Source organism: Physella acuta, unplaced genomic scaffold (genome assembly GCF_028476545.2).
Source record: "Physella acuta isolate Inbredline_101_S28 unplaced genomic scaffold, ASM2847654v3 ptg000027l, whole genome shotgun sequence".
Classification (NCBI taxonomy): Eukaryota; Metazoa; Mollusca; class Gastropoda; family Physidae; genus Physella; species Physella acuta.
The window spans coordinates 5,307-77,395 of record NW_026731547.1 but is presented as its reverse complement, the minus strand read 5'-3'; the positions used below and the strand labels follow the sequence as shown (position 1 = coordinate 77,395).

Here is a 72,089-nt window from a genome sequence, read left to right as displayed (position 1 = left end):
CAGTAATAATAATATATTTGATAGAATTTACACAGCATCAAAGACATGAACAATGAACATCAATTGCATATATAATAATCAAAGGGAGAAAATAAAATGGCATAAGAACTAGATTAAAATAAGGTGTGCAAACTAGGTTTCTCTTGACTGCTTAGTTTACTGTGCTGCGGAGTCAAAAGTTCACATTGTAGCCACCCATGGACAGAAATAGAAACGACCGTGGGAGAAGTGTCTCTGTAATACACTTACTGATCTATCATTCCAAAACTTTCCATGACATAAAATTGACCCTTGGCAATGAGGGCACGCTACCTTGAAATATACTTATATTATACATACGCTTTTACTCTCTTGGTTATATAATCAGTTCGCTGTAATTTATTCAGTAGCTTCATTTATGTTGAATGTTATACTTCAAATTGAATTCTTTCAAATATTATCCTAAGGTTATTTCATAGACATTCGATGCTACTTATTTATGTAATATTTATTTATTCGACAGCGAGAAGATGCACGACAAAGTATCACGATAGCAGTGTGCAACATGCCAGCTGCATCATGCATGACAATCTCACTACTGGAGGTTACGTTAACGACGCGGTAACTCCTATACAAGCCAGCGAGAGTTATTGCCCCTCTCCTGCACTAGAGTTGTCCAGCCTACATCAGTACTTTGAAGTTCAAGATGTCGTAAACTTAAATGACTATTTGGAAATTCGAGGATCAACTGACTCTGAGCATAGCAAGACGCAAGAAGTTGACAGCTGGTCGCTACATTCACACGAACGACATTACAGTGTGGTCGAGGTTCAAGACTCATTGGCGCCTAGTTTTGAACTGAATCAAATCTGTGGTGGGGTAGCAGAACAGATGACGTCACAGCAGATTCACGCGCTAAACGACGGTTACATCACACCGATAGATCACTACTCCACTACTGATTAAGTAGTAGTGTGGTTTACGTACTTTTTCACATACGTTAAAATAGCTGTTGTATTTTTTGATGTTATCTATCATAATTATTGATCACTTCATTTATTTTTGTTGAACTTTATTCTTAATTCATTCATGAAAATCATCTCTCAAATCGAATTATACCCATCTCATTATACCCGTTGACAGCTTGATTTTTTTATAATAGTATCTGTTAAACAGATTGCGTTAAATAAAATATGTACGTATTTTAAGAATAATCAACACGCAAAGAATTTCTTTCATGTAACTATTCGGGAACGGGGTGGGGAAATGCCACTGAAGCACGTCTACCACCCTCCGAAACAAAACAAAATGTATACATAGAAACAGCTTACATTTACCCTAGTTTTTTTTTTTTTTTTTTTTTTTTTTTTTTTTTTTTTTTAGTCTGTTATAAAGTGCCGCCCCCCCCCCCCCTCAGTGGAGACTAGTCTGAAAGAAAAACTGATACGCAATTGTGGCGAAGTGTAAAACCAAACTCATTTGGTTTATTACTGCAATAATGATGTTTTTTTATTTATTTATTTTTTTTGCAATGGACAAACATGCAATACAAATGTATTTAAATAAAATTTATATTACTGCAGATAATATTTTACGGTATAAATATTAGATTATATATAAGTTTAAGTGACGACATACTTTCTGACAACTTCCATTCTTAATCCCATTCAGTCCCCTTTCCTAGTCACATAAATATGACTCTTTTCTTGTTTAGTTTGATGTGATGTATAGACCAGACGTAAACACTATTATAGATTGTTTCAAACTGTGAAAGTTAATTAGTTAAAAAAAACAAAAAAAAAAACAATAATTTGGAGAGACCAACTAAAAAAAAAGAATAAACCTTTCTAATTTCCGTTTTGATTTCACCGCGCGACATTGAACCACCATGAGCTATTTTAAACAGAGTTTGTTCTCTCCCCTAGTCAATTTACTTCCTTTAAAACCGAAACAACGATTTAGCTGCGTCTGTTCGTGCTACTTGTGTTGAATCATGCTTGATACTTTAGTGAACTTTCGGTATGCCGACTTGGCCGTTCATGTTAGTTGAAGCTAAGGGGGTCGTCCATAAATTACGTCACACTCGTATGGATAGGTCCGTAATTTTATGAGGCTGTGATGAGAAGGGGGGGGGGGTTCAGATGGTGTAACGTCACTCTTTTGCACTATAAAAAAGCAATGTTAGAAAACGAATTTCGGCCGTTATTACGCGTTTTAGAAAACTGTGTTAATAAATTGTAATAGGAATTGATTTAAATAATGTATGTTTACAAAAAATGTCGTATTTTATGAAAATTTCAACTGCATTTTCGAGGAGGGTTGTAGGCTAAGGTGTGACGTCATTTCAGGTGTGACATCATTTAGGTAAAAATCATCCAAAAAAGCGTGATTTCATTTATGTATGACCCCTAACCCTCTGAAGCCTCGGAAGTACAAAGGTTTTAAATTAAGTGGATCTGTCTGTTAGCTAGCTTTTTGTAGGCTTTCATGTGTATGCGTCATTTGCTTTTCTAATGATGAAAGTAACTTATGACTGTTTGCGTTACTTTTTTTTTTCTTAACCCCGCTCTCAGCACTCCTTATTTTTTAATATTTTTTTTTTACTTTTGACCGACTTTGACGACAACTACTGTCTAGACACAAGCACTACACTGTTAGGCAAATGATATTCGTGGGATATTCTACATGGCGTGTTTTACTATTTTCGTTATAATTAATTTTGCTTTAAAAAAATAATTTTAAACCCGTATTTTCCAAACATTGTTTCTCTACTCATTTTTTTTTTCAATAATTAAAACAAAAAAATTAATATAAAAATAAAACATTTTTAATTATATATTGTGTTCAGCGAGTAAGAGAAATTGAGATAAAAGCATTGATTATATTTTTGTTGATTTATATGTTTCCGTATATTAAAAGAGCTGACGCATAAATCTTAGATGTCATTTCTTTAAACACAATATTAGATATATTTAATTATAAAGTAAGGTTACTTAACTTATATTTGGATATGAAAAGATAAAGTACATTGCGATATGTCCAGCCGACCTAACACTTAGGTAGCCTACCTATCAAAACTATGAAAACACGGATTTAGCCGTTGATCCGAAGATCGAGTTTTTGTTTTCTTTTACTTTAGGAATCGTATTAAAAATAACAGTATTAAATGATAAAATTAGCCACTGTTATTCGTTTTTTTACTTCTTCTGTTGCTTGCACTTAATGAGAATATGTTTTAATATATACTTGGTACCTGTTCATTGTCATTAAATATAGTTATTTTTGTTACGTAGAAGCATAACAACATCAAATGAATGGACAGGCAGTTGTTATTCTTTGGTTTCTTTCTGTATATTACTCAAGCGGGTAAGATAAAAAAAAAGTTTATTTACGTGATTTAGAATTCACCTATTTTTATAAATGAAAGAAAGCTACTTCTGTATACGCACGTATATAAAAGTAAACAGTAGCACGTGTTTTAATATAATTAAAAATCAATTTATACTAAATATTAATGATGTTATTATTGTAAGTGTATTCACTACAACCAACGTGTTTCCAAGTAAACAGCATACAATACAATGAAACATGTTTTAGAAAAGGTAAATTATTCTAAACTAGACGTAGTTAACTCCCATTATAGTATTGTTCTAGAAATATACTTGTCTGTTTTTGTTCTAACAATAATAGTTTTGATATATTTTAATTATCAGTTATAACTCGCTTGATTTTAAATAAAATAATTAATTATAATATCTTAATTAACAGATACTGTAACATTGTGTAAAGAAAACCACCAAAGTATCCGAATCACATCAACAGTTAACGGCACTGGCTCTGGCACTCTTGTTATCTGTGGTAAAAATGTGACAGAACATTTAACTATCATGGCTGGAAACGATGAAATATTTCCTTTGTCAACTGGGAGATATGAGGTGACTGTTAGTGAGAGTGGGTATCACAGTACAGTCAACATTACAGTACATAACCTGACAGAACGGGATCAGGGCGTCATACCACTCGTCTTGTTTAAATGCCTAACGCAATGTATTGTCAGTCAAATATGGGTGGATTTAAAAGGTAATAAAGCCTATTCAATTAATGATTTGTATAATCAGAAAAAAATGTTATTACACTGTTATTGTGTTGTGTTTTACAGGAAGCAGAGACGAAGTGAATTTCAGCTATACCCTTGGAAAAGATAATAACGAACTTCTTCTGAAATTAAAATGTGAATCGACCGGATATCCACGATCATTATCAATAATTGATGTCAAAACAAAAACTATTATAACAAGAAAAACTTCTAACCAAAGAAACTATCAGTCTAAAATGTCATTGGAAGTCGACTCAATTGAGATCTCAAATTTCCATGTCGATAGCTACATATGTGAAGTGACAGATTTTTTAGGATATAGCAGTACACATTTATTACACGTAGCACACCCAGAATGTAAGTTGTGAAAAAATATTTTTATTTACAATGGAACGTTTGATTTTTACATGTTACAAATGTAATAAAAATGCTAAAATATCTCGATTCTAATATTATAATTTGTTTTAGAAAGCCCATGCGATTTTTTTTATATTTAACTCAGATAAGTTTGCTGTTTTAATTTGCCAGATCCTCCACGACTTCTAAACATCTCTACCAACAACAGCGTGATTTACGCAAATGTCAACGAGACAGCCATGTTTTCATTCGATGTCATAACATCTGGTGACGTAAATATAGAGGTTGACAGTAATAGGACAATGACTAAAATTACCAGATCCGGATCACCTAACTGCTTTAATGTGCTAGTCTTAATAAACTTTACTCAAGAATCAGACTACAGGAAATACACAGTTCAACTAGCACACGCACATAACGGATCGAATTGTATTTTTGTGCACTTTATAATACAACTTAGAGGTGAGTATTTAAATCAAATAAAAACATGTGGAAAAACACAAAATAAAAGCCAGATATTGGGACAGAATTGGACATACCATAATATAGCAACAAGATTATATTAAAAAGCTATGGACTAGAATCCCCGGGGAAAAATGAAAGTGGATCGGCCGTAGACAGCATGGTGCAAACCTCTGTCATGATGCTGTATATATATATATATATATATATATATATATATATATATATATATATATATATATATATATATATATATATATATATATATGTATATATATATATATTGTTTATTTACTATATATGGTGGAACTATTATGGATATTAATAATTCTTTGTATGAACTGATTCACAATTCAATAATTCCAGATCGTCCACAGTTTTGTTATAAACAAATGACTATTTACACAATCTACACCCGACCTAGCGAGAACTTGTCTGTCAACTTTTGTCTGAAGTCTGGTGTAGACATACAACATCAACACAAGATGGAGGTTTATGTGGACAACCAACGTCTGTCAGACGAAGATATACAAGTAACAAAGTATAACAGCAGATACCAGTATGGAGTGGATATTGTTTTACACAAACAAACTGTTAACACATCGTCATCGATAGTAATACAAGTGTTTAACGTTACATTGAAGTTTAGAGTAAGCGTTGTTATTTATACAGGTAGGGTTTTTTTTTTGTTATTAGTTAGTTTTTAAAAGCATGCTTAAAATTTCATGTTACGATCATAAACGTTACACATTTTTCTAGCCTTTTGTAAAAATGAGATCGGAAATAGTCCACTCCCAGCCAGACTTGACCAACCACTGACCATACAGTTTTGTGTTGTCTCAAGCTCTCCCCTACACGAAACTATCGGGATAAACGGTCACGTGATCAAACTCAACACGTCACATGTCACTGGTCTCTACAGGTATGTTGGTGTAAGGAGATCAGGAGATGACACCTACAATGTTACTATTCAACTTAAACCGGCTGATGTAGATGGTGTTCAAATCTATCAAGTTTTGGTGAAAAATGAAGAGAGGGAAACTATGCCTTACGTGTTTAAGTTTAAATTGCTCAGAGGTTTGTAAATAAAAAAACAGATACTCTAAATGTTATTTTCAAAAGTCATTGTAAAAACACTTGTTAAAATTGATGAAAACCAAAACTTCTATGTATTTGTAATTTTTAAAACTAAAATTAAAAAAAACACACTTTTATATAAAAACAACATATGAAATATAGTTTTGAAGTTTTTTTTAACCAACAAAAAGTCTAAAAGAGGGTATTTGGAAAAAATTATTAGAAATTAATTTGTAAATTAATTTTAAACCGTCCTTTATTTTCTTTTGCCCAGAAAACAAAACAAGTATTGGACCGTCATATACGTCAAGTAGGCGATTTAAATTACATATAGAGATTTATAGCTGCGATGTCTCGTTAATATTTGTAAATTACGTTTTAGATCACATTTAGACATATTGTTATAGATGGTGTATAAATCTATTTCGTTTTAGTGACAAATTTAGAGAGGGGGCTAAGTCTTCCATGTTTTAGATCGTGTTGTTAGCTAAGAGGTTAGAAAATTTAAAAGAAAAAAAAATCACTAGAATTTTAAATATCAATCAACAATGTAAAACTATCCTTGTTGTAATTTAAGACGTAGCGAAAGTGGCAGTTTTTGAAACAAAGATTCAATAGTACAAAAATTGAAGTAATAGTAATGTACCATTTCCAAATTTACGGTTAATGGGTCAGGTAAAACAATTCAGTGAACTTGGTATATGAAAGGATAGTGTTGTCAGTACTATGTCTAGCCTCCATTACTTTCACTAACGTGCGTTAGGGACTCAGGGACGATTTATGTACTTTAACCCGCGATTTAAACTAGATATTTTTGGGTTATCAGTCGTATGCTCAGCAATTTGTGCACGCCATCATCTCCTCTAGTAATTATTTAACGCAAAATTAAAAAAAAAATTAGCTAAAGCCTCTTTTTTAACCAACAAAATGTGTGAATATATGCATTTAGAAAAAAAAACCCTCTGATTCGAAAATAACATGTTATTGAAACGTTATTTATTTGTTTTATTCAGAAAACACAACATTCAGTAAAAGAACGTCATATTATACGTCAAGTAAGGGAATTTTGATTTCACCCACCTATTATGTCTTAAATTGCAAATGTTAGTAAAATTGTTAATTTTACATATCTTGAACCTGCTATTAATCGCAGTATAACGTAAAAGCTATGCAGATCCGACATTGAGATAATTGTGTCAAAATATATTACTTTACATTTTACTTTTTAGTACCTTCGGTGACCATATCTAGTTCATCAGTGTTAGCCGTTTCTACTTCAGGTTCGGAAATTTTTGTGAAAATTATTTTGTTTTCTGTTTTGCATTTTAATTGTCCTTGTCCAATCAGAATAATCAACCCTCTGAATGTTGTTTAAATCCGGTATATTTTATTCTATATGCATATGAGTCGATCGATGCTAGGCGATTTTAACCATTTGGAACAACGTTTTGTTTATGATAATAGAATTGTTTAAAACTGTATTTATTTTTCAGGCAACCCTCAGCCAAACCTATCATACAATTTTCAGTTTCTCGTACCTTTTATCACCATGTCAACCACAACATTTATACTCGTGGTTATCCTTATCTGTGTGGTAACTCATTATAAACAAGGTATTTATTGTAACGTAAATATTATGTAGATTTTATGTTAGTTATGATAAAATAACATAAGTTTTTCTTATGTATAATCATACCTTGCTCGTTATTACCGTCTACAGTCAATGTGAAAGCTATAATGGTATCAATTATAAAAATGTAATTTGTTTTTTATTCAGTGAACAGATGCACGTCAACAGTCAATCGACCTAATGTACACACTGACAGATATTACATGAATGTGAGGTTTAATCCTGTGGATCCTTATAGTAACGACGCAGTAACTCCCGTACAAGACGAGAGTTATCGTCCCTCGCTAACACTAGAGTTGTCCAGCCTACATCATTATAGTGAGGTACAGGATGTCAACACTTTTCTCCATTATTCTAAGGCTCGCGACACAAGAGGTCATCAACATAGGGAGACACACGACACAGACACTTTGACTTTATACCCACAAGACGGGCACTACAGTTTGGTCGAGGTTCGAGACTCGTTGGCACCAGATGTTAGTGAACCGAATCAAAGCGGTGGTGTGATCGTTAGACAGTTGACATCAGAACAACTTCAAGAGTTAAACGATGGCTACATCACACCAATAGATCACTACTCGACTATTGATTAAATTATTGGTTCTATATTCACATATTTATCCATCACATTGGTAAATGTCCATCTATCCACTTCATTTTTACATTTGAAAATATGTTGCTTGCTTAAAATTAGCAAAGCTTGACGCTATGCATTAAATTGCATGTTCAATGCTTAACAATATATTTTGTGGTCTGCAATACATCATTTTGTCGTTGCTAGCTGGGGACAGCAACCCATCTAGCAGAGTAAAGGTTAAAAACAAACGGGATTTGAGCCCCTTTTAGGCGATAGGATTACAAATACTGTTTTCTTACAGCAGCTGTCACCCTAGACACTATTCTGATGAGGGTTGGGGGGGGGGTTCGCTTTCAAGATTGGTTGTTTGGTTATTATATTGCAGCGAGGTGGATTGATACATTGGCAAGATCAACATAGGACCTGCGCATTGATTTCAGCTTGTCTGATCATCTATCAGACTATGTAGACATATAGTTTAATCTATTGTGTTTATACTTAAAATCAACAAATCTAACCTGCTAACAAATACCGTATGCAAACCTGGATTAAAATGTTATTTTTCACACAAAATTAAGTATTCTACGTAAAGCTCTGTAAAAATGAACATAGTAAACTATTTTTTGTTATAATTACAATTTGCTTTTAAATAATTCAACTTAATTGGCCAATATTTGTTACTTGATAAATCATGCTACAATATCAATAAAACATATGATGTAATATTACGATATTTGCAGTTCGTTTACTTAAGTAGGTATTTTGTTCTTATAATTGAATATTTATCAAGTGAATTCCAATAAAATATTCATTTTTTATGATTAACGTTAAATTTGGTGTTCTGGATAATTTTACGTTAACATTTTTGAAGCAAAGAAAATAAAGCTTCTGAGCTAATTTTTTTGATTGTGTTCATAATTTATAACAATCAGGTTCATGAAGAATTTCGTATTTTATTTTAATTAACTTAACAAAAGTGAATGTGTATATCTGTGTCCAAAATCTGAGTTGCCATTATCTCAGAGCCTAAAGAATCTCTTTAGATAATGTAAAACTTGATTTTGCGCATTAGGAGGTGTAAGATGCTTTTAGGGGGGGGGGGGGGGGGGTAAAGTTTGGTGGTCCATACTGGGCTAAAATGTTAAAGAGTGATCACAGCTAGAAAATGGTGACATGGAAACTAAAAACGATTTTATAAAACAATAGAAATAGGAGAAGATAACTCTACATCAAATGCAAAATTGATGCGCTTGGTGTGACAGGTGACACCCTTAGTTACCGCACAGAGAAAAACCCAATCTAGCAACACCACTGTATACTATTATGAAATATATTTACCATTGTGTGTAAGCGATTTTCATAATTAAAAAAAAATCAAAAAAGAAAATAAATCAAATATAAAAAAAAAACTTTTTTATTAAAATAAGGATATTAGTTTTATTTTCTAATTTTCAGTTATTTAAAAAAATTGCTGCTAAAAGTTTTGTTATATTTGTTTTTTTTTTTAATTTTTTTTAGAGATTCATAATGTATAAAGTCTACGCGACTAAAAATATTTGCTTTAAAAAACCATCAGTAGCTCGCGATATCTGAAAGACAACTGTCCGTGACCACATTTTACAGACAACAGGAAGGTGATAAAGCTGTTATCTTTCCTAAGTTTTAAAATCGTTTAAAAACTTATCTGCCCCTTATAGCCTGTACTAATTCGACCCAGCCCTACGATTGTAAACATATGGGGTGTTACTGAGTACAGTAATATATCTAGTGATCGCTAACATTTAATCTAGTTATGTCCCCTTAGTTTCGAAACCATTGAATTAATTTTTAGCGACTAATTTAATATCTACTCAAAATAAAAATAGATGTTTATTCACAGCTCTCGAAGATGAGAATATGATAAATTTGGACGTAATGATGATTTGACACAAACACACTATTTAACAGCTTGAAAAAATTGATACTAATTTTAATCTCGACTTAAAAACCACCCAGTACTATCGATTGTGTTGCCATTCTATACCCATTTGAAAAAAATAATGTGTTATTAAAAAAGTTAAATGGGATTTCGTTGTTAAAACCTATACATGGGTTGCATGAAACAATCGTGTATTAGTAGGTAATTATGTGTGAGGCTAGACATACCATATATTTCAATAACGCAATATACACACACACACACACACACATATATATATATATATATATATATATATATATATATATATATATATAAAACTCAAATAGCGTATTACTGGTAAAAGCAGAGTTTCGTTTCTCAAGAACATTACACACTCCATTTTCGGTGTAACCACTTCAACTGTAATCACTTCGCCACCGTCTTCTGACTAATTCAATTATTCATAACATTTGTTTTTTTTTCTCTCACAAGACTGATTTTTCCAAGCAATGTAATTATTACTTTCTATTGTCGTTACATATCCTAACTAGGTGGTCATTTGTTATAGATACATGTCTAATATTTTTCTACTATATAAAACGCTTCTGGGAAAGAGAAACTTCTTCCACCACACCTCCCACTCTCCCTAATAAAAAGCCAGGGTTGACCTAGTTATTCTTCGCTGTCTATTGTAAAGTGATCTCACGAGATAGCACCTATGACGCATTGTATTCTATTTGTAATAAATAATACTGTGTACAATCTTAGGAGTGGCTATAGCCTTTAAGCATTCGGAAAAGTCGACACTTGAGATTCAAAGTTGTGAAGTGTTTTTAAGAGTGAATTTAAATTTCATTAGTGTGCTTTAGCGTGTTAGAATTCTAAATACTTAACATAATTATTAAAAGACAGTCATATAAAGTATACAGTCTTATAATTTGGCTAGATGCATAGACATTCAGAAATTTTGGTAATTTAGTTTCATGAGTTTTAATTTGTGAAGTATTTTTAAATGTAAATTCCAGTAGCCTATCAATGCTGTAGCGAGTTAAATTATTTTTGATTAACTTCATCATTAACATACATACATATATATATATATATATATATATATATATATATATATATATATATATATATATATATATATATATATACATATATAATATGGTCAGCACTATGCCCAGCCGCCTTTACTTTCCCTAACGTGAGTTAAGTACCCATCAGTACCTATCAGAGTTGGGTATATTCAGGGACAGTCCAGCTCTCTACCGCTAGACCACTCCGTCCCTTAGATGTTATTTATATACTTTATGTTTATTAATGTATTGTCTCCTTAAGAGGATATGCTTAGCTGAAAATTACTAGCATGCTGATTTTTCGTCACAACGGGTTTGTTTAAGATTCCTTGTCCGCTTTGTTGGTAAAAAATAAAATAATTAATAATACACTTTTTCTAACACACAGGGTGTTTGACCGTAAACTCGGATCAGTGATTTGACTCCTGTATTTTACCTTGTGCCAACAAAAATCTGAAGACTAGTGTTAGGCTAGGGCTGGTGACGTTTGCAATTTATGGCTGGATCGCTTATTGACTGGCCAATAATCATCGCGTGAAACCTGAGGTGTGGTCTATTTAGATTTGACACTGCTGGCTGTGTATAATTACACCTTACACTTGAAAGTTTGGGAGTCTACTATTTTAAGAGGGGAACTGAGACATGAAACGGACAGTGCGGGTTTAAACTAAGAAGGAACCACGTGTTGTCTGTAGAATTGACCATCTAGTTCGGGACAAGTGGTTTTAGTTACCCTTAGGGACTTTTTATTTAATCTTTTTGATCTGGTACTTTTCCAGTGTGTTAGGTTTTGTGGCAGGTTTATATTAGGGGTGTAAATTTAATGTAAAATAAAAGATTTTCATGTTATATGTTGTAATTTCAACGCATTTAAATGTAAGATACAGTTGTTTATTCCATATTTTTTCTTCGTCTTGTTAACGTACTTTACTCTTATATCGAAAGCATCCAGTAAGGTGAACGTACTTACTTACTTAATCATCATCACTCACTGTGGAGTATAGTGCAGAAACAATTCTCCGACATTTAACTGTCTTGGGCGGGCCACTTCAATTCTTGCCCAGTGATCTTTCTCTATTTAGTTTCCAGGCGGAGTCCACTCCAGCGCCACGTTTTGGATTTTCTTCTGTTCATGCGAAGGACATGACCCAGCCATCTCCATCTCCTCATTCAAACTTCTGAAACAATGTCGTTTAATCCTTTCCATCTTCGTTTTTCCTTGTTTGCTACTTTGTCGTCCCACTTTATTCTCACGATACGTTGGAGGGATCTTCTTTCGAAGTCTATGAGGCGGCTCTCTACTTTCTTGTTTATTTTCCAAGACTCTGCAGCATAGAGGAGTACAGAACGTACATTAGAGTTGTAAATCCTTATTTTGGTTATCTGCTGCGGTGATGATGATTTCCAGATCTTAGCAAGTCTGTTGAAATCCTGTGCTTCCATAGCTATTCTGGTTGCTATTTCTTTCTCGATGCTGCCATTTACTGAGACATGACGGCGGATAACGAACCTTTCGTAGACAACGTGTAAGATTGGAAAACAATAATCATTTTTTTTTTAATTTATAGTGTTACGTTAAGGTGGACGTAACACTATATTTAAAATTATATTGGTTTTCAGTCTTACACGTTGTCTACGACAAGTTTCGTTATCCGCCGTCATATTTAAGTTAATGTTAAAAAGCTGGATTACACAGGTATTTTTCACGACAGCTAAGAAACATCCGAGGCTTTCAATCGGCTATACACATTACAGAGATATGATGGTATTTTCCTGTCCGAATTTCATTTTTTTCTTCTTTTTTTTTCTCAGTTTGGAGTTTTTTTAACACAAAAAGGCCTAATAGTTTTTAAAAATTAAATACATATGCCGCCGTATTTTCAGTATGTGTTCTTACTTTTTCGTTATACTGGGCTTCTTGCACTTTTAAATACTTTGTCCATGTTGGTTTTAGGAAAAAAATGTTAATGAAAAATTTTAACACAAAAAAAAGTTTTAAAAAACCATTTTTCTGACCCCATTAATTAAAACAAATAATTTTTTCACAATCTTAGAAGTTCTCTGTGCAAAGTTTGATATTCGTCATCATATTGAATTTGGCATACTTGGAAAGCTTAATTTCTCATGCATTTGATAATAGTATATCACATCATCTCGGAAACACCATAAACTTACAATCAGCTTTACAAATTACACAGTAATTGTATTTTCGTTACCAACGTTTCGTATTGCTATTTTTCACAGTTCGCAGATTTGTAACACTTAAACGACCACTACTTATTTATTTATAACACAATGCCCACCTAATTTTCAATAATTGTACTAAATGAAAAAAAAAATTAAACTTCTGTCATGACGGAATTGTAATTGCTTTCATAGGAAAATAAAGTTTATTGCAAATAATATGCGAATTTTTAAACTTTTGCATATTAAAAAGGGTGCGATTTTTCAGACCTTGTAGATTTCTTACCAGTAGCTCTATACAAAGTTGTCGTGACAAAAGTTTTAATCTCTCTATATAGGCCTATACAAAGCAATGTTTGTTTTTTGTTTGTTATTTATGCATTACTACACCATTCATCCGATCGCCATAAAAGTTTGGTTGTCAATACATAGTAAAAAGTACTACTTTATTTCAGCGGACAAAAGAATTGCACATCAAGTGAACGCCAAATGAAAAAGTGCATAATAGTGCGCAATATTATTAGTACTTTAAAAATTTACATTAGTTTTTTGAGAAATCGGAAGTAGCGTAAATTACTACTTCCGGTCAACGGAAACTACTCAAAATTTAGCAGAAGGTAGAGAATTAGATCTTTTACTTACATGTGAAATTTCATTTATCTATCTGAAATAGTACTCAAGTTATAGCCTTTTGAAAAATTCAAAGTAGGAAAAGTACCTTTTCCGGTTATCGGAAATCGCTCAAAAGTTGATAAGGATCTACGATTTTGATAAAATACTTATATATGAAATTTCATCAACCTAGCTGTAACGGTACTCAAGTAATGGTGTTTACACACAGACACACACACAGACACACACACAGACATACGGACAGAATTGCAAAGCTCAGTTTTTCAGACTGGATTACGCATAAAACCTTTTAATTTTGATAAATCTGGATTGATAATTTTTGCCCGATTAAAATAAGTCCTCTATACTTCGGATGTGAAGAAGGACTGAGGTGTAATACGGTGACAATTGTTAAAATTTCAAGTGATTTGTGTGCACGATTACAATACTTTCTCTATACTCGTATATACGAGAAAGTAAAAAGGCTATACACTAAACATGGGCAAAAATAATAATTGACAGTATCGAATCAGGCACGTACGAAGGTGACCCGGCAGGGTGCTATTTGGCGCCCAGGGCTATATTGTGAGCACTATGGCGACTACGTTAGTTTTAAAGAGCGCCTTACAATACTGACACGGTGGCACGCGAAATGTGATGACTAAACCGAGTCAGCGGCCGTACAAAAGCGCCAATCTACGTCACTTACACCTTGGCGGTCGCTGAATTGTTCTACTTCACTATTACGAATAGTAATGAACCTACACTTAAGTCTTTAATACACCACGCCCAGGGCTTACTGGGCGATGGTATATTAGGTAAACTCGTACCTCGACAAATATGATCCAAGACATTTAGCGCAGGTATTTGTTTTACATTTAAATTACTCAGTTTTGAAATCGAGATCACACGTATAAGAAAATAAAATTGGTAACGTATTGATAAAACCCTCTGAAAATCATTCGACAGACTGTATTATATCATCGCGGTAACACGCGTCAACGGGCAAGCTAATATATACTTTACATTTGAATTCTACTAGTGCATAAATATAAAAAATATATCGTTTTTAAAAGTACTAACAAATTAAAAATGTCGGAGGGTTTTTTCCTGGATTTTGTGACTACCAGAATTGTTTTCAACCTTTCTTTAGGTGTTTTATACTTATTTTCATGTGCCAAACATTACAAAAGTATTTAAATTGTAAAATCTATTTTAAAAAACTGAGCATATCCCTTAAGTGCTAGGATATAATCCTACCTAGAACTTTTTTTATCTTTACAAAGATTTAGAATTTTACCTAAAGTCATTAAATGAACATCTCTTGTATAGTATACGATAAGAAGATATAAGAACCCTTTTTAGTTCCTTGACAGCACGTTGATCTAAATAGGCACGTTGCCTATTTCTTCTTTCCTTCAAGGCAAGAGATTGATATACAAAAAGAGAGGAGACAAACTTGCTATCGATAGAAGGGCTAGAGAAATATACGTATTAAGGGAATTACGTAATTCCTCTCTTTTCATTTGAGAATAGGTAGTTTTGGCACGTATATTCTATTTACGTATCTCCATTTACAATTCCAATGTTTAAAATTGTTCTGCTCTGTTTTCTCTATAGCTAGTTTTAGACTATTGAAGCGTGTCTACAAAACTGCGCTTTGAATGGACAAGCCGGCGCTGTTTTTAATTGTAAATTTATATCAAGTTTATTGTGGTAGGTTACCGACATTAAGCTATTTGTCTAAGGAATACATGTTTTAAATGACACGTGTGTATTTATCTATGTAAGTTAACGCATTTAAGTGCAAAATATGTCATATGTTCTATGAATATACATGTATCTATTTATAATATATAATATAAATATTATATTGTTCTAGGTTTGGTTCCAGAATATTGCTATTATAACAACGTTGCTTCATATAATGACAAGTGTTTTCAAAATGGTAATGAGTTGAATATGAAATTCTATTTTGGGCGCATTTTATTTTTTTTTTAAACTTTAGCATTCATACAATTATATATGATGACTTTTTTTAGATAGAATATAAACGAGTATACACAAATTAATAAAAAATGGAAAAAATTATTACTTTTCAAGGAAGGAGTGTTGATTTTTTAAAGTAATTAAACATCTATATCAGCCAAATTTAATAACACAATGCTTTGTCATAGAGTATAGTTTTGACCTATGTGAAAAGTTAAGAAGAAATATGTTTAGTAAAAGTGATCTGTTTTATCAACTTCGTAATAGTTGAAAAGATTTTTTTTTTTTGGAAACGACATAAAATATTTTAGAATCAAGAGATTAAATCGTATCTATCGTAAACGGTAATCCAGATATCAATATTTTAGCAACCTAAAATAGAGGGAAGTACCACTTCTGCTTATAAGATGCCACTCAGATATTAAAAATTATTCAAGTATAAGATCCTAGACTTATTTATATAATTTCATCCACCCTACTGAAAAAGTTCTGAAGATATATAGTTCACACGAAAATAAACTACAACTTCCGTTTTCCAAAGATCACTCACAATTTGACTGATGCATGCACATGCGAAGTAATACGAATAGATGAAATTACGTTTACCTAACGTAAACGGTATTCACGTTATTTGTTTTTAAGGCCAAAAACAAGTTATGAGTAAGTTACATTTGCGTTTATCTGAAATTGTTTAACTGTTGTTACTACAAATTTTATAGTTTTGCGCGGACCTTTTACCATAGGTACTTTGACAATAGGAGGTTTTACCGTCGGTGGTTTGACCACAGGGGCTTTGACCATAGAAAGTTTGACCACAGGTGTTTTCTCAACAGGGGGTTTTTGATCACAGGTGGCTTGTCCGATGCGGGCGTTTGATAACAAGCGCTTTGTCCATATATGGTAAGGATTAATATTAAAAGTTGGGTACTGGGGGATAAGTGTTACTTCTTTGACAATACTGTTGGCATGCTGCTTTATCCTTTATGTATGCTATATATATTCAAGCACATCTTCGTTATTATTTTGTGAATTTTTATTTACATTTCTCATTATTTATGTTCCATTTATATTTAAAATAAATCTACGAGGCCTAGCGCCATCCTTTATGTGGAGACTAAAATATCCTTATTTACTTTTTTAGTACATGTTAATTTCTATTAATGGACTCTCAGGAAATATTTTAAAAATAGTTTTAATTTTATCATACATTTACATCAAATAGCAGTTTCTAATTTCTATTTTAAAATCTATATAATATGGTTAAGCCCTCTCTGTGGTCAAAGGCCCGCTGTGGACAAAGCTCCTATGGTCAAAGCCCTTATGGTCAAAGCACATCGGACCGATATAATACCTATATATGAAATCTCGGCATCACAATGAAACGGCATTTAAGCTTATGTTTTTAATATCAGATACAGACAAAATTGCAAATAAGTTTTTAGGTAGGTGCAAAATGTGCAGATCCTAAAAAAATTCGATTTTGATTCTTTTGCACGATAACAATACTTTATCTTTACTTCATTTACGATAATTGTTACCAAATGAACGCAAACAATGTTTGTATAATAAAGCCGAAATGTAATTCTTTATAATGGAAACATTTTGTAATTATGTTTTTAAAATGTAAAAACAAAAATCTAAATATTTCAGATGTTATGTCACAATGCATTTTCAATGAGTTTTTACCTACATGAAAAGTTTGAAAGAAATCGCCCCTCCATAAATGGTCTAAATATCACTCGCTAGTTTTCGCATACGATAGACTGCGGAATCAAAACTGTAAACTTTCTTATAGTTTTATTGAGAAATCGGAATTAGCGTAAAATATTACATACCGTCGACGGAAATTACTTAACGAATGAAATTAGATCTTATATCTATTCGCCTATGTGAAATGGTTCTCAAGTTTAGAAACCAGATATAAAGTAAAGTAACACTTCCAAATACCGAGCAGTCAAAAATTGAAAGTAAAAGTGTAAGAATACTGTATTTGGAATGTTTGCCGCCATGAAACAGCACTGACACTATTGTGTTTTCACAGAAATAGAGTAATATACCATTTTGCTTTCTAGGAATCCATTACGATTTGATAAGAAATACGCTTAATTAAACAGTACTTAAGTTATATTGTTCACTGACAGCAAAACAGACACAAAGACATACAGACACAATTGTAAAACTAAGTTTTTTTCGACCCTTGATATCATTTTGTTTTGCACGATTACAGTAGGCTTACTCCCTTAATACATTTTATATAAGATAATAAAAGAGGAAAATTAACGTTTCAAAGTTTTACTGTAGTTACTTTTTTGACAGAAATCCTAAACTTGTGTAAACAGAACTACAAGAGTATTCGAATCACATTAACAGTTAATCTCTAAGTTTTAAAGTTTTAATTAAAAACCAGTTATTATCCAAGTATACCATCTTAATTTACAGAAACTATTGCGTTGTGTCAAGAGCAAATGCAAAGTATCCGAATCACAACAACAGTTAACGGCACTGGCTCTGGCACTCTTGTTGTCTGTGGTAAAAATGTGACAGAACATTTAACTATCATGGCTGGAAACGATGAAATATTTCCTTTGTCAACTGGGAGATATGAGGTGACTGTTAGTGAGTGTGGGTATCACAGTACAGTCAACATTACAGTACATAACCTGACAGAACGGGATCAGGGCGTCATACCACTCGTCTTCTTTAAATGTCGTGCACAATGTATTGTCACTCAATTATGGGTTGATTTAAAAGGTAATACAACCTATTAAATAAATGATTTTAATGATTAATATATAAAAATTGTTGTTATCACACTGTAATTGTGTTTTTTTTCCCAGAAAGCAGAGACGAAGTAAATTTCAGCTATACCTTTAGAAAAGAAAATAACGAATTTCATCTAAAATTAAAATGTGAATCGCCCGGATATCCACGATCATTATCAATAATTGATGTCAAAACACAAACTATTATAACAAGAAAAACTTCTAACACAAGAAACTATCAGCCTAAAATGTCATTGGAAACCGACTTGATTGATCCCTCTAATTTACCTATTGATAGCTACATTTGTGAAGTGACAGATTTTTTAGGAAATAACAGTACACATTTATTACATGTGGCACACCGAGCATGTAAGTTGTGAAAGAAATGTTTTTATTTACAATTTGCTTTTAATATTTTCATATTTAACTGAGTAAATTTTGCTGTATTTGATTCGCCAGATCCTCCACGACTTCTAAACATCTCTACCAACAACAGCGTGATTTACGCAAACATCAACGAGAATGTCATATTTTCATTTGATGTCATATCATCTGGTGACTTAAACATAGAGGTTGACAGTAATAGGACACAGGCGAAGATTACGAAATCTGGATTACATAACTTTTTTAATGTGCTAGTCTTAATTAATTTTACTCAAGAATCAGACTACAGGAGATACACAGTTCAACTTGCACCAGCAAATAATAAATCGAATTGTATTCTTGTGCGCTTTATAATACAACTTAAAGGTTAGTATTTAATATAAATACATTACATACATGTTAACGATTAATCCTCAAACTAAGCTGACCAGACAAAATTTGAAATAAAGACCTGTGGCTAAACAAAAAAAAAGCCAAAAGATACGAAGACTGCATCCCGTCAATGGTAAAGGGTTGAAAATAACATGAGAAGGGACAAATATAATATTGCAAAGAAAGTTATGGACTGGAATCCACGAGTCTGGTGAACAGGTGTAATTGGTGCCCTTTGCTCATAAGGGACCACAAAGAACAAATGATGAAACGTAACACAATGTTTCATCATAACGTAGTTAACACATTCAAAGAAAGCTATTTTAAATTGAGAAAAAAAGTTTAAATTGTTAAGAATATAAATTTTTTTCGTTAGTTGACAACATATGACCACGGCGTCGAGACTTGTGATATTGCATTCCTCTGTCATGACGCGTCATATATATATATATATATATATATATATATATATATATAGGACTATATATAGAATTTTGTGTTTATTAAAGTTGTTTTTTTTTACACAAGGCTTATATGGCTTAGAGTTACTATATACCTAGAGCGATGGAACTATTATGGAAATCAATAATTCTTTTTTATGAACTGATTCACAATTCAATGATTCCAGACCATCCACAGTTTTGCTATAACCAAAACCCCAGCTACACAATCTACACCCGACCCAGAGAGAACTTGTCTGTCAACTTTTGTCTGAAGTCTGGTGTAGACATACAACATCAACATAAGATGGAGGTTTATGTGGACAACCAACGTCTGTCAGACAAAGATATACAAGTAACAAAGTATAACAGCAGATACCAGTATGGACTGGACATTTTCTTACAAAATCAAATATTTGAAACAACGTTACCATTAGAATTAATAGTGTATAACTTTACGCTCAAGAGTAAAATACATGTTGTTTTTTCTTCAGGTACGTTTTCTATGTTAGGTGAAATTTTAAGATCATTTTTCGAAATTGCATGTCACTGACATAAACGTTCCAAAATATTTTCTAGCTTCTTGTAACAATGATTTCCTGAAGCAGCCAATCCCAGCCAGACTTGACCAACCACTGACCATACAGTTTTGTGTTGTCTCAAGCTCTCCCCTACACGACCATATGGGGATAAACGGTCACGTGATCAAAGTCAACACGTCACACGTCACTGGTCTCTACAGGTATGTTGGTGTAAGGAGATCAGGAGATGACACCTACAATGTTACTATTCAACTTTACCCGGCTGATGTAGATGGTGTACAAATCTTCCACGTTTTGGTGCAAAATGTACAGAGGCAGACTATGCCTTACACTGTTCAGATAAAATTGTTGAGAGGTTAGTAAATAATACACAAATGTTATAAATTTGATTTTCAATGAGCATTGTAAAAAAGCTTACAATTTACAATTTTACAAACTAAACTTTAAAAAATCATAAGTATATTAACAAACGTATGAAATATTTTTTGACGTTTTTTTAACCAACAAAAAAATCTTAAAGCGGGTATTCGGAAACTTTGATTAGAAATAACCTAAGTTGTAAATTAAGTTAAACCGCCCTTTTTTTTCTTTTGCCCAGAAAACAAAATAAGTATTGGACCGTCAAATACGCCTGGAAGGCGATTTTAAATTACATATATAATTTAATACTCACGGTGTTTCGTTGATATTTATAAATGACATTTTCGATCAGATGTATAGATGTAAATGTTGTAGATGGTGTACAAATATACCACGTTTTAGTGGAAACTTAGAGAAGGAGACTATGCCTTTCATGTTTCAGATTGTTTAGCTAAGAGGTTAGAAAATAATAAACAATTTTCAATAGACTTTATTAGTTAACAATGTATATTTAACCCTTGTTGAATTTTAAGACGTAGTTTAAGACTGTGTTTACAGTACTAAAATTGAAGTATTATTAAGATACCCTTTTCCCTGTAAAATATAGTTCACCCATTTCAATGACCTCGGAATGTGAAGGAATAGTGTGGTCAGCACAATGCACTACCTCGTTTAATTTCCCTAACGTTTAATAGGCAATCAGGAACGTTTTTCGCGCTTGAACATGTGAATTAAACTAGAGATTTTCAGGTTGGTAGTCGTATGTTAAGTAATGTGAGCACGCCATCATCCGCAAAGAAAGTGTGTTGATCAAATAAAAAAGTATGAATATATGTATTTAGAAACTTTGATAGAAAATAACTTATTATTAAAACGTTATTTAATTGTTTTATTCAGAACAAACAACATTCAGTATAAGAACGTCATATTATACGTCAAGTAAGAGATTTTTAATTATATCGAGATTTTTTACTTAAATTTCAAATGTTGGTAATTTTTTAAATTTTTAATACCTTGAACCTGCTATTAATCGCTGTATTACGTAAAAGCTATGCATATCACACGAACATATACTTGTGTCAAAATATATTACTGAATATTCTATTTTTTCAGCACCGTCTTTGACCATACCTAGTTCATCAGTGTCAGTCGTTTCAACTTCAGGTTGGGAAAAGTACTTTGCCTTCTGTTTTGTATTTTAACTGTCCTGCCTTGTCAAATCAGAATAAACATCTGTCTATATTTATACTACGGGTAGGGTATATGTTGTTTAAACTCTGGTTAATCTGATTATGTATGTGTTGATTGATGCTACTCTATTTTATTCATTTAAAACCAGGGTTTGTTTTTGATAATACAAATGTTTAAAATTGTTTTTTTTTCCAGGCACCACTCAACTATCAAACAAGTTTCAGTTTCTCGTACCTTTTATAACAATGACAACCACAACAGTTATACTCGTGGTTATCCTTATCTGTTTGGTGACTCATTATAAACAAGGTAATTATTTTAACGGAAATATTATGTAGCTTTCATAGTAGTCATGATCAAATAACAGACGTTTTTCTTATTCCTTATCATGCCTTATTTGCTCTTTTTTTACCGTCTACCGTTTATGTGAAAGCTATAAAGGTATCAATTATAAAAATGTAAAATTTTATTTTTTGTTTTTTAGTGAACAGATGCACGTCAAAGGTCCATCGTCCTAATGTACTAACTGACAGATATTACATGAATGTGAGATTTAATCCAGGGGATCCTTATATTAACGACGCAGTAACTCCCGAACAAGACGGCGAGAGTTATCTTCCCTCGCTAAGGCTCGAGTTGTCCAACCTACATCAGTATAGTGAGGTACAGGATGTCCACACTTTCTCCCATTATTTTGAGCCTCGCGAAACAAGAGGTCATCAACATTGGGAGACATACGACAGAGACATTTTGACTTTATACTCACAAAGCGGACTCTACAGTCTGGTCGAGGTTCGAGACTCGTTGGCACCAGCTGTTAGTGAACCGAATCAAAGCGGTGGTGTGACGGTTAGACAGTTGACATCAGAACAGCTTCAAGAGTTAAACGATGGCTACATCACGCCAATAGATCACTACCCAACTATTGATTAAATTATTGGTTCTATGTTTACATTTTTATCCATCACATTGGTAAATATCTATCTATTTACTTCATTTATACATTTCAACATATGTTGCTTGCTTAATAATAGCAAACCTTGACATTACGTATCAAATTGCATGTTCAATGCTTAACAACAGCTTACATTATATGGTATATATATTTGAGTAGTCTACGATACATCATTTGGGGGACAGCAACCCTACTAGTAGAGAAAATGTTGAAATGAAACAGGATTTGAGCCACTATTAGTCTTTAGGATTACAAATACTGTTTTCCTTACGGCAGCTGTCACCTTAGGCACTATTCTGAGGAAAGTTGGGGGGGGGGGGTCGCTTTCAAGATTGGTTGTTTGCTTATTATATTGCAGAGAGGTGGATTGATACATTGGTGTGATGACGCAAGATTACGTCAGACATGTTTAGCAGATATAGGTTAGCAGAAACAGACGATAGGCCTAGTTGGTTGGTTAGAGAGGCCAATGGGCGCACAGGACTGACCGGTCACGTGGGACGATCAGCTGACCACTGAAGCGTGGGTCAGTAGAGCCATAGGCAGTTGATAGGTAGATAGCGAGGAGAGAAGGTGTTAGGAAGCGGTTAGAGACGGTTGTAATTTGCAGAGCTAGAGAACAGTTAGATAGTGTTAGGAGTGGTCACGGGAGTGTGTAGTTAGTAGTATAGTGAACAGTCAGTAGTAGAAGTAAATAGTACAGTGTAGATCAGTTAGGTAGAAACTTGAACATATATATCATTTTAATAAAGAACAATTATAGTTGAACTTGAACTGTGTGTTATTGCAATCATTCGTTCCGCCTTCTTAAAAATCGCCACCCTCACATCTGGCGGAGCTCGGGACGAACCGCGGGTCGAGTGAGGGAAAGAACGTATATCAGCTATTCATGACGGAGTATGACTGGTGTATTGCTTTCTCTAACTCATCACAACAGCGGGTTTCTTCAACCGGAACGAGTGTGGATTACCAACACAAGGGAAAAGTCAACATGTCCAAAAAGATAAGTACCTTCCAAAAAATTTTTAAACGTTTGGGTTTATACCCGTGCTGGATAGTTTGTGCCAGCGGTTTTTCTGCCTTATACATTCTTATGTTACGCCCTGTTGCCTTAGTTTTGTTGACTTTCCTCTACACACACACATACACATACACAACCATGGAGGCAGAGTTTCAATGCTATAAACAGGGCATACCATTAGACAAAACAGGAGAAGAAGTTGAAACATTTGTAGAGAATAAGTTAGGAAACAAGATAGTCAAGATAGTAAGAAATGTCAAGAACAAAAGCTGAGTTAGCGTTAGAATTAGTGAAACTGGAAGTACAGCACATAGATAACACGCAACTGCCCTAGAACATCAACCCCATGACCAAGAATGTGACCCGGACCGCCTCCATAAATGATTTTGAACAACGGACATAATAGTGAAGTCAAGTCGAGGTTTTTTTTGTGTACTAAGTAGTCGAGAAAATCGGCATGAAGTCGATATAGTTGAAGTCGAAGTCAGTGTAGTCAATCTGAAGTCAATAGTGTTATTGAAGTCAGTGAAGTATAAGTCAGAACTGAAGTCAAAGAAGTTATTTGAAGTCAGTCAAGTCAGTTGGAATCGTATTTGAGGTCATAGTGAAGAAGTGAAATCGTCAAAGTTATAGTGAAATCGTCGAAGTCAAAGGGAAGTCTTTGAAGTCATATTGAAGTTGTTGAAGTCAAAGTGAAGTCTTTGAAGTCATATTGAAGTAGTTGAAGTCAAGGAAAAGTCTTTGAAGTCAAAGTGAAGACGTTTAAGTCGTCGGAAGTTAAAGTCAGTCAGTGAAGTCTATTAAGTTAAAGTGAAGTCGAAGTCGGTCAGTGATGGTTATGAAGTCAGTGAAGTAAGTCGTCAAGGTGAAATTAGTCGTCATAGTGAAGTCAGTGAAGTTACTGAAGTCCAAAGTGAAGTCAGTCGTTAATTTGAAGTCAGTTGAGTTACTGAAGTCAAAGTGAAATAAGTGAAGTTACTGAAATCAGTCAAAGTGAAATAAGTCAAGTTACTGAAGTCAGTTAAAGTGAAATAAGTCGAGTTACTGAAGTCAAAAGTGAAGTCAGTCATTAAGTCAAGCCAGCCAGTTTTTTTTGTCAGAAGTCAGATAGTGAGAGCTGCTCCACTATATGATTACGTGTTCAAATGTTGATTTGAAACGGCACGATTACTTATATATTATACACACTCACATGTCTATTCTTTTTGTGAAGCTATTTCTAAGCTCTAGTAGTGTTTACGTCTATTGAGTTTATTAGGCTTTACAGATTGTTGTTAGATTAGAGTGTACTGATTTTTTATTTGGTTATTTTTGTAATGTTATTTTTGTATGCTGTATGTACCGCCAGACAAATGTTCAGCACGTTTAAATTTGGGATTGAGGTTTTTTTTTAATGGAAGGTACCTCTGTCTGAATACTTGTCTGCGCGGGCAATAAATGGTCATGTAAAGCCATTGCTCATGGTCTCGTAATACAATTTCAGACCCACCAGCGTTATACAGAATGAGACGAGATGAAGCAGACACTTCAAAGAATGCCGCCACCTGAAGCCCCTGATCACGTTGAGTTACCTGGACAGCGAACAGCCTGCTGGACGTGAATAGCCCTGGTCAAGACAGCGAACGCATCGCCACCACTTCGCCCCACCCTGGGGTTGAATAACAGACCGCCAGCTACGTACACCTACGTCGGCACATACAAAGGGTAGACGACCCATCGTCCAAGTTCCCAGCGTCGGAACGTTACGTCATTGTTCGCCACCGCATCAGACAGCTCCAGTTCATCGTATGATCACTCTACGTGGACGTCTCAACCAGCGTTGAGATGAGATTGTTGCGTCATCACATTGACCAACGAAGTTACGCATACACCCGCCTCACGGGAAAATCAAAACTCGCCACAACCCACCCACCACAGAGGAACGCCAACAATTACATAACTTACACCTACACTTACACTGCTCGCTGAGCCGTTCAACCAGTTACACATTACCACTAAGATTGGCTCAAGGCCAGTACACGGCAACCTAGCCATAACTGAGTTACACATGATTGAATTCACGCATACCATGAAACATAGACATACATTATCAAGCAGAGACACCACAGACGTCAGGATACCTACACAAGAACGAAAACAATGACATTTTTTTTCAAGAACACAGACACAAGATTTTATGTTGTTGTAAACTGTGCTGTCCCATTTTGTATTTGATTTACATGATTGATGTTAGGGATAGAATAGAGTAGTAAGATAGATAGTTGTTGATGTATTAGATTAGTAGTAGACGCTGAAAAATATAATTTGTCAGCTACAGAAAGGGAGGGAGATATGTGATGACGCAAGATTACGTCAGACATGTTTAGCAGATATAGGTTAGCAGAAACAGACGATAGGCCTAGTTGGTTGGTTAGAGAGGCCAATGGGCGCACAGGACTGACCGGTCACGTGGGACGATCAGCTGACCACTGAAGCGTGGGTCAGTAGAGCCATAGGCAGTTGATAGGTAGATAGCGAGGAGAGAAGGTGTTAGGAAGCGGTTAGAGACGGTTGTAATTTGCAGAGCTAGAGAACAGTTAGATAGTGTTAGGAGTGGTCACGGGAGTGTGTAGTTAGTAGTATAGTGAACAGTCAGTAGTAGAAGTAAATAGTACAGTGTAGATCAGTTAGGTAGAAACTTGAACATATATATCATTTTAATAAAGAACAATTATAGTTGAACTTGAACTGCGTGTTGTTGGATTCATTCGTGACGCCCTTCATAAAAATCCCCACCCTCACAATTGGCAACATCTGGTTCGCATCAACGTAAGACCTGCGACTTGATTTCAGCTTATCTGATCACCTATCAGACTATGTAGCCATATAGTTTAATATATTGTGTTTATACTTAGAATCAACAAATCTAACCTGCTAACATCTACAGTATGCAAACCTGGATTAAAATGCCATATTTCACACAAATCGAGTATTCTACGTAAAGATCTGTAAAAAATCACCATAGTACACTATTTCGTGTTATAATTAACATTTCCTTTTTAATAATAATAACTTAATTGGCCAATTTTTGTCATTTGATAAATCATACTACAATATTAATATAAAATATGAAGTAATATTACGATATTTGTTGTTCCTTCGTTTATGTAGATATTCCGTTTTTATGTTTGAATATTTATCAAGTTAATTCCAATAAAACATTCATTTTCATCATTAGCGTTAAATATTGTGTTCTGGATAATTTTACGTTAAAGTTTTTGAAGCAAAGAAAATAAAGCTTATGAGCTTCTTCTTCGTTCTTAATTGAGAATATGGTGGAGGATTTAGACAACAAGTCCAACTTCGTGAGCTAACTTTGTTCATTGTGTTAATAATTTATATCAATCAGGTTCATGAAGAATTTCGCATTTTATTTTAACTTAACAAAAGTGAATGTGTATATCTGTGTCCAAAAATCTGAATTGCCATTATCTCAGAGCCTAAAGAATCACTTTAGATAATGTAAAACTTGATTTTGCGCATTAGGAGGTGTAAGATGCTATAAGAATAGTAGCATTACAAGGTTCGAGGTGGGGGGGAGGGTTGAGGTTTGGTGGTCCATACTGGGCTACACTGTTAAAGAGTGATCACATCTCGAAAAATATTAAAATAAAATGGCAAAACATTGTTTTATCCAGTTATGTGATATGATTTAAATCGGAGAGGGATAACTCTACATCAAATGCAAAATTGATGCGTCTTGAGGTGACAGGTGACACCCTCAGTTACAGCACATTGTAAAACCCAATCTAGCAACACGACTGTATACTATTATAAAATACGAGCCAACCCGCGGCGTAGCATAAAACGCTATATTGTTGTTTTATTTTCTTCTTTTCAGTAATTTAAATTTTGTCAATTCGACACTACCCTCACCCACTCACCTCCCCCCCCCCCCCCCGTGAAAGCAGCCCTCTGTGACGACAGTTTACAGACGACAATGAAAAGACCAAGCAGAGCGTCTTACCTCCCCTTATTTTCAAATCGTCACTTATTGTGACTGGTGAGGGTAGGGGTGGTAGCAAAATTCTCTGTTCGGCATAACTGGGAGGGATGATTTACATTATTAAAAAAAAAACCCCAAAAAGTATCATTTAATAAAACAAATATTAAAAAAAAACTAAACATATTTTTATTAAAGTAAGAAAATTATTTTTATTTTTCTAATTTTCAGTTAATTTAAATGCTTGCAGCTCTAATGTTTGCTATATCTGTTTTTTTCTACTTTATAGAGATTCCTAATGTAAAAAGTCGACGCGACTAAAAGTATTTGCTTTAAAAAACCATTAGTAGCTCGCGATATCTGAAAGACAACTGTCCATGACCACTATTTACAGACAACTAGCAGCTGATAAAGCGCAGGGTCTTGCGATCTTCCCATCGTTTTAAAATCGTTTAAAATCTTATCTGCCCCTTATAGCCTGTACTAATTCGACCCAGCCCTACGATTGTAAACATATGGGGTGTTACTGAGTACAGTAAAATATCGAGTGATCGCTAGCATTTAATCTTGTTATGTCCCCTTAGTTTCGAAACCATTGAATTAATTTTTAGCGACTAATTTAATATCTAATCAAAATAAAAAAAGATGTTTATTCACAGCCCTCGATGACGAAAATATGATACATTTGGACGTAAGTATGATTTGACACAAACACACTATTTAACAGCTTGAAAAAATTGATACTAATTTTAATCTCGACTTAAAAACCACCCAGTACTATCGATTGTGTTGCCATTCTATACCCATTTGAAAAACATGTGTTATTAAAAAAGTTAAATGGGATTTCGTTGTTAAAACCTATACATGGGTTGCATGAAGCAATCGTGTATTTGTAGGTAATTATATGTGAGGCTATACACAGAGCCGGCGTTAGGAATGAGCGGGGCCTAGGGCCAACCATCCGCGCGGGGCCTTTCCATTATATATATATATATATATATATATATATATATATATATATATATATATATATATATATATATATATATATATATATGTATAAAGGCCTATATATTGTGATGTACACATAATAACACAAATGTTTTGGAGTTTATAAGCTAATGTCAAACTTTCCACTATAATAACCGATGTTTATCTCTCCCATGTATTAACCCAATGTTCGTAGTTTTTTTTCCTTTGCTAAGATATTAAATCACTTTTGACAGTTATGTAATTCATACCAAATCACTTAAGAAAATTTAATCACGTGCCGAATAATTAGGAAAATAAAGTTTACAATACAGCGAACTCGGCCTGATGTATCAAAACAGTATAGACTTCAAAATTTGTTTAGAATTCATACAATATTTTAAAACCAAAAACATTATTGTCTTAATTATTAAACGGGTGAATCCTTAAGGTGACGTAACATAACAACAGTTTTAACTTTCTTCCAAAAAATAATAATAAATCACTCTGTTTAATGCCGCCTGATATAGATCCTAAGGCCCCCCCCCCCTCGTCGCCCTCCTCCCACCCCTCTGCACGCAACTGAATGTTAACTTTGTTATACCAAGACAAGTAAGCCTACATATAGTCTCTTCCAGGCATCTCTTCGGGGGGGGGGGGGGGGCATGCCCCCCCGAAGAAAATCTACCGCCCCCCCCCCCCCGAAAATTTCAAGTGCCCCTCCCCCCTGGAGAAAAAAGTCTGGAAGAAACACTTTACATATACGACATTATACGACATCTACAACAAGAAAGTCAGGACTAGAGTTCATCAGGTCACTAACTGTCTACTATAGACATCCCGTCTGCTCACTAAAAGGACGTCTTCATGGGTCCGCATACAATAGGGTATCTCTTTACGTCGTGGGCTAATTCTCGACCGCCATCTCCAGTCAGCTCAGGTCAAATGCCAGGCGACCGTACCCTACACAAAGGGGAGGTGTGTGACACTATTTTTGTATCGAATTACGGCCTGTCCCAGTTCAGGTGGGACTCACCAACATCAACCGTGGCCTCAGTTATAACAATCAACAACGTCGGCATCCGACCATTTAGTTTTTCCCAATTGAATTCAGCAACAATTTATTTAAGTTTACAAACGAATTCAGATAACAATGACATTGCTGAAGCGCGGGGCCCCTTCAAGCGCGGGGCCTATGGCGACCGCCCCGTTCGCCACCCCCTAACGCCGGCTCTGGCTATACATACCATATATTTTAATAACGCAATATACACATGCATATATACATACACACACACACACATATATATATGTATATATATATATATATATATATATATATATATATATATATATATATATATACCTGTATATATATATATATATATAAATAGCGTATAGTACTAACTGGGAAAAGCAGAGTTTCGTTTCTGCTTAAAATTACACACTCCATTTTCGTTGTCACAACTTCAATTGTCAGCCCCTCTTCCCCGCCTTCTAACTACATGAACTATTTATAACATTTATTTTTTTTCTCTCACAAGACAATCAAACCCCTCACTGATTTGTCCAATCTAAGTAATTATTAGTTTCTATTGCCGTTACATGTCCTGACTAGTAGGTCTATGTTTATATAGGCTTCTATATAAAAATCATACTGTATTTAAAACATAGCATACATTTTTGTGATTTTTCTAATATAGTATCGCTTGATGAAACGCGCTTCGGGAAAAAAAACAACTTCATCCACCACCCCTCCCCCCACCTCGCTTATTAAAGCCAGGGTTGACCCAGTTTTTCTTCGCTGTCTACTGTAAAGTGATCTCAAGAGATAGCCAATCTGACGCATTGTTTTTAATTTGTTATAAATAAACGTTTATACAGTCGTCGGATTGGCTTTAGCCTTTAAAAATTTGGGAATATCAGCACTTGAGTTTCATGTTGTGAAGTGTTTTTATAAATTTAATTTCTGTACCCTATCAATGCAGCAGCAGCTTGTTAAAAATGTAAATATTTAACATCATGATTACAAGACCGTCACATAAAGTATGTTTAGCGAAAGTAGCACTTAAAATGTTGACAAACGAAGCACCATACTTCTGTTGTTATTGTGTTCTACTTTAGTCACTGACGTGTTTAAGTTTGGATGAATAACATGGGTTATTTCCCCTTCTTTATTTACTTCCTTTAAAACCGAAACTCAGCCAGCGAGCTAGTCACGTGGGTGACTGGCCGTGTCGCGGTGTGTTAGTTTCGTTCGCTGGTACAGATTACACAGTGAACTTTCGGTTTGCTGTATTGCGCTGTTGTGTTCTTTATAGTAAGGGATAGGCGTATACGTGAATGGATCAAGCTGAATGTAACGTTGGGCTTGTTTTATTGTAAACAGTAGTGTACTTTCAATGTGAATGACTGATGTGTATTAGTTTTCTAAAAAAAAGAAAATACGGATCTACAACTTTGCTAACGGTCACCTAGTCAATCACCTATAATGTTTGAACATACAATTTTAAACAGTGAATTGTGATCTCGAGCTATCATTAAAATAAATCCCCCGTTCTACCGCAGTCGTTTTCAAAGAAATCTTGAACTGACCATAAAACATCATGTGTTAAATATGACATTTAATTTACAAGTAAATTTTTGTGTAACGACGCACGACAAGTCCTGTGTTTTATAAATATGAACATCGCTATATTCAATAGCCACAAGTATAAATAATTATAATTCAACTAATTATAACATATCGCGAAATAAGATAGATCTTCTCTAGTATCACCTAGATCTAGATATCTAATGTGTGATACAAATTGACAAAATAAACCTGTTAAGTGCATGGAGTATTAACACGAGGTGAGTTCAGTTGTACGAATAAAACTTTAAGCATTTTAATTTATCTATCGTATTTTGAAATCTTCTCCCTCTTCTCTCTCCCTATCACTCTTTTCTCTTTATACTTTTTAAGCTAAGTCGATTGCCACTATCATTTATATCATGTACACTTTTACTTCCTCGTTTACAAAGTAAAGAGGAAGTGTTGAAATATTGAAAAAAATCGAAATGGAGTTTTAGACTAATCTCGACGATTTACTACTCCCTGAGATGAAATTATCAGCAATTTCCGCTAACCGGAAGTGGAACTTAATCAAATTTGGATTTTCGAACGCCTATAAATTAAGTATTGTTTCAGACAGATAAACGAAATTTCACATATCAGTAAAAGATCTGTTTGCCTTCTTTCAACTTTTGGGTAATTTCGGTTGATCAGAAGTAGTACTTCATGCTATTTCAGATTTCTCAAAAAACGCGTATGAATTTTTAAAGTGCTAATATTCCGCACTATTATACACACATTGTTGCTGTTTCACTAGGTGCGCAATTATTTTTTTCTACGAGATTCTATTCTATTTAAGTAATTAAAAATGGATTAAAATCGTGTCTATATCCCGAGTTGCCATCGCCCGTTGTGTTTTATTAAAATGCAAACAATCGTATTTTTAAAACTACTTAACAAAATAATTGCAATAAAAAAAAACACGTTGATCATTTAATTTTTGTTTACAAGACAATAATGTATTTTAGTTTATCTGTGTTAAGCTGCCACGCAATTATAGCATATATATTTGTTAACAAATTATGTAAAGGAAAGACGAAAACCCCTTTAAATATGTGACATTATGAGTAAAAAGTAGTCAACCTACACGCTTTTTAAAAAAATGTGTTTATTATCCCAATTAACCTATTTACCCATGCGGAATTTAAAAAAAAACATTTAATGTAGAATGGAAAATTTTAAATTCCAACACTGATACAATGTAGGCCTATTAACCGATTCTTTTTCATTAACTGGAATTTTTTTTTCCTTACTTTTCCTTTTAAATGAGCCGTATTTTATTTCAATAAGTAACTTACAAAAGCAATTTATTTAAAAACGTTATGAACCAATTTTCTAGGAACATAATTCCTATCCATATATTAATAACTGTAAGTGTTATATTTATGGGTCTGTTGGTTTTTCATTTATGCATTACTACACCGTATATCCGATTGTCATGACATTTCAGGAAAGTGGTGAGACTGTGTCTGTGAAAAAAACATTTTGTAAGAGTGATACCCTGACAAATTGCAATTTGGCGCCCATAGTTTTACAGCAATCTCTAGCACATGCGTTCTGTTGATTGAGTGTCCTGCATATCGAGTCAGTGATACTACCTTATTTAATGTTCAAACTACATCAAGAACATCCATCGGTGGTTGGGCGACCCGTAGCACCAAGAACCACGTGAATACTAATATGATACGGTCGTTTTAAAGAATGCAATACCAATAACTAGGGACACGATGGGCTAAATCTAATGAGTCGTATTAGCCGGCACGCAGTCGGTTGTGTAAAGCGGTGCGCACCGGACTTCCCGTGAGCACAATATTCCCTATGAGGAATTGGCTATTTAAGTTTAAAACAGTTCCATGGTTATGGTGTGCTACTATGAGCGTTGACTAAATTTAATCAGGCGCACGTCGCGTTTTCCTGTTGGTACTATGGCGTCAACATTCGTTTATAAAAACAAACTACCATAGAAACACTAGGACTACTACATTTAACGACTAAACTGAAGCCGGATTGCACATGGCGCCCCAGCAACATTGATAACTTTCTTTTAAAATGTTGCGTCATAAACTCAGATTTTCATTCACGTATTTAAAAACATTTTAAAAAAGAAATGTGTTATTCCCATTGGTATTATTCTTAAACTCACTTTAAGAAATTCGTTTCTTTTGATATTAATCACTATGTCAATTTTCACAATTATCTTATACATACGTATATTTATTTATTTATTTGAATTGTATTTTTCCAACACGATTATTTAAAGTGGAATTGTTTTAATATTTTAAATATAGTTTTATCGGTGCTAGGACTGCATTGGATCACCCTACTCTATGAATGGAAAAGCTGGTGATGTTTTTTATAGTACAACTGTCTCAATTTCACTTTAGTAAGTCAAATATATTTAGTTGTATATTCCATTAAATAAGGTATACATAAGTGTCGTTAATTCATTGTCAATGTTTGTTTTTATTTTTTAAATTATCACACAATTATTTAAACTTATTTTAGTCAATCTTGCTTGTTCCAGTGTCGTATTTACAAGCTAAATGCATTCAAGATAACTTTACGGAAATCAACGATGACTGTAATAAAAAAGGTATCGTTTTATATGCGGTTATTGTTTTGGTTTCTGTTACGGTCTGTTTGGTTAGTTATCGGTACGTACATTGTTATTATGCATATCGTAGTTTCGTAACTTTTTTACTCTGTGTTTACCGAGTGCTAATGTGTATCTGCGAGGCAGTTAAAAGAGCCTAAAACTAGGTAGTCCAAACTGAAATTAACTATTGATTGCAGACTTCTGGAGTGAGTATGTAATGAAAGAACTTTTAATTGTAAGCTCTATGCCACGAATGTTATGAAAATATCTCAATAAATAAAAAAGTTATGCGATTTTCAAAAACAAAATTTGGTAAAAAACTGATTTTCAAAAAGTGCCATTTTGGAGAACCCATATTTTCTAAACTAAATAGCATAGAAGTGTAGAAATTGGTAAAGTTACTGCAAAGTTTGTAATATATATGCCCATTTTTTTTTCAGTCATCTAAATTGAGTCTTTCTAAGGTAAAAAAATAATTAAATATGACAAAAATGCGTTTTGGTCACTTTTATTTTCATACAAAAAAAAATCAATTTTTTTTGCTTTGGACATAGAATAACTCTAAAACTATTGTGTTGGTAATATTAACAGGAAGAATGTGTTCATTATTTTCAAAAATCACATTAGTTAAAATATTATTTTTAAAAATGCCACAGTTATCTAGTTCTGGAGCAACAGAATCAAAATTTAATGTAGTAATGTAATGCAATCTAATAAAGACGTGATGTCTACAAGTGATGCAGCAGTTGATGCTACATTCAAACCTATCGGGTTGATAACTGCTTTGGGGGAATAGTTTTTAAAACGACAACTCCACATCTTTGTACGTCTTGTTTCTCTCAACCTTGATCTTGTAGAGCATCAAGAGTAAGCGATAAGTTTTGGGAACTGTAGGGGGTGGGGGGAGGGGGGCTTGGCCTTCTTCCCTTCCCTTGTAAGGAAAGTTCTTGATAGGCCACCATAAATTCACCAGCTATGGAATAAATAATTGATTTAGTGATTAATAAAATATAATTAAATTTACTACTAGCCTATTGTGTAGGCCTACTATTTGTCCAATGACAATAACTGAAAACATATGAAAAAGCATGAAAACACATTTTTGTTAAAAGTAATGTATACTTGATAGTATATTTTTAATAGTAATTCTACTGAATGAAATATTCGTTGCTTGTGCAACACTGGTTGAGATATCCAATAATGAAGGTGCCATACTGTGGTTCTCAGCATCCTATAGGACAACTTAACTGTCCTTCATTGTTACTATATGCATATAAAATAAATAAATAATGAGAAATACTACTAGTACTACTTACACTTACAACTAATATAACATTTAAAACTAAGTCACAACATGTACAATCTTAATAAATTGCACCACCATCTAAAAATTGATCTGGTACATTTATTACGGAGACTGGCGCAGACCATTTCACATTATTCAGCAGGAAATCAGAATCAGAGTGCACAACAGAAAATTAAAAAAATTAATCACATTAGTACTTAACATTTAGTCTTTTATTTTAAATAAATCGATAAAAATGTATTATTTTTATAATTATACATTTCTTTTGTGTTTCATTAATATTTTATAAGTATTTAACCTTCGTTCCCTGTAAATAATTGAGTTCGTCCACATAGTAACCAGGATTGTCTGGTGGCCATTTTGAATTTGTCGATTCATAATTTTGACGTGATAGTCCAGATAAACTGAAGTAATACGACCCTATCATTAATCCCATTCGATAGATTTTAAAGAATTAGTAAACACTAGCATCTAATAGTTAAGTGCATCCATATTTTAAGTCCCTAGAATGTCCTGAATTAAATAGCTTCACGTCTAAACACACCCTGTGTACAAGCATAGTTCACACGCTAAAAACCGTGGACTAGTAGCGTTCAATTTTACATTAATAACGTGTACTAATTAAACTAAACTGACATTCAAACTTAAAATTCTTTTATTAAAATGGAAATGAAACTTTAACAATGATACTTAGTACTTGTTTGAAGGCTCTAGCAAGGGTAAAATCCGTTTAGCATCATCGGTCGTCAACATTTAAAACCGTTGGGCGAGCTACTCACTCGGGGCTGAAAATTGACTCGAGGGTTATATGTTTATTGAGGGCACGGCTTCGCGACCGTAAATCAGAAATACTTGAATTTACAACAAAAAGTAGTTATAAGAGTGAAGTTTACATCGGTGTAAAAATTGAAACAGAATTAGTTTATTTTCGTGTATATATCGTCATTTAAAGTTTAAAAACTGATTTTTTAAAATGAAATAAGCAAGTTATTTTTTCAATTTATACATCAAACAATAGACTAGAATTCGCTCTTTAAAATGACATTACGATTATGCTTCTACGATGCTTCGTGGCGAAGCCGCAACCAAATGAAACAGTGTGGGTTCGATCAGTACTCGCAAAACGGTGAAATTTGTTGACGTAACTGATACTTTTCTAACAAATATAAAACACATTCAAACATGTGTTACAGATATAAAAATACCAGATTACGACAAATAAAGACTTAAACTTTATTGAGATATAATTTTTATTCTTTTAGGACAACCAGAAGTAGTGATTTCTTTTTTTTAAAACAGCAAAAACTTACCCTAAAACGCACTTTTTCGCCAGTTTGGACTACCTACTGAAACAAGGCGTGCCGTCTAAGCTGTCTATAATAATAAAATACCAATGGTTATTAACACGGAGAAATGTGTTTAAGTAATGTAACATCGTGGCAGCGATTTGAATACATTACTAAAAACTGTGTAATAGTTGTGAAGTAATGCTAAATACTGGGTGAAGGCGAACTAACTGCTATACTGTAAGAAAAGAAAACAATCTGATCAAGAAAACTGAAAGAAAGACTCAAAACAGACTACAAGTTCATCCGCCTCATGCATTTACGGAAACAGATGGGTTACCGGTGTAGATTGTTTAAACAAATGTGGTAAACTACTACTTCTTAGTAGGTTTAAATGAAGAGAAGGAAATGAGCCATGCCAAGCGGTGTTTCTAAATTTGTTGGACTCAGATGGGTTTAAAGGTGTATAATGATCTGAACTTGCCAGTGATAAGCAAGATTAGTGACATATTGAAAAACTTTGACGAACATTTTAGGGTTAAAACCCACGAAACTTTTGAAAGGTTCAAATTCAACAAAAGAAATAAGGCTAATGAAACGATAGAGGAGTATGTAAACAATGGTCAAGACGTGTAATTTCTGTGAACGTATGGAAGACTCACTATTAGGAGACAAATTAGTGTTGAGTATCAAGGATGCTGACACTAGGAAATTGTTACTGGGACAAGAACAATAAACATTGAAAACGTGCATAGAGTTATGTTAGATAGCAGAAGAAACCGATAAACGATGAAAATTTTGAGTGAGGCGGAAAAGAGAAAATTGGAGTTAAAAGAATCTTTTGCAGTGTCATATAAAGGAAACAATAATCAATCAACTCCCTGTTGTAGATACTGCGGAAAAAAGCACACATCTATTAAAGAACAGTTTTCGGCATAGTTGAAATTTTAAGAATCGTGGCAAACTATATCATTTCGCCATGAAGTGCGTAATGAAGCCAGTAAAGCAAGTGAGTGAGAAAAATAAAGATTGTTGATCTTTGTAATCGAAATAAAGTTTAGTTCCGCGTTCGTTATGGGGGAACTGTGAATATACTTCCAAAATAGTATATTATGTATACACAGAAGAATAAGTTCAAAAGTAAGCTAACAATAAATGATGGGAAAACAATTCAAACTAACGGAAAGGCAAGACTGATGATAAAAATCATGTAACGGAAAGAAGTACATGATCGATGTAGTGACTGTGAACTATATAAATCTAGCTCTCATTTTAGGTTCGCACAAGTAAACGCCAATAGGTAAATGAGAGGAGGGGGTGACACCAAATGCAACTGTATAAATCTTTAAGCCTAAGTAAGACTATATATATATATATATATATATATATATATATATATATATATATATATATATACACATACACATAAAAATGCACATCCACATGTACATGTACATGTACATACACGCATATAAGTATACGTATACATATGCACACACAAATACACACACATGTAAATAGACGTAAAGGTAGACGTACCCGTACACGTGCACATGCATATACATATAGATATCATATTTATATATACCATATAAGGTAGGGGGTGGGTCAGTCCATGAGGTGCCATACCAATGGCGACACCAATGGGTGTGTTACTTATTTGGACAGAATCATGACAATCAAACCAACTGTATTTAATTATGATGTTTAAAACTGCATTTGATACAAAAGACAGTATGAGGCGTTTTTATTATCAATATTTAAATGTACTTTAATACAATAAGCATATGCTAATATTCAACTTCGTCCGTCGCTTATGGACTAGTTACGTAATACATATGAAAATATGTAGAACATGTATGGTTCAAATAAATACAAAATCATGCAATATAATTCCATACTCAATATTTATAGTCCCGATGACTTACAAATAGGTTAATGAAATGTGTAAGATTCATTATTTAAGTAAAATTCTCTTGAATTAAAAAACAAAAATAATTGTATGTATTCGATTGTCGCCAATACACGCTAAGCAGCTGCATTGTAACATTTATTGTTTAATTTTTTTACAATTCTAGCTTTACTATTTGCAAATTGTCTATCAGTCTTTAGTACTTTATGTTTAGCACATTCGTTTTCGATCGCAAGAAGTTAAAGAAAACCAACGCCATTAGTCGGGTCTTGTGAGACAGTGAATCTAGGATACATCTTTATTATTTTCAATTTTGAGAGCTCTTTACTTCTCATCATCAATTTGCTGTTCTGCTTTTCATCTCTGAAACACGCAACATATGCGATATGGACGGAATAGCCCTCATACCTCTGGATTTTAAATATATAGTGCACAAACAGCAGGTATACCAAGATTGTATCTTTAAATTCACTACCACCTTTTACGAACATTTAAGCTCAGAGCGGAGAAGTTGTTGCAGTGTATGTTACACAGGACGCCCAGTTCCATCTTCTCCAAATGGACCACTAGGGCGACATGTTCAATAAAATAAATTATGCTCTTTAAATACGCAGATGTGATAGTGGCATGGAAATTTTTGACAGTGGCAAAGAAGTGCTCGATCAGTAGGAAAAGATCGTTCCTACGTAAATAAATCACAATCGTAGGCATATTTTGAATCAGCAGCATCACTCATCACCATGCACTTCAATCGTTGGAGCTGATAATGATTCCGATTCTTGCTAAAAACTATAAAATGGAAAACCAAATAAATATATCGAGTCTCCAGATTTTCGATGCATTTTCTAGGGTAGGGGCAGTTTGGCGATCGCCCCGGACGCTGACACCAGAGAGCGCTAAACTGGGTAGAAATTATGTAAAAGCTCATTCTAAGCTGTATTACTGCATTGTACTTAGAATTAAGAATAGGGGTAGCTAATGGTCTACATTGACATATTTAACTGTTTTTTAATTAATTGTGTGACACATAGATATAAATTGTTAACACGAAATGTGAAGTGACTAGCAAAAAGAGCCCCCAACCGTTTAAATGGGGGATTTGACTCTTTTTTTTTTTCGACAACGTGAATACCTATATATAGGCCCTACACATAATGGCTGTGTGCACAATGTATAGTTTGCCACTGACGACGGAATGGGACGCTACGGACAAGAGGCAGGGGGTAGAAAATGGCCAACTCTTTATAATACAAACCTAAAATCCCTTAAACGCTTGTATTCGTGCATATTTAAATGTTTAAATTGCTGCAAAATATAAAATACTAAAAACTTGCTTTTAATAGGATCTCCAAGTTTGTGTATAGGAACACTGCAGAGTATCCGAATCACATCAACAGTTAACGGCACTGGCTCTGGCACTCTCGTTGTCTGTGGTACAAATCTGACAGAACATTTAACTATCATGGCTGGAAACGATGAAATATTTCCTTCGTCAACCGGGAGATATGAGGTGACTGTTAGTGAGAGTGGGTATCACAGTACAGTCAACATTACAGTACATAACCTGACAGAACGGGATCAGGGCGTCATACCACTTTTCTTCTTTACCTGCTGCAAAAGGCGTGTTCACAGTCTGATATGGGTGGATTTAAGAGGTATTTCATTCAATAAAATGTCGTATTTACATACATGATTTTATGTACACTTACCTTATGATACTTTTTTTAGGTAAAGCAGACCTAGTGAATTTCAGTTATCAGGTTACAAACGAAAATACAGAACATTTTCTACAGTTGCGATGTGAGGCAACTGGATATCCAAGATCTTTAACAATCAAAGTTCATGGTGAAAAAAATGTTGTTGCACATAAATTATTCAACACAAGGAACTATCAGCCAACTATGGAGTTAAAAACACAGATTACTGAACAATTGTGTTCACTTCATAAGAGTTATGTTTGTGAAGTGACTGACTTTGAAGGAAATATAAGAACACGTATATTACACTTATCAGACCCAACATGTAAGTTGTTTTTGTTATTACATATAACTACATTATTATATATAAAAATAATAATAATATTTAACAAGTGTATGTTTCATGGAGTTAATAAATGTTATTAAATGTAACGCATGTAAAATTACTGATAATACTATTTCATCGTGATGTTATTTGTACGTTTGAAAGTAGGCCTAAAAGATGATTTTAAATGTATATATGTATTTAGAATGATCTTAAAAACGTTTTTGTTGCCAGGCCCCCTTCGTCTTCTTGATCTCGAATCCAACAACAGCGTAATTAACACAAACGTTAACGACACAGCCATCTTTAAATTTAACGTCATTTCTTCTGCTAACCTCACTGTGATTAATGACTCGAGCATAGCAGACGTCAACATCACTAAATGTGTGTCGAATAATTGCTTTAACGTCACCATTTCATGGACCTCCATTCAAGAATTAGACTTCAAGAGCAATACTATAATCCTAGCAGCAGCAAAACATAGTTTACATTATCTGAAAGTCTTCTTTTCATTCAAATTGAAAGGTGCGTTTTTAACACTGTAGGCCCTATTTTAAAATGTAAATGACTTGAAGAAAAGTTTATCAGTCTGATTTTATTTGCTAAGAATTGTATAATATTAATCTAATGGCATTATTATATTTAAATATATATGAATAAATTCGCTACAGACAATTTGTAACAATTATTGAAGTTAAAAATATATTAAAACGTACATCGAAGCGTTTAAAAAATAGTGCTAAACATTGTTTTAAAAATTACAGACAATTGGTTTTGATAAATTGGTAAAATTCTGGGTATATATTTCAACTGTCTGTGTTCTGTATGACACTATATTATATAACTCTCATCAGTATTGCATTAAGTGATTCAGGTTAAATAAAGGTATTAGAAGATAATTACAATAATTTGTATTTTTTTTTCGAAGCCGATTAATTTGCAAACTGATAATATTATAGTATTATTGAAATACGTTAATGGGAAATCGGTGCAATTTTAAAACTTTTTAAATATATGGTTACTTTTGTTGACGAACAATAACACGTTTGGTTCTATTAAAAAAAAACTAAACATGGTGCATTTCCCTTGATGAATCTTTTTTTTGGCTAACTAAATAGAATAAACCATGAGTGATCTTACCTACACTTTCTTGAATATTTTTATATAACACTACGGAGGTTGACAACTGGGGATACAGACATGATTTTCAATCAATTTTTAATAACTGCAACTTTTAAAAATAGAATTGAATCTCGTAGAAAAAAAATTGCGCACGAAATGAACAGCAAACAATGTGTATATAATATTGCGGAAGATTAGTGCCTTATAAAGAAAAACGTAACTATCTTTAAAAAGTTAATTTATCATCTAATTAAGTGACAACCCAATTTCTTCGAGCCCTTGCCTTTCATGAAAAGTATGAAAGTACTTGGTCTTGTTGAAATGTTCGAAATTGTGTTCACTATTTTCTAACCGTGTCGGGCGATACACAGAAGAATCGAGTAAAATATAAATTCGTACATGTTTTTTTTTTTGAGAAATCGGAAATAACGTAAAGTACTTCTTTAAAATTTGACAGAATATCGACACGACCAAGTTGACAAGAATCATTTTATCTTTATGATGAAAATCACACAATTAGTGTTAAAAAATGTTTTAACCATTCAGAAATTTAATATTTCTTTTGTTTAACGCTACATTTCCATTTACTTTCATCAAGCCTAAAATGTAACCCAATGTTTCACTTTCGAAAGACAGACATTAATTGGATGTATAGGAACTCCTTGGTCGATTTTCTGAAAGCCCCACATATCATAGTTATTAGTTTAGAAAACACACATAAATACAGACAAAATTAAAGGGTCGTAAAAAACGACGAGATTTGTGAAAATCTCAATTTCGATTTTTTTAGTGCACGATTATAACACTTACCTTTTATATTTTGTTATTAAGAAAGTAACACATATGAACACTATTGAAGATTTTTACTCTCAAGTATGCAGAGAATAGAGGTAGTATTGTAATCGTTCACAAAAATCACTTGAAATTTTGAGAGGTTTTAGTTTTACACCTCAGTACTGCATCAAATACGAAGTATAAGGGACTTACTTTTATCGGATAAATATTCTAAATTTTATGCTTCAACTAGTCGGAAAAACTGGACTTTGCAATTATGTCTCTATGTCTGTATGTATTTGTGTATGTGAACACAATAACTTGAGTACTGTTATAGCTAGGACAATAACATTCGAAATATAAGCATTACATCAAATGTGTAGTTTTGTAACATCTTTTCAGAAATTTCCGTTAAAAGGACATGAAGTTCATTCTACTTGCGGTTTTTCAAAAGACTAGATTACTGTTTTCGACAAAACGACAAAATTTCGCATATAAGTAAAATAATTAAAATATCTAATTCTCTGTCTCTACAATGTTTTTGAGCAATTTCCGGTCACCGGAAGTAGTGCTTCACGCTATTTCCGATTTCTCAAAAAAAACGCATATAATTTTATAAAGTAATAATGTTCCGCAGTATTATACACGCATTGTTTGCTGTTCACTTGAGGCGGAATGTTTTTTCTACGAGATAACGTTACATTTTAAAAAGTTTAAGTAATTAAATATTGATTAAAGATCATGCCAGTTTCCGGTGTCGCCATCCCCCGTAGTGTTTTTAAGTATTTTCGATAAAATTTAGGAGTGATCACTCCCACTTTATTTATAAGATATTTTAGTTAAGACACTTTCAGCAAGGAAAGATCTAACACCTTTTTATGTAATGCAATATATATCATCATTCCCTACCATCCACAAGCGGTTATCAGTGTATAATTCACTTTGTTTTTCATTTCAGACCTTCCACAGCTTTGCTATAATTTGGATCCTAACCCTATCTACACAATCTACACCCGACCCAGCGCGAACCTGACTGTCAACTTTTGTCTGAAGTCTGGTGTAGACATACAACATCAACACAAGATGGAGGTTTATGTGGACAACCAACGTCTGTCAGACAAAGATATACAAGTAACAAAGTATAACAGCAGATATCAGTATGGACTGGACATTGTCTTCCACAATCAAACTATTGAAACAACGTTACCAATAGAAATAAGAGTGTATAACCTTACGCTCAAGTGTAAAGTAAACATTATTGCTACAGGTAGACTACGTTCTTCTATGTTAAGTAACACTAAACAATATGTGTCCAAAATGTGTCACTGACATAAACATTCCATATATTTTCTAGAGTCTTGTAACAACGAGATCAGAAATAGGCCAATCCAAGCCAGATTTGACCAACCACTGACCATACAGTTTTGTGTTGTCTCAAGCTCTCCACTACACGACTATATCGGGATAAACGGTCACGTGATCAAACTCAACACGTCACACGTCTCTAGTCTCAACAGGTATGTTGGTGTAAGGAGATCAGGAGATGACACCTACAATGTTACTATTCAACTTAGCCCGGCTGATGTAGATGGTGTACAGGTCTTCGAAGTATTGGTGAAAAATGTAGAGAGGGAAGCTATGCCTTTTACGTTTCGGGTTACATTGCTGAGAGGTTAGTAAATAATATACAAATATTCTAAATGTGATTCTCAATGTCCATTGTAAAAACGCTTGTTAAAATATATGAAAAAGCAAAACTTAAATGTATTAACAATTTTAAAAAAATAAATTTAAAAAAATAGTTTATTGTATTAACAAACATTTGAAATAATGTTTTAATTTTTTTAAACAATATAAAGTCCAAAAGCGGACATTTAGAACGTTTGATTAGAAAACCTAATTTGTAAATTTATTTTAAACCGTCCTTTCTTTTCTTTTGCCCAGAAAACAAAACAAGTATTGGACCGACACATACGTCAAGTAGGCGATTTTTAAATTTACAAATAGAGTTTAATAGCTGCAATGTCTCGTTGATATTTTTAAATAAAAACTTATATCAAACCTACTGTTGTTGAATTGCATGCGAAATTTTTTTTTTTAGTACCTTCGGCTACCACATCAAGTTTATCAGACCCAGATAATTCAACTCCAGGTTCGAATTTTTTTTTAAAAGAGTGGCTTTAAATCAGAGGTGGACTGTCTGTGTGCAATAGGCCCGGTACATTTTAAAATGGTTTCCCTCAGCCCTAGGTTGAAGTTTTTGCATTTTTATTCATGAAATCTTTAAATGTCTGGCTAAGTATGAAGGAATAGAAATTGTAAAATAGAGAAATACCAACACATTATTTAAAATAAAAATCAAATCACCATTATGACTATTACACAACCGTAATATAAGCGGGCTATTCCACCACTGCTTTAAAAAAATTATACTGTAAATTGTATATATTGTTTTTTACTAAATGGATTATGTAAATTTTTCGACATTCTTTTTGGTTTGAAAGTAAGAATTTCCCTAAGGTTACAAATGTATTCGGTAAAAGACAAAGCGAGATGTAAAAGGTTAACATACTTTGTACTGGTCCAAGTTAATGTAATTGGTTGCCTAGAGAGCTTACACATTGTGTCTTATACTTTGCCTAACTTTAACCATAACATGCACTTGTTGATGTTTTGTACACGCAAACATGGTTTTAAACGTATACCGGAATGCTAATCAGCCAAACTACTTCTGTAATACATAGTGAACATTTAAAAATAAATAATTCTTATGTGAACACGTGTTACATCATTATATCTTCTTACAGGTCCCACCTCATCTGATAAAGGGACCACATCACCTCAAAGTATCAAGACGACTAGCTCTGGTGTCACTGTCTTTCTAATCATCGGTGCTGCAGCTGCTGTGGTCTTAACTACCATAATTATTATCGTCGTCGTAGTTTGTAGAAAGAAAGGTATTATTTATTGGATATTTTTATATAAAAATTGTATCTTATCGTTATAATGTCGTATAAAATATTTCATTTAAACATATATTTTAAATTACCATAATTATTGACGTCATCCTAATTCATAGAAAGATCTTTTTAAAGATTATTTCGTTATGCTGTTGTATGTTTTCGTTACAACGTTATATTTTAGAGTTGGCTTCAACATAGATTTTAAATTTCTACTGTTATATAATATCTATGTACCGCCGTTTTTAAGATATAACCTTTATGTAGCTTCTAAAATATAAAAGTAAAGTAAGTAAAGTTTCCCTTTCAAACCTGACGGTCTATGGGGTAAGTGAAGTAGAGCACTTGTTTCTGTGACCTCGGCATATGAAGAGATAGTGTGGTCAGCACTATTCCCACCCGCCTTTACTTTCCCTAACGCGAGTTAAGTACCCATCAGAGTTGGGTGGACTCAGGGACGGTCTGTTGACTTGACCCGGATTTGAACTCGAGACTTTCTGGTTAGCAGTCCAGCTAAAGTATAAGCAAAATTAAAGAATTAGATTGTTATCGACCTAAAATAATATTCTTTTTTCCTTGTCTAGTGAAAAAGTTTCTAGAGTCTAATTTTTCATCGTTGTAAGTATTTATTTTATCTTTGTACACTTCAATACAACATCAGAACTCATGCATCCAATAAACTAAATTCATCTCTCCAGAAACCAATTTTTTTTTACAATTAATTAAGAAACAATTTATATATAATACGGTATTAATTTTACTTCAGACAACAGCAGACCAATTTAATACGAAGCAACAACGATTATTCTGTTCAAACCTTCGATGCTAAGACAGGTTTGTTAATTCAATGGTTGCAAATTTTAAATAAGGCACACATAGTTATGCATGTCACTTTAATAACTTAATTTATGTACATACCAAAAGACGTTTGAACATTTTTGATCGATATTGATAAAATATCTACTTTTTGAAGTCTTACTTTATATGTAAAGACCTTATTATTTAAAAAAAATTAACTACAGGACAACTCAAGAACGATTGTTCCAAGTTTTTGATTGATAGACCAGCAACATTACAGTCTTCAGATCTTGAGGAAAACAATATATACATAAATGTAAGCCGGACTGCATTCTATTTCTGCTCTTATATATATATATATATATATATATATATATATATATATATATATATATATATATATATATATATATATATATATATTTATTTTTTTATATATACATATTTATATATACATACATATATATATATATATATATATATATATATATATATATATATATATATATATATATATAGGATATATATATATATATATATACAAATATATATATATATATATATATATATATATACATAATGAAATTTACATGTTGTTTGTTATCTGTATGTCTCTACCACAACTTAACTTGTATGTCTGCAGGCGCCTGAGCGATCATTAAACTCTAAAGGTCTGAACTACATCACTATAGACCACACCAACTCACGTGACAGCTTGTCCACCAACAGATCGAGTCACAGTCAGGATCACGTGATCTACGTCAAACTGGACTTTCAGAAAATGGCGAAGAAAGAAAAAAAGAAATCCAAACACTAACGGAGATAGGAGATAAAGAGATTGTTGCCATTCATAGGAAGAGATAGACAATTAAAAAAAATAGTATACAAAGGGAGAGCAATTCAGAGTAGGATAGAGATGGTCAGAGAGAAAAGTAGGGAATAGTGAGAAAGGCAGAGAGATAGGAGAGAGAAAGCGAGAAATATAATGGAGAGAGACATGCTGATGGATAGAGAGAAAGAGAAGGATGAGAGAGGGAGTAATATGCCTGAATGTAGAACACAAGAAAGTGGATATGAAGTCAATTTCAAATTTGATACAAAGATATTATTTTCAGCCGTAATCAATGCTTGTTCCGCTTGATAGCTTGGTGCACGCAATATTTAAAGTGAAGTGTGTTTTATGTAGCCTCGTTCACAGTTATTCCTTTCATCTCTCCGGGAAGCCCCCCCCCCCGTCCCCGTATCTACATCTCTTAGATCATCCAGTGACACCCCCCCCCCCCCCACTGAATTCCCCTCCCCCTCCCTGGTACCTTCAAGTGCCTCCCCACCTAAGAAGTCTCAAGAGCCCCCGGAGAAAATATCTGAAAGAAACTCTAGTCCCAATGTAAATGTTATTGTATATGAATGTATGTATAGAGCAACGTTTCAAAGTTGTGGTGGGGCTAGTTAGGTTCAAATTCTTGATTCTGAACCTTTCAGTCAAAACATCAATTGCTTTGTAAAATTATATTTTTCCGTATGTATAACTTTTGTATCGGTTTTTCCAAGCATCAAACTTATTTGATCTATATTTTACAAATTGTATCCAAACTGTAATGGACCAACGGGTAATTTGCCATTTACATTTGTCTACTAGTAAAACATGTATCCTGCAAAAAAAAGTCAGAAGTTTTCAGTTGTTTGAGTCATATGTTAGGGTGAGTTTGTGTGTAGACATGTCCAGTAAACTGTGTACATAGATGTTTCTTTAGATCTAAGACCAAGACGAGTGTTTGATATGTTGTGCACTGCGCGATATGAATTTATCTCACACATTATCTAAGTCTCTTGTACGAGGAATATTTTTCCAATTCATTATGTTAATTGTAAATAAACTTGATGTACATTATTTTAAAACCTGCCAATTGTATTGTAAATACAAAGAAAATAAAAAAAATAAATGTATTTTTATAAAAATTCTAATGAAATTTTATTTTTTGTCAAGCTTAGTGGCAATCAAAACACTGATTATTAAAACAAATTTGATATAATAGTGCTGAGTATAGTTAAGCTAAAGTCTAATCTAAATCATCAACTCATCAAGAAAAAAAATGATACACTAGTGCTGGGCCTACAGACTAATCTTAATTTCAGTTATCGAATAGTTTTAATATCAGTCCTTTACCGATTCCGTTATCAATCACAATTCAACGAGTAAAGTCTTAATTTAATCAAGTTAAATGTGTAATTAGTGTGGCTTATATCGTTAGGCATTCGACTGCTATCCTTGAAGTCTGTTGTTCGGGTCCAGGCCACGAGTCCGTAAGCTGTCCCTAAGTCCACCCATCTAGTGCGTGCTTAGGCTACCGGACTAAAGTTAGGGAAAGTAAAAGCGTCTAGGCATAGTGCTGGCCACATTATCCCTTCATAATATGTGGTACTTTAAAACAGATTAACTCTACTTCCCCTGCCACCTGGACCCTCCAATTCCAAAAGTTTCTTTATTTTTATTTTTTCAACTTGGTTAGATTTGGCATAGTAGCTGTAAAAGGTAAGCCCACACACTATTATTTATAACTCGACCTTTATTAATCACGTTAATCTTATAATTGCGAAAAACACAAGTGTATCTAAAAAGGGAAGTAAAAAATTCAGTTTACGACTGGAAAACCGTTTAGCCGATCCCATCAACCAAACAGAAACCGGGAAAAAAGAGTGCTTTGTAGCCCAACCTTTAAGTTAATGATAGGAAATCCCTGTTAGTTATCTATATATAATGAATAATGATGGCTATGTATTAGCTTTGTAAAAGCAAGACAATAACGTCGATATTCTTAAATTATCTAAAAGCAATTCATTAACATAAAATAGTGTTTTAAAATATCCTAAATATAGTCGTGGCTGCTTGACATGCTACTTGCATCATGGTTGTGATTCATGTAAGTGAACAGTAGCGTGGGCCTACTTTATTCATGGGATTTCTAGAGCAGTTTCAAGTGACGTTTGAAAATTCGAAATAATATCCTCCTAAATGTAATCATTACCAGACAGCAATTTAGTAATATAATCTCAACGATGATTCCTGTTAAATTTTATAAAATGAGCTAAGTATTCACAATATGTTCGATGGTTTAACACAAAGATGAAATTTCTTCCTTTTTTGTGTGTGTCTATTACACAATAAATTAACGTGCTATTTTTGTTTTTAGCAGGCAACACTCGCCGTTTACTATGATTCATCGAATGCCTGTTTATATACAAAATTGGACGTATATACCTGATTAGTTGAGTTGTTAACCTTAAATACATCAACGCCGAACATCACTGTAATAAAGAGATGTAGATAATAAAAGCTAAGTTATGAATGAAACAACACTAAAATTGTTTGAATATCATTGTTTGCTTCCCCTATATTGTAACGTTTATTTATTAGTTCATCCAAATAAGTGTTGATAATTCGCATGCATTTAGTATGTTATTTGATGAATATTTTAGCCACAATAGAAAAATTATAATACAGACTTAATGGTTTGTTAGTTATGCAGTTAAATTTGAAACAAAATATATATAATAATATAAATTATGAATACGGAACAAGTTTTACAGTGGTTTATGTTGTTATGAAAGCAAATATACAATATTTTATAGTAGCAAAAGATTTCTAGAAAGCATCTTAAACATTACAAGTCATTTCAAACTTTATGTGAACTGAAATAAAACACAAACAATACTTTTTATTAATAAACAAAGAATATATAAAAAAATAAAGATTTGTTGTGATTTTTAAAAATATTGGCCTCTACCGTTGTGAATTTATTCACAGTCATTTAATTAACTGCAGTTATGGATATATGACGATATTTTTTTTTAAAATTTGCAAGGTGTTATGACTGAGTCTATTATTAATGCTAGTTGGTTATCTACCCATCCCCCCCCCCGTCCCACACCTGGGAGTAGCAAACTGACATTTCATAACATTTCTGTGGATAAGCGAAAACTGCTCATATTTTTTTTCAAAGCAGCTAATAAAAGATTCACATTTTGATCAAGAAGCAAAACCGTCTAACATAAAAACCGATTAGTAAAATTTTGTTAGTGCAGATTTTTCTGAGACATATTGTGTACATGAAGTAGGATTTTCCATATTTCGGACTACTCCATTGTCAGTAGTGACGTATCAGAAATAAAGAATATACTTTTCCGGCATTGAAGTTCGTATCAGTGACAAGTGCGAATGATTAAATCGTCGTTGTTTAAAGTCTAATGGCATCTGAACTGTTATAATATGAAATGTTCCTCCATCCCTGATCATGTAAATTATTCTTTTACCCCTAATGTTGATGGGGGTCGTCCATAAATGACGTCAAACTCGTAGGGGGAGGTTCCGTAATTTTGTGACGGTGTGTGATGAGAGAGAAAGGGGTTTGGGGGTTCAGATGGTCACATTTTTTGCATTATAAAAAAGCAATGTTAAAAAACTAATTTTAGACGTTATTTCGCGTTTTGGAAAACTGTTTTAATAAATCGTAATAGGAATTGATTAAAATACTCTATTTAGACAGAGTTCAGACAAGATTTTTTAAAAATATCGATGTTTTAAAAAAAAAATTCAAATGCAATTTTGAGGGGGAGTTGTAGGCTGAGGTGGGACGTCATTTTAGGGGGGTCTGGCTTTTTGTGACGACGTGTGACGGAGGGGAAAGGTGGAGGGGAGGTAAAAATCGTAACAAAAAGCGTGACGTCATTTATGGATGACCCCATGTGAAGTATCCTTACACCCAAGATATTAAAATTAAGTGTTCATGTGTCGATGTCATCCCATCGCAGTTCCAGATGTCCAAGCCGACGAATTTAGATTAAGAAATGTTAAGCTCTAATATGTTCTAATAATAATAAAAAGCGTTGTTCCTCCTCTGTAAGTCGTATGCCAAAGTCCAGCAGTCAGTTCAGTATATATTTCTTTAGTTTAGGTACATTAGCTGCATTTGTTAGAAGTTAGCAATAAGGGATTGTTTGTTGAATTTTGATTATATTTAATTTTGTTTTGTGCTAGCGATAGGTTGTTTACATTTAATCAATGCACTTTAAAATCATTTCTGTCTTTATTTATTCTATGGGCCTGTTAAAGCTTATATAATATTTATAACTAACATAACTTTTATAACCTGATTTTTTTTTTTAAAATCTACTATTATTAACCAGTTGACAAAATGTTTAAATAACGAGATATCTATGACCAACACTTTCCTTGGAGGATTTATTTTCTTAATCGTGTGATGATTGAACCCTGTAGCTTAGAGTTAGTGTTTTTTTATGTTGTGAAATTTTGAAGCGGTCAATCGGTCCACTTACATGACGATAAGCTTGTAAAGATTGTTGTTACCGATAGGGTTAGGGTTGTGGTTGGTTGTGGTTAAGGTGGGCAATGCGGGGTAAATTCTGATTACTAAACACACAAGTTATGGTTGTTGTGAGTTGAGGACAGGGTCGACAAGAAACAAACACGAAGTCCGTTCACAATCCGTTACTTTTATTGCTTGTAAGATCACACAACCTAGGATGCCTATAAGATAATGGACCCCCTAATATTCCTAACCCCACCTTTTATACCCCACCTAACATCTAAGTTTTCTGCGCTCTATGTCACTTCCCTCCCAATCGTTCCTATGCTACAAAATGTGTGTGTACTATTTATTTACATTCTTTAATCTGAATATACTAAAATAGACTATAGCTTGAATGTTAATGAAAACATGTAAACAAAAGGGACGCTACTCTAAATCTACGTAAATACTTATATGTAACAATCCTAACAATGGTCCTTAACAGATACGTTTTTCAGAGATGCCAGTGCAGGGCCTGGCCGGGACGGCTAGTAATATACTATTAAGAGGTAACATAATATAACATATTTAATTTAACAAATTAATTAACCTAGAAAATTCAATTACATTTAAATCCATTAGAAAATGTCAACATGTCCAGAAGTGGAAGTCCTCAATTAAACTTACTTAAATAAAAAGAAAAAAAAAGAAATTTACTTTATATTATTCAACATAATCGACACAAAAATTCTAAATCAAATGTGCCAACTAATTAAAATAAATATATTACAAAATATTATTAGCATATTTGATTTACATGTAAAGCATAGGTAATCAGCATCAGAAGGGATAAGGGCCTGTTCATACAGCTAAATGGAGAAGATTTACGAGAAACAAACACATTCACACATCTGGGAAGCGTGATCAACAAGGACGGGGGAGCAGACGAGGACATAAACAGCCTTATAAACAGGGCTAGATATGCCTTTAACTCAGAGATAAGAATCTTTAATACCAATATATATTGCTTGGAGACGAGGAGGGTTACATAGACAAGCAGTATTTGCTCCCAGGGGCCACAAGTGATAAATAAATGAATAATGCAACTAAACTGGACTTCAATAATTATACCAAAAGGAAAGTTGTCAGGTACTTGTTTCAGAATTGTTTTTTTGGCACATCTCTTACAACCTAAGTGGATTTTGTTGTTAGTCATAAAATTGTTACAATACTTAAAATGTAAAACATGTGAAATATGTTACTAAAAAAGAAAACATTTGTTTAGCTTATAGATTACCATTGATCTCAATAGCAGTGCTAAAGCAAATAAAATTTTAAACATAACAGTGTATCATATTTGGTACTATAGTTTAGCGGTTTATAGTTTAGTAATAATACCGGGAAGTAAGCCAAACTAAATAAAGACAGTAGGCGTATACAAAAGTGTATATACGTATGAAACAACATTTTCTTTTTTATCAATCGTAATTAAAGTATATTATGAAATTTTACTATCAATAAGATCACATACTGGAGCCACTAACTTTGTCACCTCTGTTTTATGTATCACCTCCTAAAAATTGAAAGCTGAAAATCGATAGACACAGAGTACTGTCAGTCATTATAAATGCTATGTCAGGTAAAATATGTTTGCATTATTAATCCAAGTAGTTAAATAGACTTACATTAAAATTAAAAATACTTTATTTGTATCATCGAACGGTATTTTTGTTGTTGCAAATATTTATTTTATATGTTTTTAGGGCGGAGTGGTCTAGCGGTAGAGAGCTGGACTGCTAACCCGTAAGTATCGAGTTCGAATCCGGGTTCAAGTCAGTAGATCGTCCCTGAGTCCACCCAACTCTGATGGGTACCTAACTCACGTTAGGGAAAGTAAAGGCGGCTGGGCATAGTGATGACCACACTATCTCTTCATATGCCGAGGTCACAGAAACAAGTGAACTCTACTTCACTTGCCCCATAAACCGTCAGGTTTGAAAGGGAAACTTTACTTTACTTATGTTTTTAGGTCGATGTGATTGGTTATTGAAATAGTGTAAAGTGCACTGTGATAAGTTATTACATCATCTTATATTTTAATATTAAAACATATCCCTCACTGTATCGCAATTTGCGAAACACTTTTTTTTTGTTTACAAACTTAAACAGTTTTTTATAAAATATTTATTCGCTAAAATCTTCATTAGCATCTAACATAAAACTTGAAAGGTTAGTTTAAAAACAGTAAGTTTCTAGAATGAAAAATAACCAAATTTTGTTTTATGATTTCCGGAAAATAAAAATGTGCTAATTAAATCACTCTATCAGCTGAAGTTCAATTAAACCAAGTAACGATACCTTCTTGTGGTGCGTTATGTAATCAGGAACTCTCACAGTCTTTAGATGATTCAGATTTCTGTTAAAATTATGTACATCATTGGCTGTTATACGGAAATGTATTAGGTGAAGACAAAATGTAAGTGTTGCAATAGGAAGTAAAAATGTGCAGTTTGCATTACCAATTTTATAACAATAATATTGTATCGCCTGACCAAGATGATAGAACTATGCCATGACATAGCATGTCAACACATTAAATGGTTGTGGCAAATATGGTTATAATGTTCAGGCAAAAGTTTGGAAAGTTTCTTTTCAGATTAAAACCATCTCAGCCTAGCCCCCACAATAAACAGACAAGACAAAAATTGTGAAGATTGAGCTCATTTGGTTTCATTAGGCATCGTGTACATCATTTTATCAGGCCTCTCTTTATCCGTGAGATTTTTTTTAACTTTACTTTTTCGAATTTACATCTAACCAAAATTAACCACTGCGAATTATTCGGGCGTTGCAAACAGGTCTCGACGTCTTAAGGTCAAATCAACAGAGACATTTTATCAAAAGTCTTGGACGCCCATGTTCACGTCGTGGTAAGATAAAGAACAACAGTATGTCTTTCACGAAACCGCTTGTATCATATAACGACTTAAACTACATTATATTCAACCATTAATACTAATAGTTTCGCTGTCTGTGTATCTGTGTATCTATCTATCTTACAAGAACGCTATAGAGAAAGCACAAGCAAATTAAAAACATGCATAGTAAAACGGAAACGAAATATGACGTCACATTTAGCATATAGTAAAAAATAGTATCAAGCCGGAGAGTGCACACAGTAATATGACGTCATTGATTCTCGAGTAAACATTGAATAAAAAGGAGATTTTGTCTCATCTAAGTGGTTTGCGTGAAGAGTATCTTTCATAAAATTCTTCAGGTAGGGGCGAAGTCCCCACCCCCGCGTAAGAACGTCTGAGCCCCCCCCCCCCCCCCTCCCCAACTCAAAAGAAATTTCTTCATCGATACTCTATAATAAAATTACCGCCTAATTAATGTGTCAAATCTAAAAAGTGGTTTCTTGCAATTTCTTTAATGCAATTCTTCGGGTAGTGGCTAAGCGCGACACCAGTGTTTCTTTCAGACTTTTTCCTCCCCGGAGAGGGGGAACTTTTTCTAATCTAAAAAGTGTTTAGCGTGCTCAGTTTTTTTCGTGCATCTCTTTCCGTAGGGGCGAAGCCACGCCCAGGTTCTTCCTTTAGTTTGTATGATCTACAAATGCAACCAGTGTTTCTTTCAGACTTTTTCCTCCCCGGCGAGGTATGGGGTAGTTGAATTTTTTGTGGGGCGGGGTAGAATTTTCTGGGAGGGGGCGGACGCTGGAAAAAGTATATAATTATATTTCGTTAAATGGGACGGTAGACATGTTTTGGGGTGTGGGGGGGGGGGGGGGGCGGAGGAAACTCTAAATACGACTTTTGTCATGAATGAGATTAGGTGCATGGTTTAGGGATATGCCTATGACTATATTTGGTATAAATTAAAGCACCAATTCTGGATAAAAATCCGTTTTCTATGTCATTTTTTGTTTCCGGTTAAATTGAATTAAGATGGTGATTTTGGTTTTGGTTTTAGTTTAGAGAAAATAGACAGCACTATCAACCTAGCGCCCGTTGTATCCTCCTCAACGGGCCATTTTTCTCGTTTATTATATTTAACTTAAATGCTTTGTGTTACCTCTGGGTATGCATCCTGCGAAGTACTTGACGCCGATCGGTCTTTTGTGTCTTGACTGTATTCTTGAAATTTTTGCAAAACCTGTCAAATTTAGTACACTTTGTAAGAGTTTAAAATAGAATAAGTTAAAAAAAACCATACCTCTTAGAAGAGGATGATTCTTTTTATATTTATACTGTATTGTAATATATGTCAAAATAGAGTTAAGAAATTGCAACACGTCACTCATACGGTGATTGCTGACTTACGGGGATTCTTTTGTTATTGTTAGAAGTTATGAAACGCTTTGTATTCAAAGAAGTCGATTTATCACTTTTGACATGACCATTTTGTTGCGAATCCTGCAGGTTACCTTGAAAAATAAAAAAGACACTAACTTATAACCTACGCAAACTGGACAATTTAGTAATTTTTGTATGATTTTCATTTGGACGAAATACATTAATACATACCTTCTAGAAGAGAACCTTTCTCTGAATATTCATCTTCAGAACCATTTTCATCAGCTACATTCTGTTTGTAAATAGTTTTCTTAAATAATACTTTTTTTTATAATCATAATTGAAAAATGTCAAAGGATGCTGACGATTTGCAAATGCTTTAAAAAAAAGAGATAAAAACTGATGGAATTTAGTTGACTGTAGAGCATTCTACTCACACTTTTTTAATTGCGTCCAATTTAATGCACTATTATACAAAAAAATAATCACATATTTAAATTGCAATTGATATCGAATACAATCATATACAGTTTGAATTACAGAACCGCTTTCCATTCAGATCACATTAGTGATAAAATATCAAGTTGTGACTAAGTTTATGCCTAAGTCCGGGTACTTTTAAATATTTTTTGTTACCTTTTTCCTTGCATTTTGAGTAGAGTTATTGATTGACGTATTTTCAAGAGGCTGATCTTGCGAGTCACCATTTGAACCTTAAGATTTATCAATAAATACAATGTTTTAAAAAATCCAATTATCAGTACTAAATTCGCCCATGAAAAAGTTACTGTTATATTAAATGCATTTCCATTATTCCATAGAATTTAAAAATACATTTTATAAAACTAATCCCTTAAGACATATAGTAATATAATTATATATTCAAATTATACCATTGACGTTCATATTTTCCTGTTTTTTTGTCGATCTGAAAACAATATCAAGAATACAAATGTCAAGATCAATATAAGAATTAATAATAGTTGGAGTAATTATGACTTTATTTGACATATACCGAGAATTATAGTTTATTTTTAGTTGTTATTGTACACGTTTAATCAAATATCAAAACGAATGATATGTGGCATATGCAATGAAGGTTGCGTAAAATACAATAATTAGGAAAATCTAGTATTAAGATTTTCGTTCATTTTGGCATGAAAAAAAATCTGAAGATCCATTTGATATGGGACTAGCGGTATTTAGTATTAATCTATTATACAGTTTAGTGATTTTGGTAATGAATAAAACGTTTTCGAACCAGGTGGTTCATTGGGCTAGTGAATTAGAGTTCAACTGTGCCGCCACTATACGTGATTCAGGGGTGCGCGGACATTTGACCACAGTTGCTTTGACCATAGGTGGTTTGACCATAGGTGGTTTGGCCATAGGTGGTTTGACCATAGGTGGTTTGGCCACAGGTTTCTTCTCAGCAGAGGGTCTGTGATTACAGGTGGTTTGTCAACGGGTTTTTGATCCCAAGGGCTGTTCAGACATATGGTCAAATAGATGTACTGACATATTTGTTTACTATAGCACATCTGTCATTTAGTTAACCATATAAGCATTACTTCTTTGACTCTACTGCTGGCATTTTTAAAATCCTTTTTTTATCCTTTATATATGCTATGTATTTTCAAGTACAGCTACATTATTTATTTGTGAAACTTGTTATACGTCGCATTATTTGTGTTCCATTTATATTTAAAATAAATCTATGAGGCTTAGCACCAGCCTTGATTTGGAGACTAAAATATCGTACTTGCCCTTTTTTTTAGTACTTGTTAATTTCTATTAATGGACTCTCAGGAAACATGTATAAAATCGTATTAATTGTGTCATAAATTTAAATCAAATAACAGTATATAATTTCTATTTTAAAATTCATATACTATGGCTAACCCCCGTCTGTAGTCAAAGCCCCGTTGTGGTCAAACCCACTATTGTCAAAGCACATGAGGTCAAAGCACCTAGGACCGATTCAGGTACCCATCACAGCTTGTTTTTTTTAACGTTCTATGGACTCGATATATATATATATATATATATATATATATATATATAGTAACTATATATATATATATATATATATAGTAACTATATATATATATATATATATATATATATATATATATATATATATATATATAAATATAATTACTAGCTGCATGTCATTACTTCGCTATGATGTAAAATAAATTGTAAGTAGCACTTGAAGAAATAAGAAAAAACACACAATGTAGGCCGACAAAACTAAATGGATCTATCTAAACAACATATATATATATATATATATATATATATATATATATATATATATATATATATATATATATATATATATATATATATATATTGTAATTCTTGTAAAAAAATTTAACAGAATAATTCCTGGGACATTAATTAAGACATACGAAATAGGGGAAATAATCACTCTCTTAGTATAAATATGGATATATGTCTACATATTTAATTACAAATGTCAAAACAAATCAATAATTACTTTAGAATGTAATAAAGTTGTTTGACAGTATTTGTGTTTACAAAAATGTTTTGTCTACAATCAGAATTAAATATATCGTCATCATAAATGCTAAATTATTACAGCATAATGAACGTTTTTTAAATGAGAGTTGGTTTAAAACACGCTTTAAAATAATATATAGAATAACATTCGGAATAATAGCTAACATTAATCTACAATATCTGTCTTTTAATTAACTACTGCTTTTTGTGTTCTTTAAAGAATTAAAAAAAATCGTTTAAAAATAAAACAGAAATATCATTGAATACTCTGGGTTTTAACGGAAACATTTAATATGGTGTTGTGTTTGCTAATAATGTATATCATTTGGCTTTAATTTTTCTAATAAGTATTGGTATTTTATGTTATATTAGATATGTCGACATATAATAAAATTTAAGCTTTTGATTGAAGAATGATAAGTTAGAGACAGTTTAATATATTTTTCTTTACCTTTTTACTTTCTCGTATATACGAAGTATAGAGAAAGTATTGTAATCGTGCACAAAAATAACATGAAATTTTGACAGTTTTCACCGTTTTATTCAGGTAAAGAAATATGAAACACGGCAGAAGTTCTCTTTGAAGAAACAGATTATGCCACACCAGAAATAAAGTGTCTGACACTACACCATTGTAGGACCAACAAATAAAATCTACAAGTTGTGGACAATTATGAGGATATAAAAGATACTAATATAATAATATAATTGGCTCTCTTGTTGTAAAGTTATAGTTGTATGGGAATTGTGTAAATAATTAAATTTTGAAATTATTCAGTTTTGTAAAAAATTAAAAAAAAATAAAGTACTAGGAACATTTTTGTTAGCTATCATAATATATGTTAGTGTTGTAAATATTTGTAAATATTCCAAGAGCTAGAATACATGGTTATTATCTGGTAGTTATTTGAGTAATCACAATAATGTAAAGGAGTAAAAACTATATTGTACCATGCATTGCGGCTAAAAGAACAACTATCACTGGACAATTTATGTTCTTGTATATTTTTTTTTATATAAATCTCTTAGCTACCAGAAACCTACTACAACAAACAAGTTCAAGAAATACACACTTGTGTCAATCCCATTAGGAAAACTGCTATAGCAACTTATTTTAGCTACAATATTCTCATGTGATGAAAAATAAAGATATGTTTTACTAAGTTACTCATAATACTTTCCAAATTTACCTAAACAGATAAATAATGGTACGTATTGTGTTAGGTCAAAAATAAGGGTTAGGATTATAATGCAATTAAATAATGTGATCATTGATTTCAATACCAAGCATCCAACACAAGTTTTGGAAGTTTATCTCTTTCTTATGAGTTTCATATATAAATTAATACATTGCGAAAATTACCAATATGTGTTGAAATACACATATTATTGATATGTTTAATAAATCTTTAGTTTGTACTGCCCTAGAGTTTGTTTGTCTTTGTTTATACTAAAATTTGTTAGCTTTATGCCATTTGGCAACTACTGAAATTTTTACCCTTATAGGCACCATGTTGCCGCATGGCAACATACCGACAAAAGCAATATCCCATAATTTTTAAACAAATTATTTATATAGAAGTGATCTATGATCTACCCATAACATAAACACAGCATAGTAAATTTTTTGCATGTTCAAATAAAAAAGCGTGCAATATAGTTAATAAATATTTTGAAAGCGATGTTTTCTATATAATTGTATTCTAATTTTAATAATTAATAAAAAATAAACAACAAAACAATCAAATACTTACCTGAAGCAACGTCGTCTATTCAAACAACAGCCGATTAGAACACCCAGACATATTACTGTGAGTGTAAATGATACATTTGTAAGAATTGCAGTCGAAACTAAAGGTAACGGGAACTGGATTTCGTATTATTTTCCTTATTGGTTATTAGAGCTAGCAATACGAGGATAGGGATACATACCTAGAAAAACGGTTATTACTAAAAATAAAATTGTCTTCTCATCAATACTATTACTGTTTCCTGTGTGAAAAAAAAATTGATCTTATTTGATGTAAATCACATGCTTCGTTCAATTATCTTTTATTATAAAACGAAATATGTGCTCTTTACTTATTCGATAGATTTTTATGTGCATATACAGTAATATAAAAAATGTAGTAATTTACAAATATTTTATGAACTAACCTTTATAATATGTTGTTTTGTTAAGGGATATACAAAGTTTGTTACATAAATTAGGTTGAGTTTTACACCATTCTTGTATATTTTCAATAACGTCGGATGCATTTTGACAATGATACACTTTTTCATGGTGACAAAACTCTTCGTTAGTGTAGCAGTTTCTTCCACAAATGTTGGGCTTCTCTTGAACGCAGTTGATGCTATTATCTTCTGCAACATTGATCACAGTTATACACATTATTTTTAATGTATAATATATATATATATATATATATATATATATATATATATATATATATATATATATATATATATATATATATATATAATATATATATATGTATATATATTTATATATATATATATATATATATATATATATATATATATATATATATATATATATATATATATATATATATATATATAAATATATATGGGTGATATTATGGGTTTGGACGGATGGACCCTCGGGCAGATGAGGCTCGTTAGCTGGGGACAGCCGCTCTTCTAGGAGAGACAACTCCAAAATCAAACAACTGCTGCCTTGTAGATTGTTCTTGGTTGGACAAAAGCTATGGAAGCAAATCCAAAAAGAACAGCAGGCTGAAATCGGAGTCAATGGCCTCAATGGCGCACAACCAGATGACACGTAACGCTTAATTGTGTTGGAGGCGTGGTCGAGTCGGCAAAAAGCTCATGGTTGATAAATTCGTAAAAAGTTTCGAGTTCAAACCTACTGGCAGATAAATCTCGATCCCCTTCAACACTAATAATTAAGAACGAAGAAGAAGAAGAAGAAGGACCGATGGACGAGAAGATGTATGGTTTGATGGATGGCATGATTAATAGAGGGATCGGTGGGTGGTTAGATGAGGGGGTTGTGGTTGGGTGGTTAGGTGGTTAGGGGATGTATGGATGGATGGATGGATGAAGGATGGATGGATGGACGGATGACGAATGGACGAATGGATGGATGTATGGGTGGATGGATAGATGGATGAATGGATGGATGGATGGATGGATGGATGGATGGATGGATGGATGGATGGATGGATGGATGTATGGATGGATGGATGGATGGATGGATGGATGGATGGATGGATGGATGGATGGATGGATGGATGGATGGATGGATGGATGGATGGATGGATGGATGGATGGATGGATGGATGGATGGATGGATGGATGGATGGATGGATGGATGGATGGATGGATGGATGGATGGATGGATGGATGGATGGATGGATGGATGGATGGATGGATGGATGGATGGATGGATGGATGGATGGATGGATGGATGGATGGATGGATGGATGGATGGATGGATGGATGGATGGATGGATGGATGGATGGATGGATGGATGGATGGATGGATGGATGGATGGATGGATGGGTGGATGGGTGGATGGGTGGATGGGTGGATGGATGGGTGGGTGGGTGGGTGGGTGGGTGGGTTGTTGGATGGATGGATGGATTAATGGATGGATGGATGGATGGATGGATGGATTAATGGATGGATGGATGGATGGATGGATGGATGGATGGATGGATGGATGGATGGATGGATGGATGGATGGATGGATGGATGGATGGATGGATGGATGGATGGATGGATGGATGGATGGATGGATGGATGGATGGATGGATGGATGGATGGATGGATGGATGGATGGATGGATGGATGGATGGATGGATGGATGGATGGATGGATGGATGGATGGATGGATGGATGGATGGATGGATGGATGGATGGATGGATGGATGGATGGATGGATGGATGGATGGATGGATGGATGGATGGATGGATGGATGGATGGATGGATGGATGGATGGATGGATGGATGGATGGATGGATGGATGGATGGATGGATGGATGGATGGATGGATGGATGGATGGATGGATGGATGGATGGATGGATGGATGGATGGATGGATGGATTGGATGGATGGATGGATGGATGGATGGATGGATGGATGGATGGATGGATGGATGGATGGATGGATGGATGGATGGATGGATGGATGGATGGATGGATGGATGGATGGATGGATGGATGGATGGATGGATGGATGGATGGATGGATGGATGGGTGGATGGGTGGATGGGTGGATGTATGGGTGGGTGGGTGGGTGGATGGATGGGTGGGTGGGTGGGTGGATGGATTGGTGGATGAAAAGATAGATGAATGGATACCGTGAATTACTACTTCCGGTACATGGAAACCCTCAAAATTAGACAGAAGATAGACAATTAGTGAAATTTCGTTTCTAATATATATATATATATATATATATATATATATATATATATATATATATATATATATATATATATATATATATATATATATATATATATATATATATATATATATATATCGTGGAGGTAAAATAAATACATTAATTAAATAAAATTTACCCCGTGTAATTGGTTTGTATTTTTCCACAACTTTCCATCCAAAATCATTTGTAGCTGCGCAAACAAATTCTAGTACACCATGTAGATAAATTGAAAGTACTTTAAAAAACGATTGATAAATGATGATAATCATGCCTAATTAATTATCAATAATTGACGGCCGTTGCTGTTGCTAACGGTGAGCATTAGGATGAGCACCAGCAAATAGCTCCATTTATTTAAAGGGGAATATCGCACAAACAAGTTTGTTTCATTTAGTAAGAGCCAAACATTCATCGTACAAAATAACAAGGCCTAAGGCTTCAGGATGCCCTAGACCCAGGGTCAACTAGCTAAAGTGCCTTGGACCACCGAACCTATAGGGTTTACGAAAGTCAAAAATCGAATTAGTGTAAACAAAAATAAATTAATACCTAATGTCTGTATGGCTTTGTTACTTCAAATTCGCTTTTGTATGTTTCATTTCAAAATTAAAGAATGTTTAGAATTAAATTGTAATTAATTCCATTTACAATAAAATCTGAAAAACAATAGCTAACACATAGAGAAACCTACACAAACTAAACGAAAACGATTTATTTCGATTTTTAAAATATTTTTTTCTTTAATTTCTAGATATTTACGCCCCTCTAAATAGTAATAAAAATCAAAGAATAAAAGTAATTATGAAGCTTAAGATTAAAAAAAAATACAATTTAAATAATGACATGGTGAAAACTAACAATAAGTAACTTTTATTGTATCGTATTCGTATATTCACTAGCGAATAATCTAATTATGAATATCTCATGAAGTGGTAAATACTGTTCATTAATAGAAAATAAACAATAGAAATATAATATCGTATTAAATAAGTATACCTGAGTTATTATAATATACTTGGATAGAGAGGAGGACAGCTCTTTGAAGGGATGTTGATGTATGTACCGTGTTGTTTATATACCAGGCTAAAGTTGTGTTTACTTGGCTGTCGTCTGTCTTTTTGCAAACACAGTGAATGTATTGTCCTTTTGTGATAGTTTTCGGACAGTTTTCAAAGTCAATTTTTGGGAATTCTGGTGAAGAAATTAAACATAACATATATATATATATAGGCCTATATGTTTATATATATATATATATATATATATATATATATATATATATATATGTATTAGCTAGTTGCACAAGCACATAATATATAACGTCACACGCTCTAAACCTTTTTATGAACAATAAATTCAAATATAGTCGTTCGCATTGCTATATAAACCATTTAAAAAACGATAGAATCGCTGTTATCGTGTTTGCAGACATACATACATACACACACACGCACACACACAGACAAACGGAAAAGATTGCAAAATTATGTTTTTCCGACTCAGGTAGGTGTAAAACGTCGAGATTTGCACGATTACAAGACTTTCTTTATACTCTGTATATACGAGAAAGTAAAAGTAAAAAGCTTTTATGAAGCACTTTATCAAAATGTACAAAACATTTTTTGACGATTAAAATACGTGGTTTCTTTTGGCAAAAACATATTGTACATACCGATTATTAATGTTTTGTTTTTTATAGCAATTTTGTTGATTTCGTTTACTTCACCGATAGCTTGAAATATTTCTACATCATACTCATACATTCCCGGAAGCAAATCTAAGGTTGGTATTAAAACAAAACATTCCGTTTTGTAATAAATAGGATTCGTCTTCACTGTCGTATAATGGTATGCTGTGCTTTGAAGTTCGTTTATAGGATACTGAAATAAAATAATTTTTTTTTCATATTTTATAGTGTATTTTTAAGTATACACAAAATATATATTAATGGTGAATTTTATTGTAGATCCTCAGTATTTTAATATTACTTTCTCTAATGATTAATTATATAGAATTACTATGATGTATAAAAAAAAATATTTTAAATCACAAAACAATTTTAAACTCCCATCAAAATTGTCTACTGGTTCTTGCACTGATTGCTCATCACGAAAAACGCTGTAGTTCAACACCTATTTTGGGATTAACATTAGTTCTACAACAATTTTGTTTTAAAGTAGAGTTAATTAACTGTTTTTTATCCAGTCTGAACATAAACATATCTTAATTGTATCATTTTTTTCTCCTTTAAAGTCATATACGCATCAAGCTAACCACTTGGTATAAAACGAATCACAACCTAACATACATACATTTACATACATATTTATATTCATAATACCATCTTAATATTTAAATGATTTGCTTGCTTGCTAGAGTTTGGTTGAATTAATTACAAACCGCGTTAAGTCTTGCTTGAAACTTGCAAATGCTTTTCGGATAAGACGGTGTTGTTGTACATGATATCAGCAATCCTTCCTTCTTGGGCTTGTAGTAACAGCTATCTATGTTTAATTGACCTACACATCAGAAGGGGAAGATTAAAAGTGGGATGTAAAAAACAAAACATGATGCAGTTCTAATAACATTTGAAACGAATGTCCCTTGAGTATTCTTAAATAAGTTGTAAAATCTAGGGCGTAATAGGATGTGAAATTTTATATATATTGTCTCTTACACAAATGAAAATTTTATATTAAGTTTAGTGTTATTAATGTATATTGTGTTATTATATTTTATTCCATATAAGGACGATTCTTTTATAAAAAAAATTAGATTAATGGTGATAGAGTGAAATTTAAATTTTAGTAAGCATTATATTATAATGGGTGATTTGGAATGATACATTCAAAGTCATTTTAAAAAACAATAACTGGGAAATGAAATGACAAAATCAGTCATATCCGGTAGGAAAACCAGGTATTAAGCTAATGCTATTGCAGTAGCATATATAAAATGATGTGAGAGGCCATATACAGGACATCATTTTTTTAAATTGTGAACTTCTAATTTATTTGTATTATTGTTATTGTTATTGTTATTGTTATTGTTATTGTTATTGTTATTGTTATTGTTATTGTTATTGTTATTGTTATTGTTATTGTTATTGTTATTGTTATTGTTATTGTTATTGTTATTGTTATTGTTATTGTTATTGTTATTGTTATTGTTATTGTTATTGTTATTGTTATTGTTATTGTTATTGTTATTGTTATTGTTATTGTTATTGTTATTGTTATTGTTATTGTTATTGTTATTGTTATTGTTATTGTTATTGTTATTGTTATTGTTATTGTTATTGTTATTGTTATTGTTATTGTTATTGTTATTGTTATTGTTATTGTTATTGTTATTGTTATTGTTATTGTTATTGTTATTGTTATTGTTATTGTTATTGTTATTGTTATTGTTATTGTTATTGTTATTGTTATTGTTATTGTTATTGTTATTGTTATTGTTATTGTTATTGTTATTGTTATTGTTATTGTTATTGTTATTGTTATTGTTATTGTTATTGTTATTGTTATTGTTATTGTTATTGTTATTGTTATTGTTATTGTTATTGTTATTGTTATTGTTATTGTTATTGTTATTGTTATTGTTATTGTTATTGTTATTGTTATTGTTATTGTTATTGTTATTGTTATTGTTATTGTTATTGTTATTGTTATTGTTATTGTTATTGTTATTGTTATTGTTATTGTTATTGTTATTGTTATTGTTATTGTTATTGTTATTGTTATTGTTATTGCTATTGCTATTGCTATTGCTATTGCTATTGCTATTGCTATTGTTATTGTTATTGTTATTGTTATTGTTATTGTTATTGTTATTGTTATTGTTATTGTTATTGTTATTGTTATTGTTATTGTTATTGTTATTGTTATTGTTATTGTTATTGTTATTGTTATTGTTATTGTTATTGTTATTGTTATTGTTATTGTTATTGTTATTGTTATTGTTAATGTTATTGTTATTGTTATTGTTATTGTTATTGTTATTGTTATTGTTATTGTTATTGTTATTGTTATTGTTATTGTTATTGTTATTGTTATTGTTATTGTTATTGTTATTGTTATTGTTATTGTTATTGTTATTGTTATTGTTATTGTTATTGTTATTGTTATTGTTATTGTTATTGTTATTGTTATTGTTATTGTTATTGTTATTGTTATTGTTATTGTTATTGTTATTGTTATTGTTATTGTTATTGTTATTGTTATTGTTATTGTTATTGTTATTGTTATTGTTAACAATAATAATATTTTCTAGTATAATATTTGCATTAAAAAAAAATAAAAAATGTAAAGATGTTATTCTTTTTATGATTAATTATACTGTTTCTTAAGTAAATAAAGTACGTATCTAATGAAAATCAAAGGTTAAATACTATTTACTACTTTGTAATAAATCTTCAAATTTCTTCTATGTTACTGTTAGTGAGCTAATGTTTATATTGCGTTAAGATTACTCTATAAAATAATTAGCTTATTAGGTCTTTCACATTATTGTGTAAGAAATCCCAAATGCTCTCTAAATAGAGACCAAAATATGCTATGCTATGCTTTGATTGAATCGTATTATTTTATTCCAAAATAAAAGATCTTCATCTAATATGTACTGCCGTAGTTATTTTTCGTTGTCTACAAATGTGATATCTGCTACATATTTTACAAAATAACATATATAACATATTGCATACGACAATATTGCTTACAAAAAGTAAAACTATTCAATGCCAACATAATTTTTATTTAAAAATCTGGAGTTCTAGTGACAGCTAGTAGGGTAAATACAAATAATGTGTTTATTTATTATTGTATGGGGGGATTATTTAAAGGGAGATAACTGCACCATAAAGTTGGTTAAGTACCTTTATATTTAACTAGCCATCGGTACCCGTTTCACGTGAATTATGGACCTATATATTTTAAAATGTTGTACTTGTTTGAGAAAAATAATTTATGAAATAGTTATTGGTCAAAATGCAATGTGCTTTACTATACGCTGAATGATATTAGTGACAAAGCAAAGAAATAACTAATTAGCTAAAAACCCGACACATTTAACATAACACAGGCACACACTGATTAAGTGATTTCAATGATTCCGTTAAAAATCTTGTTATTCAATGGTCATTATGTTGTTTTTAAGTAATTTGTATTAGTTTTACAGATAAAATTGTATATATTTCATAAAGTACGACTTGATGAGTAGATCTATAGATCTAAATCAAATTTGAATGAAGTAGTTCCTTTCTTTATAGTCTAAAATCGGAAGATTCACTTATAAAAAGAAAATAAAAAACTAAGTTTCACTTGGTGTGTCTCAATACCGCACCACCTGCGTGATTTTAATTACACTATCATCACAGCTATTTAGGCACCTTATAAATTATGGAGAATGAAACGCGTATTTAAAAAAATTTAACTTACGCGAATATGCCTATTCTTTCAAATTAATTTTTTTTATCCCAAATTAGTCAGTACCATAGCTAAACATACACAGATTTTGTATAAAATAATTATGGCCTGAAATAGTTTAGTTTATTTCTTTTTATTCTAAATACGGCAGATGACACCATTAGTTAATGTATAAACATTAGCACAGTTTTATGCGTTCTTTTTCACAACTATAAATGTTTTTCCTGTTGCATAATTAAAACTGTTTTTCTACATTCAAATATGCCTTTATTTTTTATTTTTCTTCTTTAAATAAAATGTTGGTTATACATTTAAAACATCTACCATACTATTTTCAACAAAATTCCGTATCAAGTTCTCCAAATATCGCTGCAGATTCTGACGTGATATCCGGCGAAAATATTTTGCGGACAGAGAGTGTGAGAGAGAGAGAGAAGTGTGCACATGGGCTTTTATATATTAGGATTTCAATTTGCTTTCTCTTTTTGTGCTAAGGAGCCTTTTCATGTTGAATAAATGTTTAACACTATGTTGAGTATTTTCCGATAAGTAGGCAAGGAGCTTTCTGGTAACTAATTATGCTATGCCATACATCAATACGCATTTGCTTTATTTTGTTTTTTCAAATTCTTGACGAATTTGTTGTATTAGATTAAGTGTGATTGTTAAATTAATTTTAGAGGGATTTTATGAATTTACAATGAACATCGTTAAGGTTTGCGTGGCTAAATCAATATAAAAATCACACACATAGATACAGTAGTTAGTATTTTTTTTAGTATAATACAATTACGTCAAATTTTTGTCATTTAAATATTATTCTTTTTTTTCATATTGGTATTTATGTCAACGCTAACAGTTGTATACAATTATAATATTACAAAGTGTTCCATATATGTACTTCATAATTTCTATAAAAAAGCAAATCTATAAAACTCACTGTATATGTTTAGCATACAAGAATATTGGAGCTGCTTTTCGCTGTTATTTTTCTGTTCGAATAGTTCCCAAACTCCCTCGGACGACAAAATGCTACTCAAATTTCGACTTAAGTTTACCAATTTGATACTGAAATGAAACCGATCGGCTTCAAAAAATATATCAGTCGCTACATTATGTCTATATTGTGGGTAAACTTTACAGACATATTCTCCATTAATGAAGCATTCGGTAATTGGTGTAGAATTACGACTCCAAACTAAATGGACATAAGGCTGATCACTTTGCACATACGTCCTGTTTATCACACATTCCGTATTCTCGCCGCAGACATTGCACATTGGAATACCTGACAAAGATTAAAAGATAATATACCAATAATATTCGTATAGCTATATACGAAAGAATAAAAGAAGTTATCAAAAGCAACTGGAAAGAGAGAGAGAGAGAGAGAGAGAGAAAGAGAGAGAGAGAGAAAGAGAGAGAGAGAGAGAGAGAAGCGGTATTTATTTAATATTCTTCAGAGTAATTATCTAAATAAAGTTGTTTTATGTTTAGCCAGTGGTTTCTTGGAATTGTGTTTTTCTATGAAATGAATACGGCTATTATATGTATTTTTTTTTGTTTAATTAGTTACCGTGTTCAATGAAAATAAGGTAGGCACTTATTAAATTTTATATTCTTCTTTTATGTGTATCTATGTTGTGCGATTTACAGGCGGTGGTAAAAAAATAAAATAATTATAGCTTACAGTATACAACAATGTTGATGTTTATCAACATATAAACAAACACGATGGTGTGTGAAGGCATCATATTCTTTTTAACTTATTTACGGCTTTATCTGAAATTTTATGGAATAACAGTTAATTAGTATAGTATAGTGAATTTTTCCAATATAAACTGGTAACATTACGTTTAAGTTAAAATTTGTATTAAAGTTAAATTATTGATTTACATCACTTTTACTTACACCCTTTAAAACACATGTAATTACATTCTAAACAGGCAAAATGCATTATACAGGTAGCCTAAAGTGGCATTATTGATGTTTACAACAACAAGAAATTTATTTACTTTAATTACGTTATTTAATTATTGAGACGAGAATAGATTCTGGAATTACAGATCAAGAACAACATTATATATATCGCGGTAATGGAAGAAATTCTGACGAAATATATAAGAAGGGTTTCATCCATGCAATGCCAATTCTATATTATAACACTCGTGACCTTGTTTTCTAAAAGTGAGTTATTTAAATGTAAACAACGCCTGTGCGTCGATCATAAATATCAGGACACAGGTTTACCTACAATACCGCATGAAAACATGGATTGTACATCAATCACTAAAAGAAATAATCAGGTAGAACACACTTTGCTGACCACCCATTACACTACCGAAGAGGCGCAACGTACGGCCCCTGGTTCCTTAAAACTAACATGGGTGCCATAGTGCTAAAATGATGACCCAGAACACCACATAGCATCCTGAAACAAGGATGCATATTGTGTCATTCGCTAAAGCTACACAAATCAACAGGGTTTTTTCTTTAACACGTACACAAAAAGCTTTGACATAGTTAATTTATGTGATTGGAAATAGCGTAAATTACAGGGCCCTCAAAGGCCCATGTGGGTCTTTTAGGGCCAAAACTGATATTTTGTTCGCAGCCAAATTGCACCCTACCATGTCGCCGGAGGACACGTCTGATTCAATTTATCGAGCGACTGTAACGCCCCATCTTATCAATTCTCTATCATACTTTTTAGTCGCCATAGAGCTCACCAGAAAGACCAGGGCGCAAAATCGCATACTGCCGGGGCAGCCCGAGCGAAAATAAATCCCCCCCCATAAACCATCTCGGGAGTATTCATCAACTCCTAAAGTTTTATGGTACTCTGGTCAACGGTGTCGAACCGCATCCAACTTTCGTTTTTTTTAAATTTATAGTATATAGAGAAGAATCGCATCCTCCTGGATGCCGCCATTGCGAATTTAAAAGTATTTTTTTTTTCAGAAACCTCACTTGTGTTCTAATCAGCTCCAAAAAGTTTCACGGCGATCGGATAAACGGTGTCAAACCGCAATCGACTTTTCTTTTTATATACCGTCTACAGAGAAAAAGCAAATCGCGCCCTACCGGGCGCAACCCATGCAGATTTGAATTTTTTTTTCGCAGACACCTCCCAAGAAATATTCTCAACAACTTCCAAAGTATCACGGCGAAATGATCAGAGGTGTAGTAATGCAAAAAAGACAATCAAACAAACAGATACACACACACATACATTGATTTATATGTATATATATATATATATATATATATACATATATATATATATATATATATATATATATATATATATATATATATATATATATATATATATATATATATATATATATATATAAGTTTTGTAGATATTTTAAAATGAAGCGCTAATAGTATTTTTGATATTTTAAAGTTGTAATACAAGTAGATTACACATGAGTCTGTTGTTGTTATTATCATCTTGTTAACTTGTGACCTTAATCTTTCAAAAAAGATTTCTAGACTTCAGAGGTCTGAGCAAGAATTTAGAAATTTACTCATTGTGACGCACTAATATGCTAACAATGTTAATCAGATCCGCTATGTATATGTAACGAAACATCTGGGGTTAAGTTACGTGTATGACTGTATTTTCTTCCAGTTTATATATTCAAAATTTATTGCGTAAATTATTATTAAATAAGCAACTTTGGATAAAATGGGTCAATTTCGGCGTTTTATGATCTTCTATATTATTGGTAAGTAGGCCTATAGATACAAACGATAAATAATATAATCTTGACGGTCGGA

General features: G+C 32.7%; 2 protein-coding genes across 2 annotated transcripts; one reads left to right on the top strand and one right to left on the bottom strand.

The window, feature by feature from the left end:
• The first annotated feature begins 39,956 nt into the window (after positions 1–39,956).
• On the top strand, positions 39,957–47,459 carry LOC131941090 (uncharacterized). The gene is made up of 12 exons (XM_059300088.1): positions 39,957–40,289; positions 40,363–40,656; positions 40,891–41,181; positions 43,511–43,819; positions 43,907–44,224; positions 44,497–44,532; positions 44,654–44,704; positions 45,360–45,509; positions 46,097–46,130; positions 46,279–46,346; positions 46,535–46,626; positions 46,954–47,459. The coding sequence occupies exons 1-12, from the start codon at positions 40,097–40,099 to the stop codon at positions 47,125–47,127; spliced, it is 2,010 nt and encodes a 669-aa protein (XP_059156071.1). The 5' UTR covers positions 39,957–40,096; the 3' UTR covers positions 47,128–47,459.
• Positions 47,460–51,870: 4,411 nt separating this feature from the next.
• On the bottom strand, positions 51,871–70,058 carry LOC131941019 (uncharacterized). Its single transcript, XM_059299998.1, has 16 exons — positions 69,994–70,058; positions 69,244–69,591; positions 65,281–65,399; positions 64,553–64,760; positions 63,877–64,071; positions 63,017–63,085; positions 60,598–60,804; positions 60,373–60,432; positions 60,195–60,249; positions 56,808–56,842; positions 56,551–56,627; positions 56,146–56,206; positions 55,942–56,045; positions 55,694–55,774; positions 53,975–54,032; positions 51,871–53,203 (listed from the first exon to the last, which is right to left on the bottom strand). Exons 1-15 carry the CDS (start codon positions 70,055–70,057, stop codon positions 53,997–53,999), a joined length of 1,719 nt encoding a protein of 572 aa, XP_059155981.1. The 5' UTR covers position 70,058; the 3' UTR covers positions 51,871–53,203; positions 53,975–53,996.
• Positions 70,059–72,089: the final 2,031 nt, after the last annotated feature.

Excerpts from the sequence above, each read along its gene's own strand:
- LOC131941019 (XM_059299998.1), bottom strand. The coding sequence starts at position 70,057 with ATGATGCCTTCACACACCATCGTGTTTGTTTATATGTTGATAAACATC. Across the intron at positions 64,761-65,280 it reads TTCAAGCAAGACTTAACGCG|TATCCTATAAACGAACTTCA; the intron begins GTTTGTAATTAA and ends ATTTTATTTCAG. Across the intron at positions 56,843-60,194 it reads AATAGACGACGTTGCTTCAG|ATCGACAAAAAAACAGGAAA; the intron begins GTAAGTATTTGA and ends TATTGTTTTCAG.
- LOC131941090 (XM_059300088.1), top strand. The coding sequence starts at position 40,097 with ATGGCTGGAAACGATGAAATATTTCCTTCGTCAACCGGGAGATATGAG. Across the intron at positions 40,290-40,362 it reads GATATGGGTGGATTTAAGAG|GTAAAGCAGACCTAGTGAAT; the intron begins GTATTTCATTCA and ends TACTTTTTTTAG. Across the intron at positions 44,225-44,496 it reads TCGGGTTACATTGCTGAGAG|AAAACAAAACAAGTATTGGA; the intron begins GTTAGTAAATAA and ends TCTTTTGCCCAG.